This window comes from Brassica napus, chromosome A4, assembly GCF_020379485.1.
Source record: "Brassica napus cultivar Da-Ae chromosome A4, Da-Ae, whole genome shotgun sequence".
Lineage (NCBI taxonomy): Eukaryota > Viridiplantae > Streptophyta > Magnoliopsida > Brassicales > Brassicaceae > Brassica > Brassica napus.
In genome coordinates, this window is record NC_063437.1 from 5,736,060 (window position 1) to 5,806,044 (window position 69,985).

The 69,985-nt window shown below is 34.1% G+C and overlaps 8 protein-coding genes and 2 long non-coding RNA genes across 13 annotated transcripts; 6 read left to right on the forward strand and 4 right to left on the reverse strand.

The window, feature by feature from the left end:
- Positions 1-1,520: 1,520 nt before the first annotated feature.
- On the reverse strand, positions 1,521-4,893 carry LOC106430111 (TBC1 domain family member 13). The gene is made up of 9 exons (XM_048778352.1): positions 4,468-4,893; positions 4,313-4,405; positions 4,137-4,241; positions 3,556-3,708; positions 3,091-3,189; positions 2,867-2,995; positions 2,538-2,717; positions 2,192-2,308; positions 1,521-1,906 (listed from the first exon to the last, which is right to left on the reverse strand). Exons 1-9 carry the CDS (start codon positions 4,774-4,776, stop codon positions 1,751-1,753), a joined length of 1,341 nt encoding a protein of 446 aa, XP_048634309.1. The 5' UTR covers positions 4,777-4,893; the 3' UTR covers positions 1,521-1,750.
- A 5,391-nt stretch (positions 4,894-10,284) lies between these two features.
- Positions 10,285-12,370, forward strand: LOC106430112 (inosine triphosphate pyrophosphatase). Its single transcript, XM_048778354.1, has 8 exons — positions 10,285-10,529; positions 10,616-10,680; positions 10,803-10,866; positions 10,972-10,981; positions 11,502-11,533; positions 11,627-11,739; positions 11,865-11,941; positions 12,055-12,370. Exons 1-8 carry the CDS (start codon positions 10,391-10,393, stop codon positions 12,179-12,181), a joined length of 627 nt encoding a protein of 208 aa, XP_048634311.1. The 5' UTR covers positions 10,285-10,390; the 3' UTR covers positions 12,182-12,370.
- A 761-nt stretch (positions 12,371-13,131) lies between these two features.
- On the reverse strand, positions 13,132-16,840 carry LOC106426949 (probable pectate lyase 15). The gene is made up of 6 exons (XM_048778353.1): positions 16,618-16,840; positions 16,222-16,281; positions 15,617-15,700; positions 14,140-14,886; positions 13,911-14,049; positions 13,132-13,811 (listed from the first exon to the last, which is right to left on the reverse strand). The coding sequence occupies exons 1-6, from the start codon at positions 16,719-16,721 to the stop codon at positions 13,590-13,592; spliced, it is 1,356 nt and encodes a 451-aa protein (XP_048634310.1). The 5' UTR covers positions 16,722-16,840; the 3' UTR covers positions 13,132-13,589.
- Positions 16,841-28,837: 11,997 nt separating this feature from the next.
- Positions 28,838-30,726, forward strand: LOC125608267. Its single transcript, XR_007339238.1, has 2 exons — positions 28,838-30,369; positions 30,433-30,726. It is a non-coding gene; the product is annotated as an uncharacterized LOC125608267 (long non-coding RNA).
- A 4,672-nt stretch (positions 30,727-35,398) lies between these two features.
- Positions 35,399-36,764, forward strand: LOC106388404. Its single transcript, XM_013828469.3, has 5 exons — positions 35,399-35,559; positions 35,656-35,761; positions 35,873-36,185; positions 36,257-36,394; positions 36,479-36,764. Exons 1-5 carry the CDS (start codon positions 35,480-35,482, stop codon positions 36,601-36,603), a joined length of 762 nt encoding a protein of 253 aa, XP_013683923.2. The 5' UTR covers positions 35,399-35,479; the 3' UTR covers positions 36,604-36,764.
- On the reverse strand, positions 36,756-39,075 carry LOC106388403 (protein disulfide isomerase pTAC5, chloroplastic-like). The gene is made up of 6 exons (XM_022716126.2): positions 38,400-39,075; positions 38,048-38,143; positions 37,829-37,954; positions 37,373-37,583; positions 37,092-37,129; positions 36,756-37,008 (listed from the first exon to the last, which is right to left on the reverse strand). The coding sequence occupies exons 1-6, from the start codon at positions 38,961-38,963 to the stop codon at positions 36,913-36,915; spliced, it is 1,131 nt and encodes a 376-aa protein (XP_022571847.2). The 5' UTR covers positions 38,964-39,075; the 3' UTR covers positions 36,756-36,912.
- A 7,279-nt stretch (positions 39,076-46,354) lies between these two features.
- LOC106421141 lies at positions 46,355-50,170 on the forward strand. Its single transcript, XR_001284124.3, has 2 exons — positions 46,355-48,452; positions 48,535-50,170. It is a non-coding gene; the product is annotated as an uncharacterized LOC106421141 (long non-coding RNA).
- Positions 50,171-53,693: 3,523 nt separating this feature from the next.
- LOC106388405 (pentatricopeptide repeat-containing protein At4g13650) lies at positions 53,694-57,514 on the forward strand. 2 transcript variants are annotated; one of them, XM_013828470.3, is made up of 2 exons: positions 53,694-54,047; positions 54,135-57,514. In XM_013828470.3, the coding sequence occupies exons 1-2, from the start codon at positions 53,961-53,963 to the stop codon at positions 57,222-57,224; spliced, it is 3,177 nt and encodes a 1,058-aa protein (XP_013683924.2). In that variant the 5' UTR covers positions 53,694-53,960; the 3' UTR covers positions 57,225-57,514. The 2 variants fall into 2 exon arrangements, with proteins under 2 accessions (XP_013683924.2, XP_048634312.1); XM_048778355.1 differs by having other exon boundaries at positions 53,850-54,023.
- Positions 57,515-62,292: 4,778 nt separating this feature from the next.
- LOC106388406 lies at positions 62,293-64,937 on the forward strand. Of its 3 annotated transcripts, none has more exons than XM_048778343.1 (4): positions 62,293-62,458; positions 62,797-63,286; positions 63,429-64,507; positions 64,661-64,937. In XM_048778343.1, exons 2-4 carry the CDS (start codon positions 62,809-62,811, stop codon positions 64,700-64,702), a joined length of 1,599 nt encoding a protein of 532 aa, XP_048634300.1. In that variant the 5' UTR covers positions 62,293-62,458; positions 62,797-62,808; the 3' UTR covers positions 64,703-64,937. The 3 variants fall into 3 exon arrangements, with proteins under 3 accessions (XP_048634300.1, XP_048634298.1, XP_048634299.1); XM_048778341.1 differs by having other exon boundaries at positions 62,298-62,458; positions 62,797-63,349; XM_048778342.1 differs by having other exon boundaries at positions 62,308-62,458; positions 62,791-63,349.
- A 662-nt stretch (positions 64,938-65,599) lies between these two features.
- LOC106385525 (ethylene-responsive transcription factor ERF062-like) lies at positions 65,600-67,165 on the reverse strand. The gene has a single exon (XM_013825437.3). It carries the CDS (start codon positions 66,876-66,878, stop codon positions 65,829-65,831), a length of 1,050 nt encoding a protein of 349 aa, XP_013680891.2. The 5' UTR covers positions 66,879-67,165; the 3' UTR covers positions 65,600-65,828.
- Positions 67,166-69,985: the final 2,820 nt, after the last annotated feature.

The window sequence follows — 69,985 nt, forward strand, 5'->3', positions numbered from 1 at the left end:
ATATCTTCGAAACTCGTCGTATTTAGGTCTAAAACCTGTTCCAAGGACGCAACAATGTGGATATATTTTTTCCTTGGTAAGGTTTTCAAGAACTTTTTAACAAGTTTTGTTTCATCGATTATTTCTCCAAGAGAAGTCGATTTGGATGAAATCTCTGATAGCTTGCCGACAAAGGTATCAATTGTATCTTCCTCCTTCATCTTAAGTCTATCGAAATCTGCCATCAATGTTTGTAGTCGAGCTTCTCTTACTCGTTCAGCTCCGACGTGCCTTGCTTTGATTGCATCCCAGACTCCTTTGGCTGTGTCTAGATCACCAACTTGTGCCTCAAGAATGGATTATTAACGCAGTGGCCATGTTGTTCTTCTCTTCGTGCTTATTGCTGGGATCTATAGTTTCCCATACTTTATTTACTTTTAGGGCGATTTTCATACGCATTGCCCAGACGGTGTAGTTGGAAGAGCTAAGCATTGGAAATTTGATGGAGGTTGGTCCAGTTGCTTTGGTAGTTATCTCGATCTCATCTTTCGTGTCAGCCATGGTCGTTTAGTTTGCTCTGATACCAAATATAGAACTCAAGAACTCAAGAATAAGAAACACTCTTTCTTATTAATCACTCAAAAGATAAAACTCACTCAAAACCTTTTCAATCACAATCAATCTCAAACGCACAGCTTATGTCATTGCTCATTTGCTCGACATAGCTTTATATAAGACATTATTATTTCCTATTCCTAATTGTAATCACACATATCTATTAGGATCCTTATCCTAATCTAACTAGGAATAGGTTGCTTGACTCTCAAGCTTTGTTCAAGCTTATCTCAACAGTATAGATGGTAATCATTTTTTTTCATTTGAGATGTATAAAATAAATTTGTAGTTCTACAAATTATTAGTCAGAACAGTTGTGGTATACGTACCATTGATTAGGTCGTAAATAGAATTAGCACACGCAAGGTAATGAGTTGATTTTTTCTAATGAGTTGACATTATGTTATGGTGGGTGGACCATATGATAAACGAAATCTAGTAATAAGAAAATTAGTTGAGTTGAAATACAAGCAAAGAGATGTTACAAAGTATAAGAGAAATTGCCAACATCAGGAACTTGAAGTTTTCTGCGAATAAGGAATCAACCAAGAAACCGAATCAAGCCATAGCTAAAAACGTACCCATTTTCTTGAGTCTTCAACAAAATGTCTTAGAATTCTCCAAGAAGAAGATAGTAAGCAGCAAGAATAAAGCACATCAGAAAAGACGTGAAGAGAAGGAAGAGGTAACAGTATGGAAAAAGGACGATCATAATCATTAACAGGATTAGTGAAATCGTTCCACAACTCATGACTTTAGGCTCTTTGCTTTTATTGGAAGAAACCCAGGAGTTTTTATCCTTTTGACTTCGAACAAAATATTTGTCACACAATTACTTCTTCATATTTTATTTATTTATGATTCAGATAATTTACCAAATCAAACCAAGAACAGAAACTTGTGTGAAATGATCAAAGAAAGAAAAATATAAGAAAAGACAAATCCTAAAAACTCTCTATCTATAATATCTGTTACACATCATTACCATCAGAAGTCTCAACACTGAAGCAAGGTTTGATCTGAGATATTCTCAGGCAGCTACAGTTAACTTACACAATCATGTACATATAGAAAGAAAGTTGCAGAGTCTATGAATTCAAAACAACAAGGAGAAAGGGACTGAATGATTGTTAAAACCTGACGATCTTTATTTATTTTATTTAGAACGCAATTTATCTGCGACATAGAGCATATGGCTGATGTTCGTAGGAGGATAGTTTTGAAGAAGTTTGAGGTTCGACGTGAAATCACCAGCTAGCAGACGCCGTCGTACTAATATCAACATTGCACAACATACTCGAAGTAGCGTCTCCTGCAAATTAAAGTTTCATTTTCACTTGTTAGCCTTCTATCTTACGAAACAACAAGTGCATGTAGAGCCAATTTACGATAAGATGCAAAGAGAATCTCTATGACTATACCACATACAAAAGCCATATCGTTGTAAATGTCTCCTAATTCTTCCCTACATACATGCACGATATATTGTCCTAAACTAAGCTGCTTAGAGGTATTGAAGTGAAACCCTTAATGACTCAAGTCACTCACAAGAATGGAATCCACTTCGGAAACTGAATAGTAATAAATTGAATACTACCTGTGGACCTTCGGGGTCGCTTAAGAGTGTGTCCCAGATGTGAAGGCTTTCCACGAAGTTGAACTCTTGAGTTAAGAGGAGTGTGATCCATCTGAACGCATAGAATTGTGGGTTTATCTGAAAATTGACACATGGGGTATCAACTGTCACAACGCTGAAACACTTCTATAAAATTACCGAAGCTCCAAAAAACGAAAATTTTGAAAGCACTGGTATATACTGGTATATATTACGGTTGCTTTTTAACAATACAACTCTGAACCAGCAACAATTCATACCGGCAAAATTTTCTATTCCGAGACATAATTAATGAATATAGCAAGGCGTCTCATCAGTGATATCTTACTTTAGTTGTGACTTCTAGGTGACGCCAAAGTTCTTCATCATGATGCTTTAAGAGCATGGACAGCCTTGTTATAGTGTAACGTATACCCACCACACTGTTATCAAGTTGCTGACAGAAATTATCTCGAAACCCACTCATCAATTCAACAAAACAGAAAAATGCATCTGCTTCAGCATACGCCTGCAACACTTAAAATGCCAGCGTTAAGCAAATAAGGGGGGGACGAGGTGGTGTTCTATCCAAAAGACATCCATTAGAAGTAGAAAAATGTGAGTATAAATAAAACAAGGAAAAAAAAAAGAAATGGTACATTAGCAAGAGCTACTCACTGCATTTCCTTTATCTGGGTCATTTTTAAAGATGTAGAAGATAGGTGCCAATATCTCATTCATCCCTTGTACATATCTGATGCCAGGATTCAACTTTGCAAAGATAGTCAACACGTTCTTCAAAGCATCCTGAAGATGCAAGACATGTACAAAATGACCGGGAAGACTATTAATATGCACATGTTTCAACCAAACGCTTTAAATAGGCAAACCCAAAATCCAACCTGATTAGATTTTGCTACCGGGGAATCTCCAGAGAAAAAGTGCATGTCTGGATGCGTACGCATCACATCACGGTCGATCTGTTCCAAGACTTCCGTGTCCTGAAAGTACCAGTTTAAAATTAGGAAGGTCATTTTGCAGCTTTAAATTCAACATGAAAAAAACAGTACTAAACCACGAAGAGAAAATGATATTTCATAGTGATTATGTGCAGTCACCAAAGAGTCATGCTTTTACAACCAACCGTAAGTGACAAAATCATGATGAAAGAAACAAAATTTTAGAAGTGCATAAGTGTGTGAGCATTTACAAACTAATATCTGATCATAATTCAGCTATATTATCCATGATACTATAACTTTCAGGCTACATTCAGAACTCAATACTAAGGTAATAACATCTAAACTTGACTCACAAAATTGATAATATTTTGAGGATAATGATATCTCAAGCTGAAATCTAAATACCTTGAAAAAGTTGTTCCATAAGCTTGTTGTTCCAAGACTTAAGGGATGATCCTCATGAGTTATCTCTGACCTTGAAAGGGCACCAGGGCCTTCGACTTTTGGATCATTACTATCGCCACCCTTTGATTTCTCCATCTTCCTAGTTACTTCAGACTAACTAGCCACAAAAATATATAGAAACCGGGTAATCTTAAATTGAAAAAAGGCGAAAAAGTTATTTGAAAAAGGAGGAGCTATCACCCAGATAACGTAAGCATCTCTATAATGACCGATTCTTCATCATTAACTACTTTATTTCTAATTGTACATCTAGGAAATATCATATGCACAATGGTCCTAGAACAGTTTGCTTAGTCAAACACATGACATCTATTTAGCTGTCATGTCAACATATTAAACCAACAAATAAAAGCATGTGGATCAAAACTAATAAAAATGTATGCTTTCCCATTAATCATCACTGAATTCTACTTAATGACAGTGAATTTCCATCAACACGTCGCCCTTAGCTAGTGGCAACAACCCCATTATGTCTACTTCATCACTCGTTTGTGTCTGTTCGGTCAATCTAATGGACTTACGGGATTCATAAGAAGCTCCTCTTTGAATTGCTTGTACTGAGACCTTTTCTTAGCTAACTCAGAAGACCACAGGGAGCGATCAGGTGAAAGATAGCCCAATAAAAGCTGTCAATAGAAACAGTTAAAACTCAAATCCGTTCCTTTAAAGATCCAAAGATATTCGTTGATTTGGGTACCTTCCAGACGAGGGAGCGAATGCCAGCATCATCAGGTAGACCTTGTGAAGCGATTTTCCTCAATTCCTTTAAGTCTATCACCTTCTTCGATAACTATCACAAAGACCAATCAATCAATCAAAAGAAAAGAATGTATAATGAGTTTAAGGACTAACCTCAGCGACGACCTGCGTCTTCCGGGAAACATCCTCAGCCGCGGGAGTTACGCTTCCAGGTCCATCTACCCCGCTCCCATTCTGCAAATCGTTGGTCTCAGATTTGGAAGGAGGACGAATCGGAGCTGGTGCGGTGGAAATCGCGGAGGGAGAAGGAGAAGGAGACGGACGCTCGACGATCGGAGGAGATGGAGGGACGGTGGCGGCGGCGGCGGGAGGAGGGCGGAGAGGGCGATCGTCGGGGATGGGAGAAGGAGAGGAGGACCAGAGCGAACTGTTGAGCCACTCGGGGACACCTTTCTTCGCCATTGTTTTTGAGGAGTCTCTTCTCTCTCTCTCTCTCTCTCTCTCTCTCTCTCTCTCTCTTGTGCTCTTTCTTTCTTTATCGGGAGAGAGGTTAAGACCAAAAGGAGCCCCGTGTACAGCTGGCTGGCTGGCTTGGGTCACGCTCTCTCTCTCTCAATGCGTCCTTTTCTTTTTCTAAAATCCCCCAAAATAATACCCAACCTACTCCCAAATTTGCATAAATTGTCATCATTTTCCTTATTTTCCACCATATATTTTTCTTATACTAAACAAACTAGTGATCGAATTTTCACATTTTACTAAGTCGTAAACTTTTCATCTTTCATGAGATCCGTTAAACCATTATGTTAATTTTGATCATAAGATGCTGTTATATCAACATCGTGTATACTCTGTTTTTATTAGAGCTTTCCTAAGAATGAATGTAAAATTGTATGCACCCAATAATCATTTTTGCAATTTGTGTGATTTCGATCGAGAGAAAATAAAGCAGATTACATTCTTTCGATTTTTTTAAAGACTCCAAACCATAAGTGAACCATCTATTAAGAGTTTCATCCAACTATTTTTTTTTCTTAACTTTGGAGAGTGATCAAATTATTCCTCGCACTTATCAATTATCTTTGTTAAGGTCAGATTAGAAATTGGTTTCTATCCATCCCGCCGGTGATTTCGTTCTCTCTGGATGTTGTACACAGTTACTTGAAATACGTATTTATGATTTCATCGATATTTGGATGATAAAGAAACTCTACTATTTGGTCTCATTCTGAAGTACCTCAAGCATTTTGGTTTCTAGGTGACTCCTCATCAGGGCCGAACCTCGATACAAACTCATCAACCATTTGTTTGAGGGCTAATTAGTATAAAATTTTATTTTGGGTCATTTTTTAACGAATAGGTAGCAGAGATGGTGCAAGAAGCTACTATTTGAATCCCTCCTTAGACTCCCTGGGTTTGAGTGCTGATTAGTGATGTTCTGTGCCAATATTTTGTTACTCGCTTCTAGTCTTCCAAATATCAGGCACACCATGCTCTTGACAACATGTATGGTTCGAGAAATTGCATTTGAGGAGAAAAGAAGTGGTCAAGGAATTCTTTAGCTCTAAAAATATACAATATGTCATATATCCTACGTTCCATTTTCTCATCATATCACCCGTTGATAGATGGTTTTTTATTGTCACCCAAACCAATAATGAGAATTTTGATGTTGAATACTGAAATCATACTCCCTTGTGTGAAGTGTTGTCGTTTAGGTCACTGGACCTTTCAGAGTTGGGCCAAGTCGAACAAAAGATTAGGCAAACAGTTAAACCGAATACGAGCCCATTACTTAACGAGCAGGCGAGCTTGGGAGTTAGTTACAAAAGAAGTAATGGTCATAAGACCATCTCCATCCATTAGGACCCATTAGAGGTCCTAATGATTAAATTAAGAATATTTGATGTGAATTGGCAAGTTTAGGACCTTAGTTAGTGGCTTTATAGTTTTCCTCCTCCAATGGAAGAATCCCTATGGGGTGCTTAAAATGTTTTATTTTTTTCTGAGTAAAATGATTTTGAATTAAAAGATCCTTTATAGCTTATCTTTCAATACAAAATCCTTTTGCTTGATCTCCCACATGTTCTGAAAGTCAACACACAGCTTCCCTTCTGCTTCAGAAGTCTTACCCTTGCTCACAGCCGGTTTACTTTTGCCCTTCGCAGCTTTGACACCAGCCGGCCGTGCCATGCCTTCATCTCCTCCAAGGCTCCATGACACTGACGTTGATGCCTGTGGTGATTGAATTCTACTGATGGAGATGAAAGAAATATGAATTTAGAAAGGGATAGTTGGTTGGGTTTTAAAGCAAACTTAATGAGAGTATGGGATTTGTTATGTGTAAATGCCCATCAAATCATCAATGTATCTACCTAATTATAAAACAACCAAAACACCTCAAAAGTTCATTTCATTCTAACGTAAACAAGGCCAATCAATGTATCTACTCCTAAAGACCATTTAATTCCAATCTAAACAATGTCTAACACTATTAAAGGATTGTCTCTACTTACCTCTGAACTTAAAGATCGATGGTTTGACATCTATGTGTGCCCTCTGTATCGTGCTGCTCCCTGCAAGACCTTTGTCTTCTTTATGTCTCTTCTCATTTACAGTCTCCCACGCAGCTCCAACTGTGTTTCAAATCAAAACACAAGACACTTCTTACTTCAAAATTAATACAAGAAACTTGGAACAGATAAAGACAATGAAAATTTAATCAAAACACAAGATACTTGGAACAGATAAAGACAATGAACCGATTTAATCAATAAACTTGGAACAGACTAAGACAATGAAGATTTAATCAAACACACAAGAAACTTGGAACAGATTAAGACAATGAAAATTTAATCAATCAACTGTTTTGAATCAAAACCAAAGTCTACTCAAACTTCTAACTCAAGACAAAGAAGGAAAACTTTGAATCATCAAATAAAAAGAGTAAAAAAATGTGATCTCTTACTCATTGTTATCGCTGTAACGGTGGTGGTACTGATGGCGCCGCCGACGATCTCCGCCGCGAAGGTCGGAGTAACCTACTCCACACCCGACTTCAGCTCTGGATCCGTCGAATTTTCACCACAAAGAATCGTATCAAAGATCGTTTCCATGGAGATCGAGGCGGTGAGGCTTCTCGATCCGATTCCGGAGATGAATGGCGCCTTCGCCTCCACGACGGTATCTCTGTTCCTTTCTGTTCCCAGTCCACTGGTTCCGATGCTGGCTTCAGATCGTTCGCATCGCCTTCGCCTCCACGATCGTTCGTGGGTAAAGCTTCATGTCCTTCCCTTCCGCAATCGCCCAAAGATCTCTATGATATCTGTCGGAGACGACGTGGTTTCCTCGCTGATGGGAAAGAAGACGAACATACGGATCGAACAACATCAAGAAGATTTCCACAGAGAGAGAGGAGGAAGAGATGTGATGACATCAAAGATGAAAAAAAAAATGAAACCAACCGGCCACGAGACCTTTCGTCTCAAATGACCCATCCAATGCACTGCTGCCACGTAAGGGTCCTTTACCACTTCTTAAATCACCAAATCAAGGAGCGCTCCTACCTAATAAAACCATTTATGATTTAATTTTTTGCCTTAATTACTTTAGGACCTCCTCTTAGATCTACTGATGGAGATGCTCTAACAACCTTCATCTTCAACAAGTTAGAGAGAGAGAGAGAAAAAAAAAAGATTAAGTAGAAAAGCCTTCTCTCGGTATCCATTGCGTGTCTTCGAGGTCGAACGAGCGATTGAAGGCTGAGAGGTCGTCGTCTTCTTCGTAATCGATGTGGTAATCTTCTCTGGTGATCTCTCTGTACAAATACTTGTAGTACTTGCATAAACAAAACGATACCAGCTATTGTATCACATCGATCAATTGTAAAGGCATGAGAGTTTCTCTCCATACATTAGGGAACGAAGTACGGGTACGTAAACATTTCATGTGTGTTATTGCTTGCTAATGTTTGTTAGGTTGGTTGAATCTGATCGTATATCAAGTGACTAACCGGATAGAAGTGAAACAAAACTAGAATCAGAACCTTAAAAATAGTATCACTGATACTATATCAGAGTCAGGTTCTCAGCTTAGAGATATAAATTTGGATCCCTTTAGTACTGAAATCAGAAGGTTGATCTGTCTTACTTAAGTATGTGTTAGCTTGGTGAAAGTTTTTTGATAGTTGGACTTGATGGAATCAATCCATGGAAAGTTTGAGATGGAAAAGTTCCAGATTCAGGAGACTTGGAGTATGTGAAAGTTCAAGATTTTAGGCGTCCGGGCGAGTCTGGATCGGCATTGAACCAACAATGAACACTGATACAAAGAGACCAGACGCTGGAGCTAAACCAAAAACAGCTTCGGAGTCGCGAGGAAGAGAGAGTCACAAGAAGCAGACTGAATCGATGCTTTCTTCAATGTAGAGATAGCCTTGACTTTGTTAATAGTTTTAAAATAATGTTTGATATTATGTATGTAACGTTAAGTTGTTGAAATGTTTTGTGGATTGACAAAGGAGAAGCTGATAAAACACTTTATTTGTGTGTTTGCATCGCCGTGTTGGACATTAGGGGTGGGCGTTCGGGTACCCGTTCGGGTTCGGATCGGGTATTTCGGATTTTCGGGTATTTCGGTATAGAGGTGTAGAACCCGTTCGGGTATTTCTATATTTCGGATCGGATTCGGGTATTTTTAGTTCGGATTCGGTTATTTTGGATCGGGTTCGGATATTTAGATTTTGAAAAAAAAAATTAAATTTTTCATTTCTTAAATTTCTTGTATTTAAGAATATAAATTTTAATTAACTTCTTTTTTATTTTTAATAGATTAAATGATTAATAGATTTGGACATAACATTTTAAAACTAAAAATGCATTAATTTAGTTATTGTTTTAAAATTTTAGATGTAACTTTTTGTTAATTTTTGACATAAAAAAACTTGACATACTTTTTAAGTGAGTAGCAAATCATTTTTTTCGGAATTGTATGTATATCATATGAACTTAAAGTATGTGTAGTATTAATATAATTATTTTATATAAAATAAGAGATGTAAACTAGAAATATAAGGTTAATTATACATATGTTCGGTTATCTTCGGATATCCATTCGGGTTCGGATATTATCCATTCGGGTTCGGGTATCCAATCTCTCCTAATTCAATACCCGTTCGGGTATTTTGCTACTTCGGTTCGGATTTCGGTTCGGGTTTTTCGGATCGGGTTCGGGTGCCACTTCGGATATCGGGTAAAGTGCCCACCCCTATTGGACATTATATCAAAAGCCGGTTTACCTAAACTAAGGGTATGACTGGTTTTCTCGCTACCACCCGCAAACGCAGCTTTTGCGGTTGGTAGCGGTTGTTGGCGTTTTGCAACAATCGCTCAAACCGCTTCAAACCGCTCTTAATCGCTCTGAACCTCATAAATTCAAAAGCTGGTTCCAGCTAGCGTTTGCGGTTGCGGGCGGTTGCGGGAGGATAAAAAAAATTTCTTTTTTTTCCAAAACAATATAAATACAAAAATAAAAATATTCAATAAAAAAATTAAATTAGAATTATAAAAATGCTAAAATATATCTATTATATTTTAATTAATATTATAAAACTTTAAAATAAAAATATTTTCTATAATTTTTAAAAAATTTAAAGTATAACTTTCTAAATATAACTTTTATATTTATTATCATATTATTATTTTTGATATTTTTATAATTGCATAAAATGTAAATATTGTTAATTTATTATTTAACCACTGCTGCATTTGGTAGTTAACCAGTCATAAGTATCCCGCAAACGCACCGATTTCTAACCGCAGAACCAGTCGTACAAATCTCTTAAAACCGCTAGAAACCGCAACCACCCGCAGCCGCAAACTCCCGCAACTGCAACTACAACCGCTGCGGTTGAACCAGTCAGACCCTAATGCTTGGTTCAATCGCAAACTTGATTTGACGAACAAGGATAACAAGAGTTAATGGGCCTACAAATACGTGAACTTGGCCCATTTATCTTCGAGAAATAATCAGACGGTCGGCGGAGAGTCAATTACTTTTAGCTATCTGAGAATAGAAAATGGCGGCGGCGGCGGCGGCGAAAGCAGCGGTGGTATTGCCACGTCCGGTGACGTTTGTGACGGGAAATGCGAAGAAGCTCGAAGAGGTCAAAGCTATCATCGGGAGTTCCATTCCTTTCAAGTCTCTCAAACTCGACCGTGCGTACCCCCCCTTTCGATTTCAATCTCGGTTCCTGTTTTCGTTAAATCTCATTCATTTTACTCGTTTGACTGTTGAGTTGCAGTGCCTGAGCTTCAAGGAGAGCCTGAGGATATCTCCAAAGAGAAAGCTCGTTTGGCTGCTCTTCAGGTCCACAAGCTGTTACCCTTTTCGATTACTTGTATTGATTGAAATTCATCATTCTTATGTGTAAATGTGTAAGCTTTATTGTGATCATACTGTTGTCTTTGTGTTTCATTGTGAATGAGAAGGTAAATGGGCCAGTGCTAGTGGAGGATACATGCCTCTGTTTCAATGCTTTGAAGGGTCTTCCTGGTATGTTTTCCTTACACATACATTCTCCGTTATTTCATTTTACTCTTTGAATATGTAGAGAAATTGGTGGTCACACTGTCTGATTTGTTTTGTGGGGTTTTGCAGGGCCTTACATGTAAGTTCTCCTCTATTAATGCTCTCTGCTTGTTTCTTTCTTGTCCATCCATCACAAGAGAGGATATGTTTTTCTACTTTTTCCTTATGTGTAACAAACTATGAATTAACTAGGTAAATGGCTTACAGACATAATAAATTTACCAAGCTTATCAAGTTACATCTGTATATCTTCTTTAATCTCTTGATCAAGTCCGTGTCATTTAGGTATGATTGGGTTGGATCAAGTCATGTTCTTAGTTGTTTTACTTAGCTGCTCAGTGGTCTGTGTTGTGATCATGGATGTCTTGATTCATTCCTTGAATAAAATTTAGAAGAGGCCTCTATTTTCTTCACTTACTGGAAATTATTAAGTAGGACTAGGAATACTAGGAATATATATATGTATATTTATATATATATATATATTTTACTGCTGGTCCGTATCAGCTTGATTCAGTGTGGGACCAACTGTGTAGGAGTTATGTAGAGTTCTTCTTTCTAGCATTTTTGATCTCCTTTCCTGTTTTTTTTTTCTGCAGCAAGTGGTTTCTTGAGAAGCTTGGCCATGAAGGTTGTGATAATCAACTGTTTCTTTTTCCTTTCTCACCTCACCCTTTGTTTTATTTATCTCCTAACCCCCAATCTTGGTCTGACTCATGTCCAGGTTTGAACAACTTACTGATGGCCTATGAAGATAAATCAGCTTATGCATTGTGTGCATTCTCTTTCTCGCATGGTCCAGGTGCTGAACCTCTTACATTTTTGGGGAAAACTCCGGTATGTTCGCTGCTCTTTTTTTTCTTATCAAACTTTCTACTCTTATCTGCTTAGTCATTTTAGAGTTTCTCTATTTGTTAATTGTTGAAATTTCGATTGATATTTCTTTGTTATTGATATGTTAGGGTAAGATAGTTCCAGCAAGAGGACCAACTGATTTCGGGTGGGATCCAGTGTTTCAACCTGATGGATATGACCAAACGTACGTGCGCCTCTGTTTTATCACTCGGAAAACGTTGTTTTAAACCTCTTTTTGTTTCAGATATCCTCAAAACTAAGAAAGCTTGTTTGGTGATTTTTCTATGTTGGTTGTAGTTATGCAGAAATGGCAAAGGAAGAAAAGAACAAGATATCCCATCGGTACAAGTCTTTAGCAATGGTGAAATCTCACTTTAAGGAGGCTGGCTACGTGTTCCAGACAACAGATGATGATACCAATTAAAGTGAAAACCCATTCCCCATTTTCCTTCAGCTTTTAAAGATTTGAGCACTGGTTCTCCTTTTTTTCTGAATTGCAATTAGAAACACTTTTGTTCACAAGTTTCTAACCAAAACATAAAATGGCAAAACATATTCATTGGATTTTGCTGTGTTCTCAAGAGACAGTAATACTAATCATTGTCTTGATTCATGAAATTTTGTTGTGTGATTCATTATTTAGTGGAAATGGACTGCTCTCAGTAGTAATATCATTCTTGAATGTTGCCATGAAACAAAATCTTTACCAGGAATCTAAACTTTTAATGTAGATTTCATGTAGCTTGCTCAGTATAAATAATGCTCGCATCTTCGAAGGCGTAACTTTAGATGTCCATGATATAGACTTATCTGGTGGGTGGATCAGTAATGGTAAATTAGTGCGTAGAATCTCTTGAAGATTTCTATTTTCCTTGCTTGTTTGTTTGAAAAGAAAAAGCCCTTGTTTGGTAATATCGTTCATTTAAAACTCTGATGGGAGACTTGTATGACTCTGGCAGGATGGCAAAGTAAGGAGATGATATTATATGTTTCACATGATTTACCGTTTGTGATCAGACAATGTATTTATGAGAGAACAACCAGTGGATAAAGCTCCTCATGTAATCTTTTGGAAGTGCTTAAGAAATGAATCCAGCAAGCGTACAGAAAATTCCAACTAGTAACGTGCAGAGCAAGAAACAGAACCACTTACTTCTCAGTTTAAAAGAAGAAAGAAAGATCGGATTCAACGGTTTATGGGTTTGGCATCACATCACATGTTAGTGTAACAACTCCTTCATATTTACACTCCCACAACTGTTTTGTGGTTTCATTCCTATATTTCACAAGTATGTAGTTTGCTTTAGAGGTTGCTTTAGAATTCAAAAATCAATTCAATCATCCAATTACTGAAACACTCAAGCCAACAAAACATAAAAGACAACGGAAGTTGCAATAAAATCAAGAAAGCTTTTCAATCGTCTTCTGTTACAAATTTTGCTTTACTATGACCACTAACTTGAAAGAGAAAACCCAAAAAGACTACAGACGCAAGGGAGTGAGATCCAGTAAAACCAAAGGGACTTCAACAACTCCAAAACCAAAGAGGGGAAAAAAACAAAACCATAAGAGACTCTAAAAAGAAGGAAAACCTTTTGAACAACGCTTCTGAGCTTGCTCCTCTTTGTTTCCCCCAACACCATTTTTAAAGAAAAAGCAAGCTGAGGTTGACCAATTCCTACCACCCGTAAGAAAACTGAGCGGGATCTGCCGAAACAATGATACGACCACAACGAAACGAGAAAGCAGAAAGACTACTATATATTCCACTTTCCATAGATATGGGGAAAGGGTTTAGGGTTGGTTAGTTACTACGGGTGGTATAGAGAGAACTAACAAGGTCTGCCTCTGCGGCAACCTAGTGCTCCTGCAGTAGAGGTTATGGTGTGGACCATTGATGATGGTTTAGCTGCTAAGCTTGAGGCTCGTCCATAGCTAGCTGAGGCTTCTGCTCCTGATGCCTTGAAGAATGCTCCATTCAGTAGCAGATCTCCTTCTGATCTCCAATTCCACTTCTGCCATTCACTTGCATCTGTCTCTACTCTTTTCGTCACCTATTTGATCCACATTTTATATAATCTTTGGTATGAGGATAACTGTACACTACAAGACCTTACTCTGTCTCAGTAAGACAAAGGTTTTAGAAATTGAACCTCTTTGGCGAAAGGGTTCTTAGGAGCAGCATATCTGTTTCCTTGACTGTTTATGGTTGGATCTGCACTCCCACCAATTGCGTACATCTCCCAGTGTGTGTAGTCGTTGTTGACCACATGGAAATACCCATGTCTGCACCTGCAATTGCACAATCCAAATTCTACTATCAGAACAAATGATGATAGCTTAAGTCTAAGAATTTCAAAAAAAAAGAAAAAAAGAAGTAACCTTGGCATTCTCTGAACCAATCCTTCTCCAAAATGGTTGTAAGCAATGGTCACTTGCATCAGCTTGTCTATTGTGTAGGAATCACTGTGGCCGAGCAACATGACCTCATTGTGGTGTGTAAAGTGATTATTGGAAACGGTAATAGCAGTAGAACCCATGACAGCATCCACAAGGCCATCAGCACAGTGAGAGAGAGAGTTATGATCAATCCAGATATGAGATGACTGAAAGATAGAGACTGCATCACCATCAGCCATTGTCCTCCAGCCAAAATGAGATGGCGAGCTTCTAACCATGGCGTTTCCAGTAGGCTTGCAATCATGAATGTGAAGACCATGGATGATGACGTTGGTGATAAACTGGAGGGTGATGCAAGCACCGTTAGCTATATGGACATTAGCACCACGACCATCAATGGTCTTGAAACTGTTCATAATCAGCTCTTGTTTCAGCTCTATCACCATATCTCTCTTGAACACAATCCATAGAGGCTCATCTTGGATAACCGCGTGGCGAAGAGTTCCTGGTTTGGGGTTAATAACGTCTTCATCAGTGGGGTCAGTGACAACGTAGAAGCGTCCATCACGACCACCAACAGCGTTGCGTCCAAAACCGATCCCACAATCGGCCAGGCGTTTGCGGTTCTTATGCCAGTTACGGTCACAACGCCAACAGTCATCGATCGGGTTACCGGTTCCACATGAGAAAAATCCAAGCTTCCTCCTTGCTGTGATGTTATGTTCGCTCCTGAAAATCAAAACACAACACATGAATTCAAATAAGGATTTCTTTTTTATGGTTTTTACCGGAATGTAGAGGGCTGATTAAAACATCTCAGCCACCGTTAATGTTTGTTCTTACCTTACCTAACGTAATAAATTTCTTTGTAGGTTTATGAGGTCAATAAAGTAGTTGTTCTTACATTGATTTTTCGGTCTCATTAATGTTCAAAGTGGTGAAAAACTAAAATAGACCAAAGATGATAGAGACTCTCAGAAACTAAATGCCACAAAAAGACGGTAGAGAGCAGTTGCAAAAGTCCAATAAAACAGAGAAAGAAAAGTGAATCGAACTAATTGAAGAGGCCGTTAAATACAAAACAAGACAATGTCCGTGCGAACTCTGACAATTGCGAGAGCGTGGTGAAACGACAACGTGTCAGTTTTATTCTAGTGCTGGTCTCATGTCTGTACCTATCTATATGGTTTAAGTAGCATAGCTTCACGACGAAAATTTAAAGAGACATGAATAGCAACTCAACTTTTACGGATAAAAAAAACAAATTTAATTAAAATAAAAAAAATTCAAGACTTTTGTTGTATGTTCTTTAAGACTAACACATAAGTTTGCTTCTGGGTTCTTTAATTAAAAGACATGTCGTCTGAAATGCAATTTGTAGATAATGAAAAAATGATGTATTCCCGAGAAAACTTAATGCAGTCACACAAAAGAGAAAGACATAGAGAGAGAAACTCACATCTGAACAAGGGTAGAGACTTCATCAGCAACTTTATCTGGATCATCAACCGCGTGCTGTTCATTCAACTCCACACCTTCAAGCCTGCGAAATGACGCGACCAACCATAAACTACAATTATCAACACATTTAATTTTTTTTTCAAAAAGGAGATCAGTCCGACACGTGGTAACATCTTAACGCAAGTAAAATCGGATAATATGTAAATGCGAGAGTAGAGCACAAACGTTTTGATGAAATTGACTATTTTAGCCCTTCTGAGAAACTGAACGTTATTTTAACTTTTATCATCGCCGATAATTTGTTTACTGACGTGGAATATGTATATGATAAACATTAATTAAACTCTACCACCCTAGGCTAGAGAGACAGAGCATGTGTGCGTGACCGGCGATGAAAAAGGTAAAAAGGAACGGTTAACGAATCCGAGGATCCTTAGCATATCAACGGCTAGGATTGTTAGTTAATATTCCACTTTGTTTTTTTTTTTAATTTTAAAACTGAACAAAAAGGTTAAACCTAGCGGTTAAAAGCGCGTTTCATGTTTTCGTGAGCGGCGGCAAAACAAATAAATAAATAAATCAAGTTTTGTTTCCCTATTTTACCTGTTCGCCGCCATTGTTGAGGTGTTTTTTGAGCTCTGCAACTCCTCTGTTTTCACCTTCCTGGAAAAAAAACAGAGCATTATTACGGAATCTGGAGTCTTGAGCTCAAAACTCTCACAGAAAGAGATGGAAAATATCAAAATCCTTCGTAGAAAATAGACAATGCAGCTTAAACAGAGACTTAGTATCAACACAGAAGAAGAAAAAAGTTCAGCTGCGAAACAAATCAAACGAAGAGAGAAAGTAAATCAGGACTACTTAGAACAGAGATGGAAAATGTTAAAATCCTTCGCAGAAATTGAGAATGCAGCTTAAACGGATACTTAATAACAGCTCGGAAGAGAAAAAAATAGACTAGATCCGAGGACGAAAACGAAACCATAGCGAAAGAGAGACCTGGAGCTAGGGATTTCAATTTTCCGGAGAATCGTTGCACTGAGAGCTAAGAGGACGAGGACGGTCAAACAAACAGAGGTCACTTTCTGAGACGACGACGCCATTGAAGAAGCTTCTTTACGAAATGCTCTCACTTTTTCTCGGGAAAAGGGAAACGGCGAGAGGAGAGAGGAGGTTAGAAGAAGCAGGAGACGAGTGACTGATTAGTGCACAAGCTCCAAGGTAACCGTCTCCGTTATTTATACGCAAGAAAAAGGAAACGTTAACGTTGCCGTTAGCTTACAAACGCCGCTACTTAACAGGCAGTGAAGTTGTTACTTTTTTATCTATAGGTGAGGTTAAAACTATGAACAATTAAGTACTCGTATGAATTTAACGTTTTCGTTGTTTCGCAATTTATACTTTCACCGTCTCTTGTTTACCGTTTAGTCCCTTAATTCTAACGCCGTAACTTGAACGAAACCCTCAACTGCCGTAACCGCCTCATGTCTCATTTGCATAATTATTATCTTAATTAATACTCCCTCCGTTTTTTAATATAAGTCGTTTTAGAGAAACTTTTTTGTTCCAAATTATATGTCGTTTTCGGTTTTTTATGTAACATTTATTAGTAATTAATGTTGTCTGACCAATGATAATATATCTTCTATTTTTCTATTGGTTAAATTGTGGTTAGGTAAATAATTAATGATGTTTTTGTTTCGAAAATATAAGAAATTAATGATTTTCTTAATCTATGTGCATAGCTTCAAAACGACTTATAATAAAAAACGGAGGGAGTACTCATTATAAAAATCGTTATAAGACAATCAATACTTAACATTTCTGCATTGTCAGTTATTTACTCTTACTTACTTCGATCGGGTTTCCTAATCGAATTATTATCATCGTCAAAGTTCACATACCATTATATAGTGTAAAACTGTAAATTAATTTCGGATAAATTAAGGTACAAATTTTTCTGGATAAATTTGAAAATAAATTATTATTTTTTATTTGCGCAGATGAATAAATATTGTTGGTGTGGTTGATAATCAAATGTAATAAATTTTAAATATCTAAAGTGTCTTACAGGTGTGGTGTAATTTTTCAGTTACAAAAAAGAAAAAAAATAATAATAGTAATGCAAACAAATTGTTTTTTATGCATCGAGCTCAAATATCTTTGGTATACATGATTATTTTCTAAATTAAAATTTCTAAAAATGGACTCTGGATTTGAAAAGATTAAGATGTAATGTGAGAAATATTAACGAATTGAGCAAATGTCTTAGATCCTTAATCCCAAAAGTGTTGTAGACCAAAATTTGAAAATAAAGTAAAGTTAAAAATCAAGATATATTAACAGTGTTTTTTCAACATTGTTCTATACTACTAAATACATACTGATGTTACATTCTGGTAGGTAGTTAAAAAGTTTTACACGAAAAGTAAATAAATGATCTCACATCTAAAATGGGACTCCGTATATTATTCAATATTGCAAGGGAAAAACATTAATACATACATACATGATGCATACTAAAGTAAGAGAATCAGATGTGATTAGGAAAAGGATGCGCAGATGTGTGTGATTAGTTAATGGAAGAAACGAAATTAACTAACGGAACTAACGAATTAAGGACGTTGTAAACGCCACGTCATCAAAAGACACGGATGCTAATGGGTCACCACTGGTTATATATGCCGGATTTAAAGGAAAATATTTTCTCCAACTTAATTAATCACAATTTTTTTGTATCCTTTCATGTTCCTGATTTTTATTTCTCAGGCGCATATTACGGTCACTTGTTGACCGGCCACATCACGCCGTAGTATGTTTCCACCAGATGAAAAAAAAAGATAATCCATGCAAAAGTGAAACCAAGATACCATTTTTTATATTCCAACATATTTATAAATTAAATCGGACATAAAAGAAACCTCTCTCTTTGTAACTTCTCTTTGGCTGGCAAAAAATCCCGCTCTTAAAGTTCCGACGGTTTGACCTAGATTCGCTGTCGAGAGCTTCTCTTCCTCCTTTTTCATTTTTCCCTTTACTCTTGTTGCTATTTTTCTTGTGATGTCAGATATGGTTTACACTCTGCTGGTAGTCTTCTCGTTGAACTCTATTTATGCACTTGGAGGAGGTAGATCTGGCGTCCAAGGGTCCTATTTTGGAGTACACCGAGGCATTGCGAGTATTTGTGGAAGGGAGTTGGTGTTTAGGGTTTTGATTCTTCGCAGATATCGTTTTTCCCTTTTGCAGATTTGTTCGGTTTCATGGTGATGGCGGCGCGTGAGGGTATGTGTTGAGTTCTCCCTTGTTCTGATTTGTTTCTGTTTGCGGAGGTTGTCTCCATGGTGGTTGGAGCTGTTAACTTCTTGTGTGATGCGGCTTGGTGTCTCGTCTCAGCTCTGGTTGTATTTTCGTTCAAAGGAGCGCATGCTCAGTCTTCCAGGTGGCTGTGGGGTTGCGAATTGGGTAGGGTCTTGTGTGTATAGCTCATTGGTTTTGGGTTGGAATTGTCGTATATGGCAGAGAAAGATTCTTCTCTGGCTGCTACTCTCCTTTTGCTCATCCTCCTCACTGTCCAGATCAAGTTTATGCTCCAGCCATTTCGCGTGTGATTTCAAATCTTCCTCGGACTCGCTTTTCTGCTACTATTTGCCTCTCCAAGGACAGGTGGTCGTATAGCGCAGAAAAGACTGGATGGAGTTCTCTTATTCAGAACAAGACTCTTAGTCAGACCAAGACGCTGGTTTGCAATCTTGTTCGAGTCAGTACGGTTGTGTCGTCGAGGAGACTTAGGTGGGGTTTGGAAATCCTAGTGTCACAGTGTCTTTTTGGACTCTTTGGCAGGTTAAATCTCTTCTTCTTTTGCAGGGCACGAGGAGCTTGCATCTAGATTTTGTCTCCATCACAGCCCGCTTTTGATCCAGACATTCCTTCCCGTGGGTTTTGCAAGGATACGATAGTGTTCTGAAAATTTGTTATCTCCCTCTCCTTATTTTTGGTGTCAAGAAATTTATTGTCAATGAAGATCACAAGCTTGAAAAAATCGTGATGAATCAGCTATTCCGGTGATTTCACGAGAATTATCCGCATCTGAGGTAACGAGGATTATGGAGTGAACTAGCGGAATGCGCCACTGCGGTGGTTGAGCGAGGCTAGGGATGAAAAGTTTGAATTAGTTTATTTTGTCTGAATCAAGCTTGTAAATTGATATTTGAATTTTCAATTTACCTGGTTGAGTAATGAAGGTAAATACTAAAAATGAAGATACCATTTTATTCTATGAATGAACTATATATGAGTATGAGTGTTTGGTTGAGCCACTGTGGTCTCCGGTGGTGCGTAGTTGCAGGCTTCACGGATCCAGTCTGTGGGGTCAGGTTTAAGTTGTGATACCTTAAGCCTTTCTCGGGTTTTTATGCAGATTCACGAAGATCCATGGTTCTCCGGCCTTGTGGCGTGTTGGTGGAGGGTTTTTATTTAAGAGACACAATGTAGTGGGTAGATTTGGCCTCAGATATGAAATGCAAGTCTCCTATGCTCAATTAGATGCTCGTTCTGAGGACGGTAGATAACTTGTGTTAGGGTTTTCTCTATGGCGATGGAGGGAAGACGGTGGAAAGGTGTGCCCTAGGACAATCGTCTCATCGTTTTGAACTGGCGAAATTATTGGCTTTGTTGGGTTTTTTCTACCCTTACACTTCTCTCTCTAGTTTCGTGTTTGTGGATCCGGTGGACTCTCCCTACGCGTGAGGTGGTGGTTGTTTGTGCTACCACCTCATTTTCGTTTTTTTCGGTGGAAACATCTCGGAGGAAGTCACTCAACTTTCGGTTTAACTCTCAGGATGTTTTTCCAATGGTTGTCTTAGTCGATATGGCTTCCTCTTCGACGGTGGCTACAAAAGATTTTTTGGTGTTTGGGAGTCTAACTTTTCTTTAGATAGATGATTTTAGATTTGGGTAAAACCAGTTATGGTGGTTTTGTTTAATTTTAGCTTTTTTATATTTTATTTGCTTTATTTTTTTCAGCTTTCTTTTTAAATTAAAAAAATTGAAAAAATATTTTTAATATGAAGAACCTCTTAAAAAACTATATCTGATTTTCAGAAAAATCCTACTTAAAACCTTACACTTAAACACTCTTAAAACCATGAATTTTTCTATTAAAAATTATATCTTCCAAACTGATAAAATTAACATATCATTTTTTTTGTCACATTATCGTTTCACAATTATTGTCACTATATCATTGTATTTTTTCTTTTTATAAAATTCTCTCAAATATCTCATATTGTCTGATTTTAATTATTTAGTCTCTTGACATTGTGTTTATTTGATTAATCAAAACACACTATCATCGTATTATGCGTTTGACCATTCTCTCTACGGGTATTGAAATAGATTAATGTATATTTTGTTTAAGTATTTTTTTAATGAATATTAAATTTGTATTTACTATAAATTTGATTTACATCAAGTGTATTCTGTTTTTAAATATTGCAACAGAAAATAAACTTACTCCCTACTCCCGAACCAGAAAGAAAGAGTGTCCCTAGCTTGTTCCCTTCCATCACAATTACAAGACTAAATTTATTCCTGATTTGTTTCTCAATGATCTTCCCCAGAGCGGTTGTTTAAGTATTTTCCATTATATTTATCTTGTACTCTCATTTTAAGGGAATTTTTCGTCTTTACCACATTGTTAATATCATTATTCATATTTACTTTCATCAAAGGTACATTTCGCAAATACCTTCTTCACTAAGAAACAAAAAAAAAACTGTTATGTCTTTGCTATATATATATAATAAATAATTATTTAAATAAATTTTTAAAAAATTTTAAATTTTTTTTATAGTTTTCAAATTCGAAATTTTTATAATTTTTTTTGAATTTTTTTTAAATTTTTCTTTTTGAAATTCGAAAATTATTTTGAATCTATTTTTTTTTTTTTTTCAACTATTTTGAATCTATTTTTATAAATACATATATATATATTGGTATTTATATATTTATTACAATCTTAAACTTCGCATTCATAAACACTATCCACCCTTCAACTCTAAACCCTAAGTCTTAACCCTAATGTTAGAAATGTCTTTTTATCTCTTTAAAAATGAGAGTAAAGTGGTTAAGCTAAACATGAAAAGTGATATTAGGAATATAGTATTTTAGGCAAATTACCCTCATTTTATCATTTTATGTGGTTTCATGTTGTGTTTACTTTAAAAACTTAATATATATGGGTTCTGATTTGAGATATGTATCACTTTATTCACTGAATATGAAAGTTGTGTGGATTTTAGATATTAATTTGGATACAATAATCTTAGATTTTTGTTTTATATCATTCATTTTTCTTTTGTGATGATTATAGAGTTTATTTTTTTTTGCGCTACACTCATTCTATTTTTAAAATTGTTGTTTTAATTATTTATTAATTTTTGGGTGTGGTTTCATAATTTTCTTGGTTAAATTTCCTTTATTCAAATTGTGTGACCAAAAAGGAAAAGAACAATCCGTGAGTTCACTTTCTTTCTTTTCTTTTAAATTTTTGTTCACCTTGGTTTGATGAAAGTAAATGGATTACCATATTTTTTTCTTATGAATTTTCATATCTATTCTAAAAATTTATGTATTTCTTTGAGCTATATTATGTAATTTCACTAACTTTATTTGTTAAGGTTATTATTTTTTTATTTTTTGTGTAAAATTTCTATTTTGATTATGTATTAATCTTTAGCTATGGTTTATATCATTTTTCTTGTTAGTTTCTTTGAACTTAAGATTGATGACTAAAAAATAGGATTTTCTTTAAAACATTGCAATTAGATTTTAAATTTAATTTTACTTTTTTACTAAATCATATAAATAATAAAAAGTAAAAATTTATAAAACATAAACAAAAAATTTATTTAATTATTCTATATCTTTCCTAAAACAATAAAAAAAAATCTATAATTATTAAAATATATATTTATATGTATAACATAACTTCACAAAACAAATTGAAAATATAATAATTATCCATTTTCTAAAATATAATAATATTTTATTATAAATATATTTGTGATAAAATAATTAATGATAAAAAAATTTGAAATAAATAATTATTTAATATCCTATTTTTTAAAATTTATTATATCTTATGATAATTTTTTAAATGTGAGGCTGCAACAAGATAAGTAATATTTCTTATTATAAATATATTTCTTATTAAGTCATACAACTGTTAATTAGAACGGTAACTTTAAGGAACTAAAAAAAATATTTTTTATTGCCATTAACACCAATTATTCATGTTTCCTTTTTTTTAATGTGATTAGCTTTTTGATATAATTTTCCTTTTTTACTAAAGCATATAAATAATAAAAAGGACAGATTTATAATATGTAAACATAGATTTGTATATAAAAACGAATTTTATTTTTATTATTTTATATGATTCCTAAAACAAAAATAATAATAAAATCTATAAATTTTAAAAATAAATATTTATAAATATTTATATAACAGAACTTCACAAAACAAATTGAAAATAGAATAATATTTTTTGACAACAGAAAATATAATAATTGAACCATTATTTTCTAAAATATAGTAATATTTTTATTATGAATATTTTTTTGATCAAAGAATTAAAAAGAAAAGTAAAAAAAGGATTTTTTTATATCATATTTTTCAAAAATGATTATATCTTATGATAATTTTAAAACCAAATAAATATTTAAAATGTGAGGCTGTGACAAGATAAGTAATATTTCTTATTATAAATATATTTTTGATTAAATTGTTATAATTGTAATAAAAAATTATCAACACTTCAATTTTTTTATTGAAAACAGTATATATCAAATCATATATATTCTTAAAAAAAATATTTATCATCCTAAGATAAAAGTAAACAAAATCTAATTAACAAGATGTTCTTGTTTATAGTCTAACTGTAACCAAATGTTTTGATTCATTTCAAAAAATATTGATACAACTCAATATACTTGAATATGAATAACCAACTTATGAAAAGAAAAAAGACTTATCAAAAGAGACTTGTTCAACTTATGTAGCTCCAAAACGAGCTCTGTCTAACTCTATACATTCTTAGTTTTGGTTTGCTTATTTGTAGTTTTCCTTCAGATATATGAACAATCAAATCAACCAATTATTATGAATGTGTATGAATTTTCAAAATATTACAAGTTAGGTTTATTAATGTCACTCTGATTTAGTAGGTCTCTTTCTTATTTTTTTTCTAAAACAATATATACCAATTTATACAAAAAATTACAAATATAGTTACAAATATAAGAGGATAATATATATATATATATATAAGAGGATAAATTAAACTGCATGAATCTAAGATAATAATAATCCAATTTTAACATAATAAAAATTATTTTTTAATTTAAAATAATAGATGTAATTCAACATATCAAAAATAAATATTTAAAATAATACAAAATATTATAGGTGAAATCACATATCTAGTTACGATGGAAACATAATGAACATAGTTTTTTTATTGTACGGATAAATTTATAATAACTTAAAACTTATTTAACAATAGATTTATCAAATTTTAAAATAATTGCAATGATACATAATGTTTTTATTATACAGATAAATTTAAAATAACTTAAAACTTATATAAAAATATATTCAGCTATTGTTATAATTCAATTATTATGTAAATGTTTGTATCCATGAAGAATCACCGGAGAATCACCTAGTAGATTATTATATATATATATATATATATATAAATATAAATGCCAGATTTTCTAAACACAATTTAGATGTATATACCCACTAGACCTTAACAGTCCGTAGTTCGCAAGTGATTTAGCTTTATTACTATAGCATAGCTTAGAAACGTCAGAAATATATGTATACGTAAATTTGGTACATATAGATTGGTGTTTCTCCTAATCGTAATCATGTTGCACTCATGATTTCAATTTCAACCCAACATACATACATTTTGCAAATATCGATCATTATTGGACATTAGTACACTCTGCTCAACATAATCAGTACAAACACCTTTACGTTGAGTAAACATTAAGTATAAGACAAGTAATTGAACTGTATATTCCAATCTGATGACCATTTTTTGGCTGAATTCTTGGTAATTTCATAAGTACTGGATTTAAAGGAGGACTATGATTGAGATGTGGCTTACATAGTTCAGAGTGCACTCGAAGGAAATAAATTTATACTCTCCCATCACACTACACACGAAGCTGTACACAGATGGTGATACAAAATAATAGTACTGAAAAACTTCTTTACCTTTAGGTCAATTATACATAATTTAGTTCAAAATTAACTTTTATAAGAAAATATTAAATTTATTGTTCAAAAAAGCAAATCATATACCAAATGAGAGTTGTTTAAGCTACGAATCACAGTTTTGAAAACAAAAGCAAACTTCAAAATAACAAATAGATAACAAACCAAATTAAACTAACATAAAAAAAAAGATTACTATAACGAGGATGTATATATTGAGAGAGAAGAGAGAGAGAATCGTTTCCCTCCGGCGTACGGCCGGCGCGTGTGCGTCCGTGCCGTCGCCGGAGAATTTCTTTCGTCTTGTTTTCGATCCCTTTCCTCGGTGTTTTCGCAGATCCACTATCATTCGCCTTGTCGGAGCTTTGTTGCTGTCACTTATCGTAAATGGTGGTGCGGCTTTGGAGTCGATACGCGTCCGTATGGTGGAACGCGGAGGTGACGGGGCTTTTGATGCGCGCACTGGTGGTTTTATTTCCGGGCGATGGAGGCTTTCATAGTTCCGTTGACGTCGGTTCTCTTGTGGGGGGTGGAGGCTCTCATAGATCCACCGTCGTCACTTTTGCTTCCGGGAAGGTGAGGTTTCTTTAACTCTCTTCGCCGGCTACTGGATTACGGTGAGAGGAGGTTCACATAGCTCCTTGATACCGGGGTGAGACCTTTTGTTTTGGGTGTGGCGATTAGATCGAGGATGGTAGAAGCGGTGGGTTTTGTCTTCTGTGAGGGGTTCGTGGGTCGCCGACGATGAGATATCTGTTTAAGCTCTCCGGCGACGGCGATGAAGTTTCTAGAAGAAGAAGTTTATGCGGTTCTCGGCTCGACTGTCCAGCGTTTCTGGTGGTCTAAAGTCGGAGGCGTTCTTGGTTATCTGATGAATCCTCCGGCGTGAAGACAGTACGGCGATGAACGTGTGTGTACGTGCGGAGGCTCTGCAGGTTCGGAGCTCCGGCGGCAGTGGCGTCTCCTTGAGGCGCATCTAGGGCGAACAGCCCGGTTTGGGCCGTGTGGCTGTCGGGTATTACTTGGGCTTGGCCCATTGTTTGTTCTTTGTCTTGTGGCCCGGTTCGTAGGCTTTTGTTTTAAATCCTGTTCTGTTTGGGCTTCGGCTCTGGGCTTGGCCCATCTATAATTTGGGAAAAAAAAAAAAAAAACGAGGATGTATATATTGTCACAAAATGTTATCTGGATAAAGGTGTGCCGGCTAACATCGTCAAAATCTTATCTTTAAATAGGAATTTCTATCATAGTTTTCATTTTTTATTTAATCATCATATACGGTTTATATCGTTGATTAATATTTTGGCTGCCGCAAGCGTAAGTAATATAGATGATTAATATCAAGTATTAATAACTCTTTAGATCCAGAATGGAAAAATGTGGACCTGACTGATTCAGTTTTCAAAATGAGTAATACAGTATAATATATGTTTAGAATAAGACCAACTTCGTTTTTTCTTTTCTTTTTTTAACGACAGGAGGTCCACTCGACCGTACATATCATAATCTTGAAGATTAATCTTCGCACATACGCAAGATAAAAAGTTTGGGTCCGATTCCGATGGGTTACAATGGTCCTACATTCCTCATACTCGACAGAATTTAAATACTGTGGACTTGTAGTCCTGAACAATAATAAAAGTAGATATATCTCCAATGGTTTACATTAGAGTTAGGCATTCGGTTTATTCGGGTGTTTTTGGCTGGTTTTGAATTACCTAGAAACTGAGTAGTTTATAATCTTACAGATGGATTTTTTTTTTCAAAAAATACTTTTATTAGAAACCATCTCAACAAACTTGACAGTGTCTTGTTCACTCAGATTTAGGTGACTGCCCATGGCATGTGTATCACAACTGACCAATTCCTAATTATCCAAGATTTCTTGCTACAAATCTAGTTGCGTCACACACAAGTATCTCACTCACCAAGAACCCTAAACCTTAAATCTCTATCAAGAGTCATGTCTTTCTATTTCTTTGACTGTTAGCCTAATTTCATTTAATTCGTCTCCTACTTATAGTCGAGCATTTTCCAATCTCGAATATCTTCTTTCCATAATCTTTGCAGTCCGTCATCATTTCAGAATCATAATCCTCTTGCTTCCTTGTTCTCAATATTCTTGAGTTTACAATCTCTCCTTTTTGTCTGCATATGTTACCTCATTTCTCTGACTTGCAAAACAAATTCAAAGAGCTCCAAGTGCAACAACAACTTGCATAGAAGATAATTAACATAAATGCTAGAAAGCAAAAAAGTTCAAAACTTTTACAAACCAACTTAGAAACACAAGATCTTAAGAGCACGACACTAAACCGAAAGACTCAAAAGACTAACACTTCTCTTGAATCAGTGACTAGTTAGACAAAAAAACACAAACTCCATTTGATCCTATTGCATCCTTTAGGTTCTCTGGTATTGAGTTCAGGGTTATTAGCAGCTACTGACCAGATCTAAAGGGGCTGGCCAATGAGTTCTTCGCCGCCTGGAAGCACGAGTATCTTCTTTTGAAGCAGAAGTACCTGATAGATCAGGTTGGGAAGAAACTATAGGCTTTTCTTCATCATACTGACGCAACATTTCGATAATTTGATTATACATTAAATCTCCAAATCAATCTCCCTTCGACTGATGAAAGCGAACAGAAACCGAAGGTGGCACTTAATCATCTAATCCACTTCGAAACCAAGGACCAGTTCAGCTTACAGAAGTTGTATAGGATTTGATACGATGAACGATGAGTAGTAAGAATGAAGGTGCACCACCCTGAACTTTGTCGTCCAGTTAAGAACATGATGGCTTGTGTCAGGTATACACATTGGGATCAAACTCAAAATGGTGTTCTCTGATGAACACACCAAACACAGTGTAGTAATTTGTCGAGATACATTCCCTAACAACCCAAGGACAGAAGGGACGAACATGGATGAAAATGTAAATCCAACCTACACTATCGATTATGCGTTGAACCTCAGCGATGTCAAAGTCATATGCGCAAATATAAACCTGAACTATGAAACCTCTCAAGAACAGTTCTTGATACTTACTGAGAGCATTGTCGGATTCATGACAGCAAGAGGAATCACCGATTGGATTTTGATCAAAGGCGAAGAGAGCAAGATTTTTTTGGAGATGCTGGTCAAAAGAGAGATATGGAATGGGAGCATGATGTCGTCCAGTTAAGAACATGATGGCTTGTGTCAGGTATACACATTGGGATCAAACTCAAAATGGTGTTCTCTGATGAACACACCAAACACAGTGTAGTAATTTGTCGAGATACATTCCCTAACAACCCAAGGACAGAAGGGAAGAACAAGGATGAAAATGTAAATCCAACCTACACTATCGATTATGCGTTGAGCCTCAGCAATGTCAAAGTCATATGCGCAAATATAAACCTGAACTATGAAACCTCTCAAGAACAGTTCTTGATACTTACTGAGAGCATTGTCGGATTCATGACAGCAAGAGGAATCACCGATTGGATTTTGATCAAAGGCGAAGGGAGCAAGATTTTTTTGGAGATGCTGGTCAAAAGAGAGATATGGAATGGGAGCATTGAGGTTGAAGATTTGGATAGGATGTTCGTAACAAGCACAGCACGAGAGCGACTACGTTTTGAGCTTTCAACACCGGAAGATGAAGAGTTTGCCATGGAAGATTCGCTTGGGGGTATTGAGAGAGAGAGAGAGAGAGAGAGAGAGAGAGAGAGAGAGAGAGAGAGAGAGAGAGAGAGAGAGAGAGAGAGAGAGAGAGAGAGAAAACTTCGGGATTCGAGAGAAGGAAATATGATATAGAAACTCAACCATCCCGTTAATCTTTATACACTTCTATGACGCGACCAACACAGACCAACACACTTGGGCTTTTATTGCCTATATTGCTCGGCCCAATAATTATTCCACAAGACTCAACCTCACTTTTATGCGTGAAAAGAGATGACCAAAAAAAAATCCTAACCCAAAGCACTCACTAAGAAGACTTTTTCATAAACCGAACTATGAGTGACCCAATGTATATACAAATAACCATTGATACACAACCAGTCTATATACCCTCAGTTACACTTACAATATATCAGTACTGACCTTTCAGCTTACTGAATCATTTTTCATTCGCATAGAATATCACTAGTAGAAAAAATCGCTATAGCTACGAATTTGCTACGTTATTTTCGTAGCAAAATGGAAAAAGCTACGAATTTGCTACGAATTTGCCACGAAACGTAAAACGTAGCAAACCATATCAATTGTGTAGCTAAATTAGCTACGATTTTGCTACGAATGTAAACGTAGCAAAAAATTGCTACGATTTTGCTACGAATATTACGTGGCTAATATACAAAATATCTTTTAGCTACGATTTGCTATGAAAATATTCGTGGCTATTTGAAACCCTATACCCTAAACATGTTTCTAACCCCTAAACTCTAAAAGTAAACTTTAAACTCTAATATTTTCATACTATAACCTCAAAATCTTAAAGTTAAACTCAAATTTAATCACTTTTAAAATAACTTTTCAAATTTTAAATCTAAACTCAAACACTATATTTCAAACCCTAAACTTTATATATAAACTCTATACCCAAATCATAAATCAAAACATTAACTCTAATATTTTCAAAGTTTAACAACAAATATCAACTTAAACTCAAAATTTAATATTTTAAATAAATTATTTCCAAAACTACTAAAATTCAAACACTATATTCCAAACCATATACAATAACTCTAAATTTTATACACCAAATCGTAAAATCCAAACATCAAATTTAACCTTTTCAAATTTAAACACCAAAACCTAAACATAGATACTAATCAAAAAATTTCAAATTGTATTCTCAAATTTTACTCTAAACCCCAAACCTAAGACTCCAAATAAACTTTAATCATGAACATTAACCTTATATTTAAAACTTTTAAATTAGACTAAACTTTTAACTTTAATCATAGTCATTAATCAAATCCTATATTATAAATCTATTATTTAAATTTAAATTCATTTGTTTAAACCCCATATAAACCCATTCATATTTAAGTGAATTAGAAGCTTATTTGATGACCAAAGAAAAAGAATTAACAGCTTAATTCTGATTGGACCAAAAAGTGAGGCGTGGATCACCATTTTCGAATCTCTGCCGTTGATAATCTTACGGCTCAGATTAATTCACTATTAATATTTTATGTTTGTTTTATCTCTTTCTTCCTTTCTTCTTCCTCCACACGATTTTATACTTCTTATTTTCTTCTTCTTCTGTACCTCTTCGATCTCCTCATCTAATCTCATCTCTCTTATCCTCTTCCCATCTCTCTTTCTCCTCTGCTCATCTTTCATTTACTTTTCTTCTTTCAAGCAAATGGATCTGAACGAAGAGGATTACCACCGTCATGCTTCTCACCACCATGCTCCTTTCTATTCGGTTGCGCCCTTCACCACCGCACGCTCGTCAACACCACCACCGGTAACGTCTCTCTCTCTCTCTCTCTGTGTTTTGAATCTGATTTTTTTTTTGTTCTTGGTAAAGGAAAGTGGAGGAGGCACAGGATTGATGAATGAGGCACAGGAGATTGATGGAGGAGGTAGCAGTGGTGGGTCGTGAGCAGAGCCGGCTTGAATGTTGAAGACGAAGAAGCTCGGTGAGGAGGCCGCAGGCGGCGGAGAATATACATTAGGTTTAGATTAGGGTTAGGTATATTTTTAATTTGGTTTAGTATGCTAAACCGATTTTATTTATTAATAGTTTGATAAATCGTTTTAAATTTTGTAAGCCAATTTGATATATAAAATATAATTTAATAATATTTTTTTATTTCGTAAATTAATATTTAATATTTTGCAATTTATTTTTTTTTTAATTATTTTTTTAAAAATAGATACGATTTAGCAACGTTCATCTCCGTAGCAAAATAGCTACGAAACCGTCGTTGCAACAACGTAGCATCTTGCTTCGACTTTGCTACGAATTTTTTTTTGCTACGATGCTATAGCTACGATCCGATTTTCGTAGCATTTCGTAGCAAATCGGTCATATAGCTACGAAAATCAGTTCATAGCTACGAAAACCGACCGTAGCTATAGCGACTTTTTTTACTAGTGTATCACCACTGTATCATCACATGAATATGCCTCAAAACGATACTGTTTTTCTCAGCCGAGTTGCAATCATATAAATCTTATGTATTGTCTCTTTCCTATAGTTCTGGTTTACATCACATTCAGTTTAAACAAGCAACTCAGTCTAAGATATTTGTGTCATCGAAAGAGACCCAGCTGTCCCAAAGGGTCCATATACAATAAAAGGAAAATCCCTAAGAGCTGTCTTTGTCAAACCATCGACTTGCATGTTCATAGCTCTAGGGATGAAATTGAAACAAATAGTCTTAAAGACATACGAGATTTGTTGGATGCCAGAGACAATACCAATGAATTCCTTGTTTTGTGCTTCCTTCTTAATAGCTATGATGAGCGTTGAAGACTCGGAGCAAACTCGGAGATGGGAGACATGTTAAATGATAAACATACATGTTAAAAGTAACACATATAAATATGCATGCTTCAACAAATTACACTTGTAGCAAAACGTTCTCATGGAAAATAAGAAACCAAGAATATAGATACAGTTGGAAACTTTTCAAATTATAAAGTAAAGAGATGATCGGAAGAAAAATTTCAACCTACCTAGAGAAATAGTGCTGAAAATCTCGTTTTTCTAGAGAATCTTTTTTTTTTTCCAATCTAGCTTATGAATTCCTAAATTCATAGAATACTCAATATTAAAAAGTATAATCAATTGTACCTCTAAATATTATCTTGCAGCTAATGTATTACCTCTACTAGCATCACTATCAAATCTTTGCCGTCCGTCCCAAAATGCTGACATGTTTAATGATGCATCATGATTTTCATTGCCCAATTTTGCGCATCCAACTCCGTATCCAATGCAAATTATTTTCGTCTTTAATTTCTTATCCCATAATTTGTCTAGTGTTATTTAGCCACTTCCACCCACATCCATTGAAGACCGATGTAGAGGTTCATGAACCATTTGTCAAACATATATTCTCTAAGTGTATGGCTTGTGATGTTGCTATTGGTGTTTAGACCAACTCAGTTGTTGGTTCATTTGCATATTTATCAGTTCCAGCGGGTCTCTATCAATCTCTTTGAATAACTTATCATTCTTTATTTTTTAGAGATAACAAATTTTCTATGGATGAAGGTCTCTGTCTGTCTTCGGTTCTTCAATATTTCTGCCAAAAAAAATAATCCATGTTAGTGTATATGACGGACATTGAGAAAATATTCAGATGAGACAATGTAGCTGCTAGTACTCATACTTGAAGCGCTGGAGGACATTCGAAGATAGCATAAGTTACAGCCTCGTCTTGTTCCCCGCATCTCAGACAAATGTTAACACATCACATATGACATGAGTTAAATTCTTTATGACATTTACATGTTCTGAGATTAATTTTCATATAAAATGACAATTTTTTAAAGGAATATTTAACGTCCAAACAAAGACTTGAAGTTTCTTGATGCTTGGTTCTGTCAAAACAACATTTTCTTCGAGTTTTAAGTAAGTTTTTGTCCATCCACTATCCTGACTTAAGAGTATAAAAACAATTTTTTTGTAAAACTTTAGCAATATATATCTCGATGTAAAGATCGGTTTACAGCGGATGCTATTTTTATTTAAAATATCAAAATGATACTATTTTATGAAATAGTCCGACTGGTGACCATTCTGAAAACAAGAGGAACGAATAGGAAAGGAACGTAGAGGAATAAAATTGCAGGAATGAAAAGGATTGGTTGTTCCATCCCATATTTAACAAGGAATAATTTTGTTCTTTATTTCTCTACAAAAAAAAAGAATGGTAGGGAATGAGAAAGAAAAATTATTGCGAATGGTAATTTTTTTTAGGAATGTTAGGGAATGCATTATTCCTCTTCGTTCCTTGGTCTGTTGGTCACCATTTATACCCTTTGTTTCGTTAGTGTTATTTATTAAAACTGGTGAAGAAGTGTTTATTTAAGTAGTATTAAAAGTGTCTTAATGATATCCTTATATATTAAAAGAGAAGCATTGTAATAAATGCATTCATACTATAATAGACATGTGGCAGTCTCACAATGATTTGATATTAAGTATGCTAATGCGTTCACACTATATTCATAAATGTGTTCACACTATCTATTTTGCGCTTTTTTTAGTATAAAACTTACATACATGGTTCCAATAAAACTCTAGATTTTTCGGTTCGAATAAAAATAGATAATGAATCAAAAGCCAAACTATATATAAATTATTTTTATTGTTTATGGATAAAGTTGAGAAAATTATTCATAAATTTTGATTCGATTCGTTATCCGTTTTGATTCGAACCAAAAAATCTGGATATTCGTAACTCTACGAAACACATCAAATACTAAAATACAATATCCAAAAAAAAGCAAATTACAAATACCAATATTTTTAGGAACAAATATCTAATTCGATCTGTTATATGCATATATATACATATATGTAAAGAATTATATATATATATATGTTATATATATTATACTTTATATCAGTTTTACAATATTTGTATGAATTAAATTTATTATATTAGGTACTAGAATTTAAAAAGTTAAATAATGTTTTATTTTTGTAATAAAATGCTATTATTAAAATTTTTAATTATTTTTAAAATTTATTTTATTTACGGATCAAATCAGATATACTTTAAAATTCTAAAACATTTCGGATATCCGAGTCACCGAATATCTAGGTGGCTAAAGATCGAATCGACACGAATGCTTCCAAATACTCAAGATATTCGATCAGTGCCCACCCATATTTATGTATACAATTTTATTTTCTTTATATGAAAAATGACTAATGTCAAAGCCTTTTTATTTTAAATTAATTTTATTTTTAATTTTATTTTTCATGTATTATTTTGAACAAAAATGTCATTTAATATTAATTAACAATATCTTTATATATTTGTCAACTATTTTTATATATTTTTACATACACACTACAAAAAAATAGTGGTTTAACATCATTTATTTTAAATATTTACATTAGTTATAAATGATGCAAAATAACTTTACATCCCTTAATTAAATGACTCCGAAAGTGGTGATGCAAATAATTTGTATCACTTCATTAAAAACTGATGTAAAAAACTAAATATTTACATCAATTATTATAAATGATTTTAATATGTATCAATTGTAAGAAAATGATATCAAAATTTACATCGGTTTTTAAATGATGTTAGTTTAGTATCAATTAAAATAACTGATTCTAATTATTTTTATTATTTACTAATAATTGAAATTTTATTTTAATTTCTAAAACTGATTTTAATAATTGTGTAATTTACAATTATCGAATAATATTTTCTTTTATCATTTGTAAATTTGAAATTAAATTCATGCAGTAGATGAATTCATTAAAATATTTTTTATTAACGACAATTGAAGAACAAGAAGAAAATGGAAAGAAATACGTAGAAAAAAAAATGAATTCACATGGAAAAAGATTGTAAAATAGTAAAAAGCTTCTTCTTCTTCTTTGTTTTCATCTTCAATCTCCATTGTAGCATGAACGTGAATCATTCCACAACTGAAATTACTGAGACTCATTGAAGAATTTTCCATCGTCTAGGCGCAAAATCCAGTTGCACCCTTCATCTGCCAATGAAAAGAATGAATTCCAACAAAATTCTTCACATTTTGCGCAAGGCGCATGTTATCTATACTATTATTTGCGAAGTAAATTTTTAGAATCGAGTTCTCACATTAAAAGTTAGAGCGGTTAATATCGTTTATACCCTTAATGAAAAATGTATAAATAATTAAAAAAATAAAAACGAAATTTTAATTTATTTGATTAGATGCGAAGTAAATTTTTAGAATCAAGCTCTCACATTAAAAGTTAGAGCGGTTAATATCGTTTATACCCTTGATGAAAAAAATGTATAAATAATTTAAAAAACAAAAACGAAATTTTAATTTATTTGATTAGATAATTGATTAAAATTAATAATAGTAAGAATTATCCAAAATCTAAAAATATAATTTAAACAGAGATAATTTATGTATATATTATATTGTTATCTGAAAAAGTTTTTTAGTAAAAATTTTAAAACATAAATTGTATAACTAAATATTAATCAAATAACATTCTTAATTATATAATTAAAAATTGAATATTGAATTATCCATAATCTAAAAAGATAATTAAAAAAGGATAATTTATATATATATTATATTGTTATTAGAAAAAATATTTTAGTAAAAAGTTAAAAACATAAATTATATAATTAAATATTAATCAAATATTTTTTTTAATTAAATAATTAAAAATATAATATTGAATTATTTTAAGATTTATTTTATTATAATGAAGATAGTATATAAAAAAAATTTCAAAAATTTATAAAAATGTTTAAGGCAAAGGGCAAAACATCTGGTTAATAAAAAACATGCGGATATTTCTGCTGTTGGCGGCAAAAAAAATAGAGAAACTAAAAAGCTGAAAACGGAAAAGCTAACGCGAGAGAGAGAGGAAGATGAAGAAACCAATTCCCAAAATTAGGGTTTTTGGCCAGCGATCGATCGCCCCTTCTTTCCTTAATCGTAATTCGATTCCGTAAGCGCCGTGCAAATTCCATTATCATCTCTCTTTCTCTTGATTTATTAATTCCGATTGTAGTGAGTTAACAGTTGAAGTTTGTTTGCGATACAGTGTGGAAGACGACTCTTCGTCGAAGAAAGTTGACAAGTGCGCTTCGTTTTCAGAGTTTCTCGATAGCAAGCTTAACAACAAATCTGTGCTCTTCAACGCTGCTCAGGTATTTGATTGATGGAAAATTTAAAATCTAATGTGATTCTCTCTGCTTTGCTCTTAGTAAGTAGAAGTTTAATGATAACACCCTTTCTTACCGTCTCTTGTTACAATTTAGAAATCATCACAGGAAGAAGGACCAAGACTTTTCACCTCATTGGTTAGCTCCAAGGACGTGACACAGCTCTCTCATGGGTTTGGGATGGAGATAAAGGCGTCCAAAGAAAAGACAATGCTTCGTCAGTTTAAGCCAAGAGAGACCCAGATAAGTGAACAAGTTGTGATGAGTAGGGCCGATGCGAGTCTTGAGCCCTTGGATCAAGCCACTGCTGAAGAGGTTGATCTTTTGACGACATGCTTTACTGAGATCAATGATGATATCATTGTGAAGGATGATAAACTACCAAAGAAAAGAAAAGATCCTTTCGAGGGTATGTATGTCATAATCACTTTCATTTTCATTACTTTAAGTTCTTCATAGTTGGTCATATTGAATCGCTAGGTATGGAGAGCATGGATAGAACGAGAAAGCCTGTTTTAGTCTTTGGAGACAACAACTCAAAGTCGGTGCAAGAGGAAGGTGAAAGAGGAGGAAGCAACAGCACTAGTTGTAAGAAGCTGAAACGCACTTATAACCATTGTGAGTGATGACAACACACTTCGTTTTACCTACTTGAAACAAAAACTCTTTATAAAGTTGATACTCATAAGAACTTGCCAACAGATGCAAATGGTTCAGGGTTTTGGGACCGTGACATGGAAGGTGTTGACTCGGAAGAAGTGGGACATAGTGAAGTGTGGGAAGGAGTTGGTTCGACCACGTTCGGGGATATAGTTGATTGGCACTAGCAAGTAACAGCCAAGTTGGTCATTGTCTCTCACCTTTAATTGTGGCTTAAGAGTCTGAGAAAAGATCAACAAATGGTGTAACTAGCGTAGGTTGCAAAGTTGTTAAACATTTTCAACAAGGAATTGTACTCTTTAAAACGTTAATCCACCAATGGACAAAACCTCTCTTTTATAACAAGACTAATGCAAAGATTAGCAGCTGATATACAGAAGAGTTGTTTGTACATTTTTGGTGTTCATAAAAGAAACATATATATGATTATTACAGATAAGTAAATGTGTATGTATATTAAAAACATGAACCTTTGATTAAACGGCTGTTTTGCCTTCACAGACATCGCAAACTGTATAGCCAAGACCTTCACAGTACACACACTTGGCATCTTCATCAACCAATTCCATAAACTACGAACATTGAAGAAAAACTTAGGCTACTTGGAATATAGAAATACACATAATCAAAGGGAGATCGGTTTGAGTTAGCTCACCTGCGGCTCAATGTTTGGTTCACCGGTTCCATCGCACTCTACATCAACCAAAAAATCCAAATCATGTTTCCATTTAATTAATGATCAAATGATCTACGACAACTCTGTGCATGAGGTGTTACTAAGAATACAGATTATTGTTGAACCAAGATTTGGCTACATTGGATGCAAGATTATACCCTTTAGCTAATTTTGGTGTCTACTAACACTCTTTACGTTTTCTCTAACATATTCTAAACTTTAAAAGAAGCGATGAAGTTCACTTAGCGAAGGGATTATACCTAGGCACATCAATCGACCCTCCCCTCGACAAGTGATGCACTTCCTTCTGGTATCTGTAGATTTACTTGGTTTGTTGAGCCTTGAGGGATCTTCCCACCGGTTTTCTCCGAGAAGGAAAACCCGATGTTGAGAAACCTCATTTCCTCTGTTCCCTTGGTCTTTCATGATTGACTGCTGCGTCTTTACTGCTCCATTACCAGCTTCCTTGGTCTAGAGAGATGAAAAAAATGGTTGAGCAGAAGGAATAACTCTTTTAACATCTTCAAGAAAATTACTGTCATTTCAGAATATTCATGGTCCCTAAAATCGTAATAATCATCAACATAATAATAAAAGTATTTCCACCTTTTATCTAGGACTCATATTAGACATTTCAGATTGGGAATAAAGCTAACTAGTAACAGAACATCATCAAATGACATAGCTTAGCTGGTAGAGGTTTCAGTTTTATTTACCTCTTGCTTCATTGTACTTGTTTCAACCTTCTCTGTCTTTACGTCTTCATTGATTACTTGATCCATGAACAACATCTGAAGGAGCTCTTCTGTCATTACCCCGTCTTCACGGACGCCTAAAGATGACTTTCAAATCAAAACATAAACTTAAGTCAAAATCCTCATCAGAGAAACCACAAATGAGCTATATAGACAACAAAAAAAAAAAAAAGAACATACTTGCCAAGTCTTAACAGCTCTTGCTGTCCCACTTGAGAAGCTGGAAAACTCCATGTCCTCCTCACCCGAATAGAATCCTAATTTTAGCAAAGCTTCCTATCACATGGACAAAAGAACATTCACATAAGAAATCATCAAAAAAAGAACATTCATGAAAACACTTTCAATTTAAAAAAAAAAAAATCATTTAAAAAGGATGATGAACAATTTAAAAATCATCATCAGCCTATTATTTTAAACATTCATCTTATATTAATTAAATAGGCTTTTTCCAGTGATGATAGAATCAATACTCGCCTTTCTTTCTTTGGTTCTAAAACTGAGAGAAAGATATTTGATATTGCAAGCAGACCTGCATTGCTTGAACCTCTTCACCTTCGCTTCCCCCCTTCAAAGTCACCCTCTTCTTCTTCACCGGCTCCGAAACCTTAGCCTTCTCTTCAGCAACCACCTGCTTCTCCACAACCACCACTTCCTCTTCTTCTTCTTCTTCTTCTTCTTCCTCGACTTCTCTCGTATTCTCCAGTACCATCGGCTTTGCGCTCGACCCACTCTCTGAAATTCGATTCTTGTCCTTGAGAACCTGAAGCAGAGCAGCTAAGTTCGAGATCGTATCCGGGTTTCGAGATTCTAGGGTTTGAATTCGGAGCTGGAGATCCGCAATCTCCTGGAGGAGGGTTTCACGCTCGCGTATCCAGCGTTGCTCCTCACGAAGCCATCTTTGCTCCTCGCGAAGCCACCTCTGCTCTTCCCGGAGCCACCGAGACTCTTCGCCGGAGGGGTTTTGAGTGGAGAGGCAAACGATGGAGGTGGGAAGGGAGAGAAAGAGACGGGAGCGTCTGAAGGTTAGAGCTCGAGTGCTGCTACGGGATCGGAGAGGGAATGGGAGAGAGAGTGGTAGAGAAGAGGAGGCCATGAGAGAGAGTGAGAGAGAGATTAGAGGATAACAAAAAGGTGTCTTGATTACTTATTAACCACAAGTTTCGCATTGTACAGATGGCGGGAAGATACGTACTTTCTCTATTTTTTTTCTTCCACTTTCTTCTCGAACTATGTTTAGGGATGGGCCTTCAGATCAAGCTTTCGAATTTTTAGATTCACTATTCTTCGGGTATTTAAATAAGGTCAAATTCAGTTAAAACACTTTGTTGATTCGAATATGATTTGCAACTAGAGGTTTTTACGTTTTATTTTAGATGTGTTCTGGACCCAGGAAAATATTTAATCTGGATCATAATTTATAAAAAACAGTTTTAAGTTTATTATTACATAATAAGACAGTTTATGCTACCAAGACACTTTCTTCTAACAACTTCTCTTTTTTCTAAACTAATTAGTTATCTTGCAACTAAATAGCTAACTAACTAAAAAGACTGTTTTAGCAGGAATTAACCCACACCACTCATCAATTTTTACAATCGATGGCCCAGATTTCTTCTGATATATGTGACAAGACTTATATTTGTTTTCTTTCTCAGCCTTTAGGTTTTTATTTTGCTTTACATTTTAATGGCCCAGATTCATTTAAGCACAATAAAATATCTCCATCTCCCACACTTATTTTCTTCTTTTGATTTTACGTAAAAATAGAACCTTAATCATTTTCTGCCTCCATCTCTATCGGATTATGTCTCCATCTCCATCGGATTACTGCGGCTAATAACCTGATTTTGTGATGACTCCGGTGCGGCAAGGATATCCGACTTTATCTACCTCCGTTAAGAGTGATGACTCCGGTGGTGATGCTTCATAGCCGCCATGGTGAATAACAAACAAGATCAGACGGGACTACTCGTCTCCTTATGTTGACTGCTAAGGTAGAAAGAAGAAGAAGATGCTTATGATTGATCTCCACCAAATCATCTTTCTTTTATTTGCACTTTAGGTCATTTATGTTTAGCTAGGCTTTCAATTTGACCTCCAAATTATGGAATACCATTGACCTCCAAGATGTACGAGCGACATGTACACACGACATTTGTGTATAACTCAAATGTAATGTACACATGAGATGTACGAGTGGGTTTCAATGTTGCTCAACCATGGTTTAATTTTGTATTATACATCAAACAAGCTATACATGTGTACACCTAATTAAACCATCGTTGAGCAACATTGAAACCCACTCGTACATCTCATGTGTACATTACATTTGAGTTATACACAAATGTCGTGTGTACATGTCGCTCGTACATGTCATGTGTACATTGAAACTCGCTCGTACACAAATATCATGTGTACATTACAGTGTACACATGTACACGCTTGTTTGCACTCAATTGTGGCGCAGATTGTTTATATCTAAAAGAACATATATAGTGTACACATGTACACTTTGAAGTTGATGTACATATGTACACTATAAACACTTAGATGTTACTATTGCATCTTAATTAATCAGATTAAATTATTTAAGTAGCATTTAATTGTTAATAAAAAATTGTATTTACATACATAATTGCATAACCATGGTCTATATTGCACATTTTAAAGTTTCTGGGAAAATTCATGAAGAAACTTGAACTGATTAAAATTTTGAGATAAATTGGAGAATAAAAAAGAATGGGAGGACCATAGTTGCAAATAATCAAAAGTTAACCATTGTTGCTCCTATCAAGCTTTTTCTTTGATCTGCAACTGAAGCCATGACGATTCTGGCGCCCACATCCCGAGCATGAAGACCACGACGAGAAGGAGACGACTTGACCTTGAAGCGTATTACGGTAGAACTCTGCCAAAATTTTGCTCACGGTTTGAGGTTACGAACAATGGAGCTCTCCGGCTTCTCCATCACGTTTCTCTCCGGAGTCTCTGGTGCTCCGCGACTGAAACCATGGTGATTCTAGCCGCCACAATTCTTCTCCCAAGCACGACCACCATGGCGGAATGGAACTCGCGATTAGAGGTCCGTCATGTTTTTTCAGATGCTCCGTTACCTACATATAACATATTTGCCTGTAAGTCAAAATAAATTTAATTGTTATGATTTAAAAAAAGTAGATCTGATTTATTTAATCTTTTGAAATTCAAACACAGAAAAAAATTGTAGAAGGTAACTAAATCAGCAACTAGGTTTCCTTATAGTTAGGGTTAATGTTGTAATTAGCCACCAAAAACTACCTTAGTAGCACAAACTGCTCTATGGTGTAATAAAAACTTGAAAACTGCCTTTAACTGTTAATAACTCTAATTTATATGGGCCTAGGACAAGAAAGATTTAACTTAAAATTAAAGAAAGAAAATAAGGTGCAGGACGCATCTCGAACTCAGGTAAGGGGTGTCAGAGGATAAACAACGTACCCATTTGAGCTGCTGTCTACTATTGAACAAAGCGTAAAAATCAAAGTTTTAAATTTAACATGTGTCAGTTGACACCCCTTTCTACAACGTGGATCCGCCTCTGGTTGTCATATAATAAATTATATTCAAAAGATCCAGATCGAATCGGATAATATGGTTATTGTTGGTATACTTATCTGAAATACATTGCTTATATGAATATTTTAAGATTTATATACCTCAAAACCAAATTCAATCAGGTCTGGAAGGACCCAACTCAAAATACACATTAGTTTATAATATCAAAGAGGGGCCTAATTTAGAAAAAACGATATCCGAAAAAAACAACAGTACCTGAATGGATACCTAATGTTCATGTCTAACTGATTATGTAAACTAATAAAAAAAACTATTTATATATGTTTGGCTAAATTAAGTTAAATATAAAGAGTTTTTTTTATTTAGTAAAATAGTTATATGAACTGAAAAATTAAGTGCAATTAAATACACTTTTATGATTTAAGTTATTATTTTTATTCAATAATCATGTCTTTGAATTATATGTTTGGCTAAGTAGTTTCTCACAGATTGAAATTGAAATAAACTTTTTTAGTCAAACAAACTAAACCAAACTTTTAACCATATACAAAACCAGTTATTTTACATTTTTTTATTTTTATAATTGGTACAAACTTAATATTGATTAACCAATAAATAAAATTTTGCACTATTATTATTATGGTAATATAATTAGTGATGTGGTGTACTGTTAAGGTAATATAATTAATGAAATTATTAAACTAAGTGAAAATAGAAATTCAATTAATGCAATAGCTTGGTGAATAGAAGGTTAGTTTTGTTTGTACTTCAGTTTTAATAATATAGATACTAGATTTTGACCCGCGCTTCGAAAACGTGGGTTTTTCAGATTATATTATAATACAAAATCGTATTATATCAAAGAAGAGAATTTTAATAAAATTACATAATTTATGAATTGGTTTATTTAAGATTTTATATGTACACTTTTATATAAATTTATTTTAGGCCTGGACATTTCATCCCGACCAAAAAAATAAACCGGAACCGACCTAAAAGTATAGGTTTGGTTTGGGTACGGGTCAAGAGAAAATTATCTATTTAGTATTTGTTTTGGAGCCGCAGATATTTGTTTGAGTCCATGTCCTGCCCAAAACCCGATCAGAAGTATTTTATGTATATTAAATATATTTGGGTATTTTGAATATGTTTCCGGTACTATGGATATTTTTTAAGTTTGGGTGTATAGTTATAGTTTTGGGTTTCGGGTAAAATTCTAATTTTTTAAAAAAAATAGGGTATTCGAATAAAATTTTGGGTATTTTCAGTTCTTCAGGTTAAATTTCGAGTAAAATTTTGGGTTTTTAAGTATTTGAACATTTTTGTATATTTTTTGGATTTCAAATATTTTTTTTTTGTGTTTCGAATATTTTCAGATTATTGGATATTTCAAATTTTTGATCTTGAATACCGGAACAGATCTGGACCCGTTACGTCTATATCGGGTACAACAACCTTTTTATATTAGATTTTTAAAGTTATTGTGGAAAAATCATGGTTGATGAAATAATTATAGAGAAAAAGTATTTTAAAGAGTAATATTAGGATTTGTTAAAAATATTTAAAATATTATATGGTTAGAATAGATAATGGTAGGGCAAAAAATAATAAATAGTTATACATGACTTCAACAACCTTTATATATTAGATTTTAAATAATTTTTAATAGTATAAATTAATTTTTAAGTGAAAGGTATATATATATATATATATATATCTAAACAAATAATTTAAAAAATCGTAAATTATCAATATTTTTATTGTGAAGACGGATTAGTTTTATCAGAACCCATGAATTTCTATGTAATTATGACATTCTACAAAAAAAAGATGTATTATAATATTGAAAGTTTGATTAATATATATTTAATAGGACCTTACCTATTACAAATATTTGATATAATGGAAGAGGATAAAATAAATATAATTGACATGACCCTATGTGTTAAAGTTTTTAGTATCGTTTATATCAAGTATTGTAGGAAGTTGGTTTAAACAAAACGTTGAGCGAATTATTTGAAACATATGATATGATTTATATTAAATGTTTGTATAGTCACGTGGTATATTGAAAGATCTTATACAAAAGGTTGAGTGAGTTAAAGTGGATTTTTAAATGTTAGGGACATTATTTGGTTGCTATATTTGGGGTTGGTTATAATATTTGCTTATAAATAATAGGTTGGACTAAAAATGAATAGGTCCAATAACTTTTAATAGTAGATTTTTTAGGATTGTTTCTCTTTTGATAGTATTGTCCAAGCGCGGGGTTGTTGGATTATATTATAATACAAAGTTTTATTATAACGAAAAACATAACTTTTAACAGCTATATAATCTACAAATTAGTTTATTTGAGATTTTATATGTACACTTTTACGTAAGTTTCTTTTCGACATGAGAATTATATCCGGATCAAAAAAACAAACCGAACCGATCCAAAATTATAGGTTTAGTTCAGGTCCAGAGAAGATAATCTATTGAGTATTTTTTGACCCATAGGTCTTTGTTTGAATCCGGGTCCTACCCTAGACCCGATCATAAATATGTGCTTATTAGGTATATTTGGATATTTCGAATATGCTTCCGGTATTATGGATATTGTTTTTAAGTTTTTGGTTTACGATTAGAGTTTTGATTTCAGGTAAATTTTTCAAATTAAAAAAAATTGGGTATTTGGATAAAATTTTGGGTATTTTTCAGTTCATCGTGTCAGATTTTGAATAAGATTTTAAATTTTTAGGTATTTAAATTTTTTTGGTATTTGTTTGGAGTTTCAAATACTTTACGTGTTTCGGATATTTTTCAGATTTTTTAAATATTTCGAATTCTTTTAGGATCTTAAATACCCGAACAGATGTGGACCCCTTACGTCCATATCAGGTCCAACAACCTTTTGATATAGATTTTTAACGTTATTGTACAAAAACATGGTTGATGAAATATTTTTCTGAGCAAAAGTATCATAAGAAATAATATTAAGATCTGTTAAAAATATTTAAAATATTGTATGTTTAGAATGATTAATGTACTATCAGAAAAATAATAAATAGTTATACATAACTCCAACAACTTTTTTATATTAGATTTTTTAAAACTCTTTCCCTTTTAATAGTATTGATTCGTTTTAAGTGAAAAGTATATAAAAGTATAATATCTAAACAAATAATTTTCAAAATCTTGAATAATCAATACTGATATCGTGAAGTCGGGTTAGCTTTAATAAAACCAATGAATTTCGTCATTTTTGTGAAGGTAACATGAGTATTCAGAAAAATCATTTTTAAATATGAAAATATTATCAAACTATAGACGGTTGAAAGTTTAGTATATGATATGAGATTTTAGTGGGAAAGTTTATATATGATATGATTACTTTATTATAAACGAAAGAGGAAGTTAGAATGTACACATATATGTCTTGTAATTTATCTTGCTTTAAATCATATATTATATGATAAAAATGATAATATAAAACATTAGTTTCAATGCTTTTATGATTAAAAATCAAAATGATAAATATAGTAATAGTAATGATTAGGATTTAAGAGCGAGATTTAAATAAATAAAAAAATTGACTAAATTATTGTTAGAGGAATATATGGTAATATATTGTTAGTATAAATTTAAGGTAAGACAAAAAATAATGAGTTAAATGAAAGGATCCAAACAACTTTTATAGGTAGATTTTTGTAGATTCCTTCCCTTTTAATAGTATTGATATGCCAGAATCTATTTTGTTCAAACTTATTTAGGATTCAGTTTATTTCAGTTTGGGTTATGGTATATTTAGATAGCATATCAAAATTCAAACAATAGTGCGTATCTTTTCTTTATCAGAAAACAAAACTGAGTATTTGGAGTATTATTATTGTTCTAAATACTAATTTTACATATCATCTCATAATAAACATGGATTTGAGTATTTGGAGTTATTATTTATTTATGTTTCAAATATTTATTTTGGATACTAATTCGAATATTCAGATCAATATTTTTTAATTTTTTTTTAGATTTTAGATTTTTTTGTACCGGTTCAGGTTCAGTTAACACATCAGGTTCGGATATATTTCATGTCGACCTATAAAATTTATTCGGGTTTTTTATATCTCGGTTCAGACACGGATTCGATTGATTTCAGATTATCTGTCGATGCCGAGTTATGTTGGACAGAAAATCTTAGCTGGCATAGGCATCCGATTTTCGGATAAGAGATTGAAGCTAGGTAGTACCAGAGACTAGGTCTGGCCCAGTAAAATTTCTTGCTTAAAACAAAATGAATAATTAGCGCTCCCACGGAATCAAACCAAAGACCTTCGACACTATGATGTGGTACACAATACTAGACAATAAGCAATCTTTTGATTTTTGAGGCCCTTAAATTTATAATGTATTTTGAGGCCTAAAGCCATAACTTTACCAGTTTTAGGTTTGGGCCTGTCCTGCCAGAGAATGATAGAAGTTGCATGTGACGCATATGAAATAAACATTGATTTTTTCTAAGAAGAGGAAGAAACATTTCTTGGAGAAAGAAGTCGATACCTACATGTAAATGCTTCTTGAGAATAAGCAACTTTTGTTTAACACACCAACTTCACACATACAAGCTGAAGAGTCACAAACACCACAACATATGACTGAATCATTGGATGTTTTTTGGATTTGCGATCTTCATTAATTAGATGGTACTTATTTAAGTTAAAAAAATACTTATTTCATATATTGATTCAGATATTCAGGTTAGGATTTTTGGAGTTTTCGGATTATCTTATTTTTCAAGTACCCAGTCGAGTTTATTTAACATCATTTCGGGTTCAGATAGATTTTCGCTATATAAAATCTATATGCGTATTTATATATTGGATCAAATATGAATTTTTTTTTCTTTTTTGGATTTCAAGTTTGGATTATTTGCCAATGCCTATGTTGGGCAGAAAATCCTAGCTAGGCTTAGGAGACCCAGTTTTCAGATTGGATTTGCCTTGGTTCTTATCGAGTCCTAGTCTTTTGGATAGAGGAACCTTATATCCATATAGATACATACATTGTTTTGGTTTAGTTTTGGGTCAATTTGGTTGTAGAAGTTTATATATGTAATCCTTTTAGCATAAACTAAAACCAATCAAATCTCTTAATATTGCAACTGAAGACCAGCGGCGGACAAAATACTTTTGAAAATCGATTCCAATTTAATCGACAAATCTAGATATTTGTAATTCTAATGATCAATGAAATGCTAATATTCAATATTATTAAAAACTGAGTAAATCATAAACGTTAAAAAAATATAAATGAATATCTAATTAGATATATACATATGCTTATATTATAAATATATGTATGTAAATTTGTAATTACTTTTTTGTCTGTAGAAACTTTACAACATTTTTATCCTCTAAATGAATAATTTTATATAAACAGTATAATTATTTTTGTCTAAGCAAATCTTGTTTATCTTTTAATTAAATTAAGCAAAGCTTGTAACATTTATCATTAAATTAGTTATTTAGCTACTAATTCTTTTAAGAAAAATAATTATAATGAAATATTATTGTTTACACTAAATTTGATTTTTGATTATTATTTTCTACAAAACAGGTAGAATATCCCGTAAATTTTTTTTTAATCAAATACCTGAATAACAGTTATTATTTAATAATAATTATATATTTTTAAATCACCCCATAAGTGTCAGAACAATTATACCTCCAGCTTATCTAACCTATACTAAAAGGAGGATATCTAAAGCTCTAAGAGTGTCCACGTATGCAAATTAATTCCAGCCAATCAAATCGTTTTAAGATGCCATATCAGCTTTGACACAACCTAACCTAAAGGCTTTCTTCCTCTTTCGTGGCCTTTCCGATTACTCCAGCCAACTTCACCGTTCAGAGTTTCGCTTACATCTTCTCCAATTAATTTTACACATTATTGCCCTTTTCAAAACAGTCGCATCCTTTCTCCACTTCCCTTTATCATTCATATAAAGAAGGATGCAAAGTGAAAGCAATCCACTCAGATTCTGTGTCAAAAGCAGGTTAGTTCAAAAACTTAATTCTGGGTTCTATAGTTATTATAACAGTGTTTCAAGAAAAAAAAGTTATTATAACCGATTTATTTTGATTGAGTTTCATTGTCGTCATTGCAAAGAGGGGGATTTTATTAAATGGTGAGTTCTTCTGGATGCTTTCACATCGCACTTTCCTCCTGTCTCGATCTTCATATAAATAAAATTATTTTTTTGCAGCCCCAGATTGTTCTACAACGGAGGATTTCTACGCCACCATAGGTAATCTTGGTTTGGTGATTTTAATCCCAACAGCTTTGGTTTAGATTTGATAATCCATACATTCACCAAGTCTTTTCATTGTAGATTGATAGTTGTTGTTGTTCAAATTAGTTCTTGCTTTCAATTGTTGCCTCAAGATCTCTGGTCAAGGGCATCTCTTACCTTTGATTTCAGAATGCTTTCCGCCACAAAACTCATCAAGATCTCTGTTCTGTATGTTTCAGGTCATGGGTTTACTGGAATAGTTAGTTGTCTACACAACATCCCAGACTTAGAGATCAGAAAAGAAGGGTTGGTGAAGAAGCTTCAAGTGAAACACGAGAAGATTCTGAATCTGAGCGAGTGGATGAAGGGTAAAAGACACCACCGTCTTTGCATTCTTCCATATAATTCCGCCGCCTCCTGATCCTTCTGACGAGGAAGCTGTTGTTGCTTACAATACTTTGCTCAATCGGTACGGTTTGAGCAATGGTGAATCTGGTTCTGTGTTGGGCAAAAGGAAAGATAAGGGGGGGGGGATCAGAAGGTGGGGTTGTGGGTAAGAGGAGGAAGAAGCTACGAGTTAGCTTTAGGGATCAGTTAGGAGGAGAGCTTGCTGAGGTTGTTGGGATGTCTGATGGAGCAGACGTGGACACAGAGCCTGATCCGATTGGTGTCAAAGAAGGGAGCTTGCTTTCCTGAGTGTCGTCTTTCTTCTTATATTTATGTATGCATCCCACCGTAGTCAAGACAGCATATGTATTTTCATATCCCTGACTTTCTTACACGCTTTTAATTTTGTACATTCATAGATTAACAAATAAAATTTACTTTTTAGCAGGAGAGGTATTCTAAAAGCTAGCTGTGGTAAATGTGGCTCATAAGAAGTTTTTGCTAAAGAACTCTCACAGTTGGCAAGTGGTTGACTTCCTCATATGCCCATGAGCTGGCGGCACTGAGCAATACAGAGGCTGCATCACAGCACATGTTCCATGGCAGGTGCTTCAACACTCCATGTTCTACAAGTTCTAAGCTCACTAACTTCTGTTAGTGATGATAGCAATATTTGAAACCGAAGAGAAAGCAGAACACGAGGAACAAAACACTGTGAAAAGACTAAATGCGGTATTAGACCCCTTGGCAAGGACATAGCCAGTGTATCGCATGACTGAGTTGTTGATGGATCATATTGCAGCTACAACAACCCATATCCAATGGTGATCATGCCCTTGGGGTCTCTCCTTTGTCCCCTCTTTCTCCAGGAACTCAGAGGTTCCTTCCTCTTATTGTGCTTATCTTTGTTCTATGTCAGAAAATTCAAACTCTGTTAATGTTACAGCAGAATCATGCGAATGTGATAGATGGAGAGTCCGCCATAGTTCATCTTCTAAATCCAGCGTAGCTTCTCTGGAAAATCGAAGGCTCCTGACATTTGCAAAGTTTGCGGAGAAGCATAGGCAAAATCCAAGATTACTAGAGAACCTTTCTGAATCTAAGGCACCAGGTTGAAGGATTTTGAAAACAAGAGAGGTAAAGGTCCCTGCATATAAGTGTTTGCTGAGCTTATGTATTGGAAGATTCATACAACCAGTTACGTATGCGCTCCCCACATGATCTGAAAGGACGTCTGAATGTGCAGTTTCAAGTTGAAGAATGTTGCTTGTAGTCTTACAAGATAGTGGTATAAGTTAGTTTCACAATTATATTTGACATACGTTAACAGTTTTATTCAAATTGTTTCAAATCAAATATAATTTAAAATATGTTTCCATTTTTTGACCGAGAACTTAAAAAATATATTTAATGAACGTATGTAACTATTTCTGGAACTATAAATTAATAAATAATTTTCTGAAATTGTATCTTTGTCGTACCTGAATAACATATGATAAACAGCGTTGATGTGCGTACTGCTATTAGATTACAGTCCTGAATCATATTTGTTCTCCGGAATATCAAATTGTTTAACTAAAATAGAATATGCTCAAGTGCTGGCTAAAATAGCTTTTACATGCCAAATACGAAGTCAGTTATATATAATTTTAATATTTTGAAACTTGACTGATAAGCATTTGACAACTATCAAATGAGTTTTTCATTCTTCTTCTCATTTTCATTTCGTTTCTTTTTTATTATTGAGATACTTTGATTTTTTATTAGCATTGAAATATTTTATGAGATGTTTACTAAGACCATCTTCAATGGTTCACTCTATTTTTTCATCAAAACAGAGTTATTCTATAATAAAATTGAATACTACTCCAATAATACTAAGTTTTAGAGTGAAAAATAAATTGATGAATAAAAAATAAATGAATTATTTTATTTATAGAGTACACCTTTTTTACTCTATTATAGAATAAAAAGTAAAGTATAATTGAAGCATTTTTACTCTAAACTCTATTTTAGATGAGAAAATAGAATGTGCTTAGAGATGCTCCAATGTAAATGTCCTTACTTCTCTCCGAAATAAAATACAAATGATTTGTCTGGGGAAAATAGCTAAATCAGAAAAAAACAAAAAACAACTCATGTTCCTATTTTTTAAGAAAATGTTTGATGTTTGTTATTGTCTATATAAATGGTGAAACATTATGAGTACTATACAGTCAGCAGGTGCTCTAATTAATGAATAAAACAGTAAAATCCTCAAAATAAACACAATCAAACAAATGTGATTAACTACTATGCTTATGTTTAGTTGCTTTCAATCACGTTGGGTTTGAAAAAATCATAATAATGGAGATAATAAAAGTTCTATGCAATGATTTTAATTCCGAATCAAACATTGAACTGGACTATTATTTGGATTACGGGATCAACGATTCGACCGGATGCGTCAATAGTGTAATTACTTTTACCATATAATTATACATAACTATGAAAAATATAGTAAAATATTTAAAATTTATCTTTCTTCACATACTAAATATCAAAAGAAAAATTAAAAACTATGGAAATGTCTTTGTAACAAGTTGGGAATTAGAACATATAATAAAAATATAACAAAATCAATATTAAAAATATTTAAATTTATAATGTGAATACAAAAAAAAATTAATAAAAAGTGATCTAGAAGCAAATATGAAAATTGTAATACTGTATATAACAAAAAGTTAATAACAAATCACATTGTTTAGTTTTGGTTATATTCATCTTTATTCACTTCATTTTTAGATGCATAGTGAAATTTTCATCAAAAGTTAAAGAATCACAAATCAAATAAGTTAGGGAATATTATACATGATTAAAAGAAAATATAAAAATCAGTTAATTAAAAAAAAAACTAAAAAAGTCACTCATCGGTTTAACACGTAGTAGAGTCTTAGGTTTTAACGAATTTCTGGATGTTTTAGCATTTTTTTTACAACAATAAACTAAACTATAAAACTTGCTCTATAGGTTCAGAAAACCAAACCGGAAAAAATCCCAAGTCAAATTACATATCATCACCGGATTTACCGGTTCGATCGTGAATCCGAGTTGGGTTATAAAAACATATAGTGTGTTTGTAAAGCAATAATAAAAAGGTTTTTTTACCATTTGTATTAACATTAAAAATTGTCTCAATTCTATATAAAACATTTTTTCTCACATTTAGCTAACTTTTTTGTTTACCAAATTATCTTTTTAATTTAATGTTTCATTACCTTCCATGTCATTAGAGATGTTCCTCATGTGTGTTGATATTTCAAAATTAAATATAGTTAAAACTGTTTTAGGCCAATAACAAAGAGATCATTAATTAATACTATCTACATACAAGAAAATTTTTAGAAAACTAAAATATTTATTAGATATAATCCGCGCGAAGCGCGGACAAAAGCTCTAGTCTAAATAAAAACCAGTGAAAAGAAAGAAACAGATAACCAAACACAAGCTAAAACTAAGAAAGAGCACTTGAAGGGTGGGAATAGAACTGGGATTTTTAACCGAACTTGCCAAACCGAAATGAACCGAAATTTTTTGTTTGTGGATAGTTTTTTTCGGAAGTTCGGTAAAAAGAAATTTCGGTTTTTGGTTAGCGCGGTTTTCTAAAAGAAAATTGAACAATACCAAAATACTAACAGAAATTCAGAATCTACTAACCGAGCTAACCAAAATCTGAATCAAAATAATCAAACTAGCCGAAATAGCCAAACTGAACTAGCCAAACTCACCAAAATCCAAACCAAAATAACTAAAGTAATTGAAATAACCAAAATTTAACCAATTTTTTTGAATTTTATTCAGTTTGAACCGAATATTTAATTGAACTAACCGTAAAAAGAAAACTTTGGTAAATATTTTTGAAACCAAACTAAGTAAAAACCGAACTGAACCAAACTTTTTTCGGTTCACTTTGGTGAGATTTGACCGACCCGAGCTAACCAAATTCTAAACTAACGACCTAAACTACCCGGATAAACTGAACTGTCAGGCTTAGGTAGAGAAGCCATAAAAGACTTTCTCTCCGACGGACACCAAGCATGAGTCAAACTTTGTCAAAACCGGACCAGACCAAGAGGTCCGATTTGTTTGTAACCGTTCTCAGAACCGACATCGACAAAGAACCAAAAATCTTCTCTCGGTCTCGGAGCTGCCTCGTAGCCACTAACGCGGACCACTGCATGTACCAGTAACTGGTCCTTTGATCTACACACATAGCTCCTTCACCGCACACAGTCGCACAACTTCAATCCGGCCAAGGCACACCCCGCAAGTAGCAAAGAAAAAATCCTCCACGAGGAACTGTCATCCTCCATCAGAAACAACCCCCATCAACATAAAGGCCTTTAACGCAAACACGAAACCCTTATATCTGGAAAACACGAACACAGACCTGAACTCGTACACACACATCTACAGATCTGAGGGGCCTCTCCACCATCCTCAGAGACATCACACCACCAAAGACCGTCAAAAAGGTCTTTTGGGCCATTGAGATCACGTAACAACCTGCCATCCCAGAGAACCACACCACCACGCCTCGGAGAAGAAGAGGGTACGTTCAGATCCATCGGAGATGGCTGTTTCGTCAATTAGATTCAACAATAACGAAATCAATACAACGTGAGAAGACAACGAAATGGTGCATCAGAGCCGAAGAAGATCTTGAGAAAAGACGACGAACGAACTTTTGTGGAGAGAAAAAATTGCGAGTCCTATAGATCTTACGCGCCTCTGTCTAACTCAAATAACGGATATTCATGTGACACAAAGCATATACGAATCACAAAAATGCTTGTGTGGATGAAGCATAAAGCATAACAAATCACAAATAATTTCAAAATCTCAAAATTTGTTTACAGTTCTCACCTACTAAAGGCCTGATTTGTATGACTGATTCAGCATTTAGAAATTGTGCATTTGCGAAATATTTATGACTGGTTGATTACAAGAGATTGTAGTGGTTTAATAATAAATTATCAATATTAACACCTTATAACATTATAAAAATATCAAAACATAGTGTTAAGATAAAATATAATAGTTATCAATATAATTTCAACAAAATTTGTTTGAAGATTTATATTAGAACACTTAGAAAAATATTTTATTTTGTCTATTTTTTTTTTGTTTTTTTTACAATGGACGGCTATTCTATTAATCAAACTTGAGATGACCTGGATAACCTTATCGGAATAGAACAACAAATGTAACAAAGCTCTCTATGAAAAGATCTCACAATCTTAGCTAAAGAATCTAGAATTCTATTTTATTTCATCTATATATTTACATATCTTTATATTTGTATATATATTAGTATTTGAAAAATATAGGGAGTATTTTTTGTTTAACTTTTTTATAAAATAAACTATAATACTATTAGTGAATTTAAATTAAAACATAATATTTTTCTATTTATAAGTTTCAAATTTAAAAATTTTTAATTTTAGGTAGCAGAGACAAACTTTCAATTTTAAAAAGTTTGAGGTAGTTTGAATTGATTATAACCTTTTGTGATTGTTGCAAAAAGACAACAATCGATACTAACCACAAAGTTGCGTTTGCGGATGTAACGGAAACTAGTCTAACCCTGAATATAGCAAGACGAACACTTTGTATTGTATCCAATGGATATAGATTTAAATAATTTGGGATGTTTTTTTTTTTAATTTTGGGATGTTAAAGTATAAAATCTTTTGCTCAATTCGAACCAGCCATATAGCTAACTTGCTACTGCTAATGCTACTTGTCATATCCATGATTCATCCATCTATTTAGATGCTTCGTTGTTGCATAATTGCAATCTAGTGTCGTGTCGAGCCTAACCGAAACAAACTCATGTTTCTTCGGTCTGTGTCGTCTTCATATATCCTCCTCCTTCAAACTGTTCCTCGTCATAAGGTCAACACCAGATATGTCCTTCGTGTAATATTTCCATTCTCATCTTAAAACCTTTCCATTGAAATGCCATCGCTTTACTATGTTTTGCTCTTCTCTTTTTTTTTTCTGTAGACACTTTGTGAGATCAGAAGAAAGCCACCAGTCTCCGGCTTCCGAACTAGTTGTGCTGCTGTGTCTGTATCTCTCTATGAAGAGGAGCCGTTCCATGAAGAAGAAACTGATTCTGTGGAGAGCCGTGGGATTCGACCTAATCATCAAACTTTTACATGGCTTCTAGAGGGATGTTTGAAGAGAAACGGATCTTTAGATGAAGGGAGGAAGCTACATGGCCAGATTTTGAAGCTGGGTTTTGATAACAATGCTTCTTTGTCTGGAAAGCTTCTTGATTTTTATCTATTCAAAGGAGACTTAGATGGTGCCTTGAAGGTGTTTGATGAAATGCCTGAGAGAACAGTTTTTACTTGGAATAAGATGATAAAGGAGTTAGCTTTTAGAAACTTGAGTGGGAAAGCGTTAGGTCTTGTTTCGAGAATGGTTAATGAGAATGTGACGCTTGATGAAGGCACCTTCGCTGGTATTTTGGAAGCATGCCGTGTTGGTAATGTTGCTTTTGATATAGTTGAGCAGATTCATGCAAGGATGATATGTCAGGGTTTGGGGAACAGTACAGTTGTGTGTAATCCTTTGATTGATTTGTGCTCTAGAAATGGGTTTGTTGATCTAGCTAGAAAGGTTTTTGATGGATTACGTACGAAGGATCACAGTTCTTGGGTTGCAATGATATCAGGGCTGTCGAAAAATGAATGTGAAGAAGATGCCATTAGATTGTTCTGCGATATGTATATCTTAGGTATCATGCCAACGCCTTACGCCTTGTCAAGTGTTTTAAGTGCGTGTAAGAAGATACAATCTTTTCAGACCGGCGAGCAACTTCACGGGCTAGTACTGAAGTTAGGGTTTGCCTCTGACACTTATGTTTGCAATGCACTTGTGTCCTTATACTTTCATTTGGGCAATTTGATATCAGCAGAACACATCTTCAGCAACATGTCATATCGAGATGCGGTTACTTACAACACTCTTATCAACGGGCTTTCTCAGTGCGGTTACGGCCAGAAAGCTATTGAATTGTTCAAAAGGATGAAGCTTGATGGGCTTGGACCAGACTGCAATACTCTTGTAAGCCTTGTGATTGCATGTTCAGCTGATGAAAGTCTTTCTGGTGGACAACAGCTACATGCTTACACAACCAAACTCGGTTTTGCTTCGGATGAGAAGATTGAAGGTGCGCTTCTTAATCTGTATGCAAAATGCTCTGATATTGAAACCGCCCTCGATTATTTCCTTGAGACTGAGGTTGAGAATGTGGTTCTGTGGAATGTCATGCTAGTTGCTTATGGGCTGTTAGACGATCTAAGAAACTCTTTTAGGATCTTCAGACAGATGCAGATGGAGGAAATTGTTCCAAATCAATATACCTACCCGAGTATTCTGAAAACTTGCATCCGTCTTGGGGATCTTGAGCTTGGGGAACAGATCCATTGTCAGATAGTAAAAACAAGCTTTCAGCTCAATGCCTATGTGTGTAGTGTGCTCATAGATATGTACTCAAAACTAGGAAAATTAGATACTGCCAGAGATATACTTGTAAGATTTGCTGGGAAAGATGTTGTGTCTTGGACGACGATGATTGCAGGTTACACGCAATACAACTTCAACGACAAAGCTTTAGCAACTTTCAGGCAGATGCTAGATATTGGGATCCGGTCTGATGAAGTTGGATTCACAAATGCAATTAGCGCATGTGCTGGTCTTCAATCTCTAAAGGAAGGACAGCAGATTCATGCTCAGTCTTGTGTATCTGGATTCTCGTTTGACCTGCCCCTTCAAAATGCACTGGTCACGCTTTATTCCAGATGCGGAAAAGTAGAGGAGGCGTATCTAGCGTTTGAACAAACTGAAGCTGGAGATAATATAGCATGGAACGCTCTGGTGTCAGGGTTTCAGCAGAGCGGAAACAACGAGGAAGCGCTTCGCGTCTTTGCTCGAATGAACAGAGAAGGTATCAACAGTAATAATTTCACGTTTGGGTCTGCTGTAAAAGCTGCTTCTGAGACAGCAAACATGAAACAAGGGAAGCAGGTTCATGCTGTGATCACCAAAACAGGATACGATTCAGAAACCGAAGTTTGTAATGCTTTGATCTCAATGTATGCCAAGTGTGGGAGCATTTCTGATGCAAAGAAGCAGTTCCTTGAAGCCGCCTCTACGAGAAATGAAGTTTCTTGGAATGCGATTATTAATGCTTATTCTAAACATGGGTTTGGTTCTGAGGCACTAGATCTTTTCGACCAGATGATCCGTTCAAATGTAAGGCCTAATCATGTGACATTTGTGGGAGTTTTATCAGCATGTAGCCATATAGGTCTTGTGGAAAAAGGAATTGAATACTTTGAATCCATGAACACAAAATATGGATTAGCTCCCAAGCCTGAACACTATGTGTGCGTAGTGGATATGCTAACACGAGCTGGTCTTTTGACCCGTGCGAAAGAGTTTATTGAGGAGATGCATATTGAGCCCGATGCCTTGGTCTGGAGAACGCTTTTGAGTGCTTGTGTTGTGCACAAAAACTTGGAGATAGGAGAGTTCGCTGCACGTCATCTCGTGGAGTTAGAGCCTGAAGACTCAGCAACATATGTGCTTCTCTCAAATCTGTATGCTGTGTGCAAGAAATGGGACGCTAGGGATCAAACAAGACAGAAGATGAAAGAGAAGGGTGTGAAGAAAGAACCTGGACAAAGCTGGATTGAAGTTAGAAACAAAATTCACCCTTTCTACGTTGGTGACCAGAATCATCCGTTGACTGATGAAATACATGAATATTTCAGAGATCTTACCAAACGAGCATCTGAGATCGGATATGTGCAAGACTGTTTCAGCCTCCTGAATGAAGCGCAGCAAGAGGCTAAAGATCCGGCGATCTTCATTCACAGCGAGAAGCTAGCGATTTCGTATGGACTCCTTAGCTTGCCTTCTACCATGCCTGTAAATGTAATGAAGAACCTACGAGTTTGCAGTGATTGCCATGATTGGATCAAGTTTGTATCAAAGGTTTCGAATAGAGAAATCATTGTGAGGGATGCATATAGGTTTCATCATTTTGAAGGAGGTGCTTGTTCATGTAAAGATTACTGGTAAGATCCAAATACTGGTAGCTCACTTGCCTCTTTATAGATAATGTGATACTAGAAGATATACTTGAGAAACCTGAAGGTATGTACAGTCTAGAAACTGGTGAATTCACTTAGATACTGCAGTGACACAACTATTCTTGAGGACAAGTTGCTTATACAGAGCTTTTGTTCTTTTTCTTTGTATTTTACAAGAGTTAATCGTAAGCAAAGAAACCCATATATATATGGGTGGAGAAAAGTTCATTCTTTGTGTTAGCTTCCATTACCAAGTAATAATATTCACTATCCTTTGAAGGCTCATCTCTTTTTATGGCTTATACATGTGTATAGATAGATTAATGAATTGTATATTTTGCAAAAGTGTCTTAGATGTCTGTAAAGCTTCCGTGTTGCCAAGAAACAGAGTTTGTGATTGTTTTGTCAACTTTTATGGCAGATTATATTTTAAATCCCAGGGAAATACAATATTATGTCTTCCATTTTTATACAGGAAAAAATATTATTAGCTATGTGAAATATTGACATATTACATGGCTAACCATGCATACTAAAATAATGTGTACCTATCTATACGAATACTAAAATAATGTGTACCTAACTATACGAAATATATATTATGCATGAGAACATCCTTCAATGTAATGATGCTATGTAGTTAATATAACAAGCTTAATTTCATTAATTCATATTGTGATGCGGACGTTGAAGACGTTAACTCTGTGTAATTCTCATGTTCATCAACTAAAATCTGTCGACCTTAATTTAACTAAAATCGAGCTATTTGTTTGCTGGGCCAGAGGCTATAACCGCCACTAGGACCGGATCTGAGAATTTAGAGGCTTGAAATATTTCTTAAAAACTTTAAAAATTTTGGAGACCGGAGTTAATGTTTGGGGCTTAGACCTATGCAAAAAACCTCTAAAATTTTGAGAGTCGAGGCCAATGTTTCATTCGGCTGTCTCCAGATCCGGCCCTGACCGCCACCGCCATAAATCTAGTCATCCAAAACAAATAGAAGAATCATAAAATAAAGCACGTAGCCCAAACTAAAGGAAAAAAGAGCTAAACCCCTTTCATATATAGTGTTACAGAACAGTTAGACACCGGAAAAACAAAGATAACTAGAAAAGGTATTTTCAAAAAAGAAAAAAAAATGAGAGAGAAAAAACTGAAAAATTGTTGAAACAACTGATATATATATATATATATATATAAATTATGAACAAATCTAAAGCCATAACTAGAAGGCCATTTTGTGGAATGAATTTGTTTGAAATGTATAATTCCATTGGATTCCAAAAAATATCTACTAGTTACAGTAAAAACTTTTTAAAATAAATTTCACATACTCCATTTTTTTAATGAAACAGAAAATTAAATCTTTTATAAAATTTATTCTTTTTATTTAAGAGTATAAATCTTCGTGAATGTATGGAATATATATAATTATTCTATTAATAGTTTCAGTTTTTATTCTATTTTTTTTATTCCACAAATAATCTTTTTTTTTATTTCTAATATTTATTTTTGAACAACCGGTTACATCCGGGAAAAGTGCCAATTTCGACCCTAACAATTTCAGTCGTGCCAAATACGATCCAAACAATTGATCAGTGCCAAATACGACCTCAACTTAATTATAATTCGAAAAAACTACCCGAACTTCTTAAAACATGCCTAAATCTACATTGACTCTAACATAAGTTAGTTAACCGTTAACAAGATAAAACGATGTCGTTTTTATATACGAGGAAAAGTGTCAATTTCAACCCCAACACTCTCAATCGTGGCAAACAGGAGCCGAACAAATGGCCAGTGCCAAAACCGACCTCAACTTAATTATAATTTAAGAAAAACTACATGAACTTCTTAAAACGTGCATAAATCTACATTGACTCTAACATAAGTTAGTTAACCATTAACAAGATAAGACGACGTCATTTTGATATATATATATATATATAATATGTTCATTCCGGATTTGTTGTGATACTCTTTTAAAGGGGCACACTAACAACTAAATAAAAGTAATTTTTTGAAATAATATTACAAAATTTGAAATTATATAAACTACTATTCTTATTCCTCTTATCTAATTTAAAATTTTGGTGCTAATTTTTATGATTTATATAAATACATTAACATGTTTTTTTTTATTTATCATATCTTTAATAAACTTATATCTTACTAAAATATTTATTATTATATGATCTTAAATATACTTAAAACTTTGAATTTATTTGTAAAATTTTATTATATAAATTATTTTTAATTTTTAAACTTAAGTGGAAATTTTTTTATTTTTCAAAGTTAATAATATATATTTTGATTGTTCAAAAATGTTAAGAGGCCTTTTACCTTTTTTCACTAAGATATCTTGTACAAACTATTAGACATATTAAACAATAACTAAAATATATAAAATCAATCACCAAAGTTTTTAATTGGATAAGACGAAGAAGAATAGTTGTTTATATAATGGGGAATTTCAATTTGTAATAATATTTCAAAAAATTACTTTAGTCTAGTTTTTAGTGTGTTCCTTTAAAATGATATCCCGGCATGGGTTTGAGTCATGGAATGAACATATTTAAAAAAAAAATATTTATCAAAACGACGTCGTCTAATTTTGTTAACAGTTGATTAACTTATGTTAGAGTCAATATAGGTTTATGCACGTTCTGAGAAGTTCATGTAGTTTTTCTTAAATTATAATTGAGTTGAGGTCTTTTTTGGTACTGACCATTTGCTCGGATCCTATTTGGCACGACTGAGAGTGTTGGAGTCGAAATTGGCACTTTTCCTCTTATATCAAAACGGCGTTGTTTTATCTTGTTAACGGTTAACTAACTTTTGTTAGAGTCAATGTAGATTTATGCACGTTTTAAGAAGTTTAGATAGTTTTTTTGAATTATAATTGAGTTGAGGTCGTATTTGGCACTGATCTATTGTTCAGATCGTATTTGGCACGACTAAAATTGTTGGGATGGAAATTGACACTTTTTCCAATAACAGTATTCGTTAGTCGTAGTCAGTCTTTGGGCCAAGTAAATGAATCCTATGCTTCTTGCCGATTTGTTTACGTAAACATTGTTGACAAAAAAAAATGAAAAAATTTATGTAAACATTTATTTTGGCCATTTTTTCAAGAAACTGCCTTTGTTTTTACATAAATTGCACCACGTAATAGGCTTGGTTTCAGCAATTTGGGTTCGAATCTCTTGTGCTAGTAATACATCACTACCTAGGTGCCCATATTCTGTCTTATACACCAACATTATCATATTTATCGGGAAAAGTGCCAATTTCGACCCCAACAATTTCAGTCGTGCCAAATACAACCCGAACAATTGATCAGTGCCAAATACGACCTCAACTCAATTATAATTCAAAAAAACTACCCAAACTTCTTAAAACGTACCTAAATCTACATTGATTCTAATAGAAGTTAGTCAACCGTTAACAAGATAAAACGACGTCGTTTTGTTATACGAGGAAAAGTGCCAATTTCGACCCCAACACTCTCAGTCGTGCCAAATAGGACCCGAACAAATGGGCAGTGCCAAAACCGGCCTCAACTTAAGTATAATTTAAGAAAAACTACCTGAACTTTTCAAAACGTGCATAAATCTACATTGACTCTAACAGAAGTTAGTCAACCGTTAACAAGATAAGAAGACGACGTTTATATATATATATATTTAAAAAATATGTTCATTCCGGAACTCAAACCGTGTTGTGATACCCTTTTAAATGGGCACACTAACAACTAGATAAAAATAGCTTTTTAAAATACTATTACAAATTTGAAATTATATAAACTACTATTATTCTTCATCTTATCTAATTTAAAATTTTGGTGACAATTTTTTCTGATTTATATAAATACATTAACATGTTTTTCTTATTTATCATATCTTTAATAAAATTATATCTTACTAAAATATAAATAATAAAATATTTATTATTATACGATCTTAAATAAGCTTAAAACTTTGAATTTATTTATACAATTTTCTGATATAAATTATTTTTAATTTTTAAAATTAAGTGGAAATTTTTTTAGTTTTCAAAGTTAATATTATATATTTTGATATTTTGTTCAAAAATGTTAAGAGACCTTTTACCTTTCTTTCACTAAGATATCTTGTACAAAATATTAGACAAATTAAACAATAACTAAAATATATAAAGTAATCACCAAAGTTTTAAATTGGATAAGATGAAGAAGAATAGTAGTTTATATAATGGAGAATTTCAATTTGTAATAATATTTCAAAAAATTATTTTAGTCTAGTTGTTAGTGTGCCCCTTTAAAAGGATATCTCAGTACGGATTTGAGTTCCGAAATGAACATATTTTTAAAAAAATACATATATCAAAACGACGTCGTCTTATCTTGTTAAATGTTGATTAACTTCTGTTAGAGTCAATGTAGATTTAGACACGTTTTAAAAAAAATTGGGTAATTTTTCTTAAATTATAATTGAGTTGAGGTCGTTTTTGGCACTGACCATTTGTTCGGGTCCTATTTAGCACGATTGAGAGTGTTGGGGTCTAAATTGGCACTTTTCCTCGTATATCAAAACGACGTCGTTTTATCTTGTTAACGGTTGACTAACTTCTGTTAGAGTCAATGTAGATTTAGGCACATTTTAAAAAGTTCGGGTAGTTTTTTTGAATTATAATTGAGTTGAGGTCGTATTTGGCACTGATCAATTGTTCGGGTCGTATTTGGCACGACTGAAATTGTTGGGGTCGAAATTGGCACTTTTCCCCATATTTATCTCCCCATTCTATAGATTGGATCTTCTATATAAATGTTTATTAGTATGTACGTAGTTCGACACACTTGCTTTAACACATTTACTTCTTTTTCATTTTTTTTGGGGGCAAACCGCGTAAACGCATACATGTATATGTACACGCACAGATTCGTGGATGCGTACGTGTAAAAATCTATTTTGAAAAACAATTAGTGAAAAGAACACCAATCTCGAGAAAGAAAGAGATGGGGTCGGCGAGTAAACGACGGCGTATCAACACCCTCATCATAAAAAAGGTTTTGGACTTGTGATATTTTGATTTTAATTTTGAATGAATAGAAAAGAAACGGAAGAGGAAGAGTTTACGTTGTGCAACTTCTTCTTCTTTGTGGGAGTTTCCTTTTATTTATTCTCTGATTTTACAGATTAATCGAGTCGCAAGCGTTTCTCTGGAGAACGATAGTAAACTTTGGTGAGTTTCTCGATTGATTGTTGTTAAATTACACTCCTTGCCTCCTCGATATCCATCTCTAGTTTTTTTCTTCTCTCGCGGGAGAATCAAATCGCAGTAGTTACAACTTCAAATGCAATAGAATCGACAGTTTACCTGTTTATTTGAATTTTGAAGTGAATAATTCTTTTTCACGAAAGATCGATTCATTGAGGTTACTATATTAGTATATACATTGTATATGCATTTCTTAAGATTTTTATATTTTAAATGTGTTAAAACAAATGGGATAGATCTTGTATTTATCCAAAATGTTAAATGATTCTCTCAAATTGCTGAGTAAGTTTGTCTAGTTGCAGGTTGAAAAGAAAATGCGTTGCCATGAGGTAAAATCTTGGACATTTTCGGGTTTGGTGGCAGCGTTTCTTGATCTCTCTGTAGCTTTCTCGCTACTATGCGCCTCTTCGCTCGTTTATTTAACCTCCAAGCTGCTCGGTGTCTTCGGTTTGACCCTCCCCTGCCCTTGTGATGGCCTGTTCAGTGACAAGAACAAGTGTTTCCAAGAGACTCTAGTGAATCTTCCTGTTAAAAAGATCTCTTCTGTGCAAAGCTCCGTGATAAGTACATCACCTTTTGATTCACTTCTCTATAAAGAAGCCAATGGTGGAAAGAAGAGAAAAGGAGAGCCTAGTAGACACGTTGAGTTTGAGAAAGAGGTGGTCTTTAGAACTCCGGAGGTTGAGAATGCTTCATGTTTCGATCTTCTAACTTCGCAGAGTTTAAAGAAAGGGAGTTTTAAAGTCAAGAGTAAGCGTCTCAGCTTCTATGGTCTCAAGAACCATTGCCAAAGTAAGCATTCTCCGCAATCTCCTGCTGAGGAAATTAACCATTCTCTTCTTGTTAACTCCAAAGGTCAGTACTCAGTAGTGTTTGTTATTTGCAAATTTTTTTGTCGAATCTTGGTTTTGATACTTAGTTGTGACAAATGTAGATTGTGGAAAAGACTTGGAGGATGTGTCCTTGAGGAAAAGTGTTTCACTTTGTTCTATTGGGTGTGAAGATGGTGGTACTGGGAACAATCAACCAGAGAGGACAGTATCATGGGCGGGAGAGGGTACATGCACTTCACCTATTGAACAAGTGCTTGAGGAAGAACGAGCTTCACGTGCTGCATTAGCTCTTGAACTGGAGAAAGAGAGAAACGCTGCAGCGACTGCTGCGGACGAGGCTTTGGGTATGATACTGAGGCTACAAGAGGAGAAAGCTTCGATAGAGATGGAAGCTAGGCAGTATCAGCGGATGATAGAGGAGAAGTCTGCTTTTGACGCGGAAGAGATGAGCCTTCTCAAAGAGATTTTGCTGAGGAGGGAGAGGGAGAAACATTTCTTGGAGAAAGAAGTTGACACCTATAGGCAATTGTTTCTTGAGACTGAGCAACCTCTTCCCAACACCCCAGATTCCAAACAACCAACTGAATCATTGGATGACTCTTTTGGATTTGACATTTTCACTAACCAGATGGACAATCGTATTCTTGATGGGGAAATGAAGGTGAATGGAGTAGATGACGATCAAGAGATTGTTACAGAACAACAAGAACGAGAGGAGGGTACTTTACTTTCAGAACCAGTGGCTGAGTCTACCAAGGTTGGTGAGGACTCCGACGACATTGATTGCTGTGTACATGATATCCATGTGGTGAAAGATGAAGATAACAAAGTGCAACTGAATGTTCCTTTGGACCATGTCGTACGGGATCTCAAACTGGATAGATCACAAAGTGTTTTAGGTACAAGTTATCTACTTCCACCGGCGTGTCCACAAGGACGAAGGATCTTGTCTCCAAATATGCGCAGAAACTCAATGTCAGCTGTTGACTATGAGAGACTGAAAATAGAGAGTGAAGTTGGTTTGCTGAGGGGACGTTTGAGAGCTGTACAGAAGGGAAGAGAGAAGATCAGTTTCTCTTCCAAGGAGCAGAGCAAATCGGTTTTGGGAGATAAAACAAGTCGGTTTTGGGAGGCTAGAAGATCGGAACCTATCGACTCTTCAAGCCCTTCTTCCACAATGGTGAGTTCATTGTTGTTTGATTACTTTTGAGGGGCGAAAGAATGCTAAGTTTATGTTTTCAAGGCTTTGTTGGCTTAACAAGTGGATGAATCTTCTTGTATAATTTGGCTTTTCAAATGGATGATGATGTCTGTATATCACCTTCGTTGGCAGGTTAAAGCTATGTCTATGTCACTGGACCTGCATAGTGCTTGAAAATTGAAACGACAAGGTATGAATTTACTCGCATAAAGCAACACAAATATACAGTATGGGCAACACATTGTAGTTTGTACAATGTCTGCCAAACTCTATGTTGGTTTTTGCTTGGATATCTGTTTTAAGAGTTTTTGTCTCAAACATTGTACTATAAACGGTGTCGTTTCAGAACAAAACATGGACGCTTTTTTGGTGTCTTTAATTATAAATGGTCGGAATACTTTCTCTTTTCCATCTCAATGACATTTGTCCTTTTTCTATTTTTGTGATAACCCTTGGAGCAGCATTATTGGTAAGAGCACTTTGTAATTTTATTAGAAAATAAAAATAATAGTACAAATTAGCAATTATTTTTAACGTGCTGTATGTGTTACAAAATTGGTAGAGCCTTTTGTATGATAACATGGGTAGAAACTCTCCTCTTTGGTTCTCTCCCACCAAAGACTGACTTCATTCTATTTCTTCACTTTTTTGTATTTCTTTTTGAAATTGAAAGCTTTACCAAGAGCCTCTATCAATGCATCAGATGTTCTTACACATTTCACTTTTCTTTTCCTTTCAAAATAAGACATTCCGTTTAAAATTGAAGGGAAATGACACAATTTTTTGTTTGTTAAAACTATATTGTAGCTGTTTTCAGAAGTCCAAGAAGAAAAAACTTTGGAGCTCATACTTGCCCTTTAACTCTTCTCTGACCTATACTACTATATTGACCTTTGAGCTTAAAAAGTTTAATATAGAATGTAGGAAATATTATAGTATATTGGATTTTGAAGTTGGAGTTGGTGCAACAGACTTTTAAAGTAAATATTTTCTCATTTATTTATTTTTGACAGAGACTATTTTCTCATTTAAAAACAAACACTTTTTCTATTGTATGGTTACTATTAACCGTATAGAAAAGAACATTTAATTAGCAAACAAAAAAAGGAGAACCACTTAATCATGTGGTTGTGAGAAGAAATACAATGTGTTCAACCCCGAATGCGAACCAATCTTGAATCTTGGCATCAAAATATGAATTTCTTGCTTTGACATAAAAAGAAGAGATAGAAGTAATGAAGCTTGTGACATTGTTGACAAAAAAATTAAGCTTGTGACATTAATTTGAAGTCAAGAAGAATTAAGGAAGGGAGAGAGCATCCCAAATGAGATCAATATCCAATGAAGGCATTCTACTCAGTTGTACACCATCTCCTTCCATCACTTCCTTATTGATTTTCTGTTTCTTCATCATCACAACTTCTCCCGACTCCGTCTTGATGTTATTCTTGGGCTCCGATGTTCCCACTTTAGGAGAAGAAGGAGAAGGAGAGTTACCAGAACTTATTACTTGGGAGGAAGCGGAGATTTGTTGTATCTTCGAATCCAAAAGCGAGGCGATCATGCATCGCAAGGGACCAGACTTAAGCTGGTGTTTTTGGTCGGGAAAGTTGAGGTGTGCGTACTCGCCACGTAGGATATCAGCTGCAGTATCGTAAGCCATTGCGGCTTGCTCAGCGGTCTCAAAAGTTCCGAGCCAAACACGAGTTCTATTCCTTGGAAGCCTAATCTCCGCCACCCACTTCCCCCAGTGTCTTTGTCTCACTCCTCTATACAGCTTCGTTGGTGTTGTCGTCTGAACAACCTTTTTTGTTCTTGTCCCTGACGCAAGCTTCATAGGCTGAGTCTTGGTGGTGCTTAGCCAATAGTTTCCAAACCCTTTTGAAGGATAGTTTGTAAGGGCTTTATTAATATCGACCCACTGATCGCTTCTCGTTTGATCCGACTCATGATGGAGAGAGTTCGGGGTATAGTTATGGTAAGGCATCATGTTACTATTGGATTGAGAAAGTTCTAAAAGCTTTGGTTCTTTGAGGAACAAGGAAAGGTTTGGGGGTTTAGAAGGATGATGAATATCATCAGGACGTTGAGATTGAGGAAAAGAATCTAGAAAGTTCCAAGGAACAGAAGCTACCGGAGATTGTTGATGATGAATAGAAGATGTGAGCTCATGAAGAGACGCCATGTAGCTTTGAGACGAAGAAAGAGTAGGAGATATCATGCCTTCCAAGATTATTGGAACACCGAGAAGTTGCGGTGGCGTCGAGGAACTCAAGAACCCATATAATCCGGAAGACAGGAGCTTTTCATGCATGAAGCGAGGTTCCAATTTAGGAAACTGATCTTCCATGTTCAATCTTGTTTTGTCTGATTGAGGGTTTTGTCCAGAGAATATGAACCTTAATTATGTTGATGGTTTGCAGAATAAATGTTTATATATACACATACTATGGACTATACTATGTGTTTATGTGTGTATTGGTGTGATCATGTGGAAGATAATATTAGAAAATAAGGAAACCAACTTTATTTGTCCCCAAAAAAACATGAGTCATTCTTGGGTTCACTCCCTAGGGTGAACCTCTAGGTTCACCAACCAATAGGATTTCATTATTTCAAATTCGATATCTTTTAAAAAAGGAAACAAAATATTCTCAAATAATATTATGTTTTTAAAATAAAAAAAGATAATAGTTACAGAAAAAAAAAATTAAAAAAATATATTTTTAATGTTTTCAACAAAACACTAAACCCTAAATTCTAATCCCTAAACCCTAAATCCTAAACCCTAAACCCTTGGATAAACCCTAAACCCTTGGGTAAATCCTAAACCCTTGGGTAAACCCTAAACCCTTGGGTAAACCCTAAACTCTAAATAAAAAACACTAAAACCCTAAACCCTAAACGCTTGAATGTTTTAGTGTATAGTGATTTTGATTTAGAGTTTTGGATTTATCCTAGAGTTTAGGGTTTATCCAAGGGTTTAGGGTTTATGATTAAGGGTTTAGGGATTAGAATTTAGGGTTTAATGTTATGCTGACGACGTAAAATATTTTTTTTTGTAATTATTACTATTTTTTTTACTTTTTAATTTTAAAAACATAATATAATTTGACAATATTTTATTTCCTTTTTTAAAAGATATCGAATATAAAATTAAACAATCCTATTGGTTGGTGAACCTAGAGATTCACCATAGGGGGTGAACCTAAGAATAAGTCAAAAAACATTATCGTCTGGCTCAGATCTACGCTTTGCCAAGCTTAATTTCTTCATATGTAAACTACAATTAAAGAGTTTCACAAACACTTTTAATTAAACAAATGATATCTTAATTTTTTAATCTTCGTAATAACTAATTAACCTTTATTTTTTCTTATCTTGCAACTTGTTCGTGGCTCCCATCCTACGTTCGCTTTTATAATCCAAACTTGACAGCTCAGCCCTAACTCATTTAGGTGCATTGTTTTAATGTTTTTGGTGGAGAGTTTTATATACAAATAGGAGTGATGTTTCTTTATTCTTTTTTTTTTTTGGTTATAGAATAAACACGAATGTTGTTAATTGTTGAATACCAACGTTATTTTCCTTTTTGCCTTAAAAAAAAGGTGAACTTTTTCTCGAAAAAAAATGTGAAAGTTCGGATAGCCACACACTGTATTTATATGGATTAACAGCAGATTCGAATTCAAATCTTTTAGAGATTTACAGAACGTCTTATGCCATCCGACTACATATGCGTAGTTAAAAAAGATGAACATTTCTCCGGAAATAGAATATGAAAAGTTCTGGTAACCACGCACCGTATTTATCTAAAATTTGAATTCGAGTATGTTAAAGATCTACGGAACGTCGTGTGCTATCCGACCACATATACATGGTTAAAAAAGGGTATATCTTTTCCTGAAAAGAGAATGAAAAAAGATCTGATAGCCACACACCGTATTTATCTAGATTAGCAACATATTGGAACTCGGATCTTAAAAATGCACGAAACGTCTTGTGCCACCAACGTTTTGCCTTAATGTTAATGTTGGACATAAACGTCGTTTCTCTTTGTTATCAGTTTATCACTTTGGACAATTAATTTCAATAAACATATATACATCTATCTCTATGATTTAAGCGATTGCTGCTACTTTTGTTCTTTTTTTTTTGAACCACATGCTACTTTTGTTCATACTGGTATAAATGTTAAATATTTGTAATTTGATGATTACTTATATAGCTATCTTATACTATTATTTTAAAAACCAGTTTTTACTTTATACGCACACACGAAATAAAGGGTATGGTTTAATATACCGTTTAGTATCTTACTATTAAAATTTCTTATGGGCACTCGACCTGTATTTTTTTTCAAAATGATAACCAAGCATATATATAATTCAAACCTTTTTAGTACCTTAATTGTCAAGCATTAAGCCTTCTTTTCAATATATGAATAATAACTTACAGTACACTGTGTTCAGTTTATTCTCCTTGCCTGTTTAGTTGTCTTTCGTTTGGTGTTTATAAGGCGAAAACTAGGAGTAAGGGTTTGGACCACAGGGACCTGTGACCTTACCGTGTAAAACAAATTAATAAAATATATAACAGTTTCATGTTATACACTCATTTGTATGTATGTATGTATGTATGTATGTATGTATGTATGTACGTAGTACGTCCCAGCAAATAAAAAATAAAAGTTATGAAATTTCCTAATAAGAATTTTACAGTTGTGTTGTTCTAATTATTTGAACGATGGGATAGCAAGAAACCATTATTGAACGATATTGGTGATAACATTATATATAGTTAGGAGAATAAAATGTTATTAATGAATCACGTATAAATAGTATAACATATAATCACCACAAATGCGTAGAATTAGTGAGCCCATAATTATTAATATTATCATCCAAATACAATGATTAGGTTCAAGTTTTGGCCTCTAATTAAATTTTAATTGAATCCAACTAATGCGGAAGTCATGGGTTGGCTGTCGTCTAAGTAACATCAATTTCTGTTTGGTTTTTTCATTAGACAACATTGTAGCCTCATGAATTACTTGCAGTTAGTACCCTCTTAAATTTGTACATTAATCGAATCACCCATCAATAAAATTTTTTGTGCATGTAAATATCAGTTTCTTAATTTTTCTGTGGAGACACTTGATCTTTAGCCTTATCTTCTATTAATTCACTAAATCAGAACATCTCCAATTAGTTTCATAATTTACTACAAAATTATGCGAGAAACCGTGTACTGAATTAAAAAATTAAAAATTATTACTTTTTTTTGTTTTTTTCATTATCCAGTTTTCCATTTTATTTTGCAATATTATGGAGTAAGATCGGAAATGCTTTCAGTTTCTTATATATACTCAATTTAGATTCATTGACTAAACTTAATTACTAATCAAGATATAAGTGTTTTTAGTAACAATATGTTTCATAATGGTTCAATATGTTT

Bases quoted from the DNA above. Each gene is read 5' to 3' on its own strand.
- LOC106430112 (XM_048778354.1), top strand. From the start codon at position 10,391: ATGGCGGCGGCGGCGGCGGCGAAAGCAGCGGTGGTATTGCCACGTCCG. The intron at 10,681-10,802 runs GTCCACAAGCTG...GTGAATGAGAAG, and splicing joins CTCGTTTGGCTGCTCTTCAG to GTAAATGGGCCAGTGCTAGT. The intron at 11,534-11,626 runs GTTGTGATAATC...ACTCATGTCCAG, and splicing joins TGAGAAGCTTGGCCATGAAG to GTTTGAACAACTTACTGATG.
- LOC106388403 (XM_022716126.2), bottom strand. From the start codon at position 38,963: ATGGCCTCCTCTTCTCTACCACTCTCTCTCCCATTCCCTCTCCGATCC. The intron at 37,955-38,047 runs GTATGTTCTTTT...TTGATTTGAAAG, and splicing joins GAGCTGTTAAGACTTGGCAA to TCATCTTTAGGCGTCCGTGA. The intron at 37,130-37,372 runs GTATAATCCCTT...TGGTTGATGTAG, and splicing joins GGGTCGATTGATGTGCCTAG to AGTGCGATGGAACCGGTGAA.
- LOC106388404 (XM_013828469.3), top strand. From the start codon at position 35,480: ATGAAGAAACCAATTCCCAAAATTAGGGTTTTTGGCCAGCGATCGATC. The intron at 35,560-35,655 runs GTAAGCGCCGTG...TTTGCGATACAG, and splicing joins CTTAATCGTAATTCGATTCC to TGTGGAAGACGACTCTTCGT. The intron at 36,186-36,256 runs GTATGTATGTCA...TTGAATCGCTAG, and splicing joins AAGAAAAGATCCTTTCGAGG to GTATGGAGAGCATGGATAGA.
- LOC106388405 (XM_013828470.3), top strand. From the start codon at position 53,961: ATGTTTCTTCGGTCTGTGTCGTCTTCATATATCCTCCTCCTTCAAACT. The intron at 54,048-54,134 runs GTAATATTTCCA...TTTTTTCTGTAG, and splicing joins ACACCAGATATGTCCTTCGT to ACACTTTGTGAGATCAGAAG.
- LOC106426949 (XM_048778353.1), bottom strand. From the start codon at position 16,721: ATGGCGTCGTCGTCTCAGAAAGTGACCTCTGTTTGTTTGACCGTCCTC. The intron at 15,701-16,221 runs GTAAAATAGGGA...GTCATTTCGCAG, and splicing joins TCAACAATGGCGGCGAACAG to GCTTGAAGGTGTGGAGTTGA. The intron at 14,050-14,139 runs GTTACTTCTTTT...GTGCAATTGCAG, and splicing joins TTGGTTCAGAGAATGCCAAG to GTGCAGACATGGGTATTTCC.
- LOC106430111 (XM_048778352.1), bottom strand. From the start codon at position 4,776: ATGGCGAAGAAAGGTGTCCCCGAGTGGCTCAACAGTTCGCTCTGGTCC. The intron at 3,190-3,555 runs GTATTTAGATTT...TGGTACTTTCAG, and splicing joins TATGGAACAACTTTTTCAAG to GACACGGAAGTCTTGGAACA. The intron at 2,309-2,537 runs GTAAGATATCAC...GTCAATTTTCAG, and splicing joins ACCTAGAAGTCACAACTAAA to ATAAACCCACAATTCTATGC.
- LOC106385525 (XM_013825437.3), bottom strand. From the start codon at position 66,878: ATGGAAGATCAGTTTCCTAAATTGGAACCTCGCTTCATGCATGAAAAG.
- LOC106388406 (XM_048778341.1), top strand. From the start codon at position 62,809: ATGCGTTGCCATGAGGTAAAATCTTGGACATTTTCGGGTTTGGTGGCA. The intron at 63,350-63,428 runs GTCAGTACTCAG...TGACAAATGTAG, and splicing joins TCTTCTTGTTAACTCCAAAG to ATTGTGGAAAAGACTTGGAG. The intron at 64,508-64,660 runs GTGAGTTCATTG...CTTCGTTGGCAG, and splicing joins CAAGCCCTTCTTCCACAATG to GTTAAAGCTATGTCTATGTC.